Source organism: Arachis hypogaea, chromosome 19 (assembly GCF_003086295.3).
Source record: "Arachis hypogaea cultivar Tifrunner chromosome 19, arahy.Tifrunner.gnm2.J5K5, whole genome shotgun sequence".
In the NCBI taxonomy this organism is placed as follows: Eukaryota; Viridiplantae; Streptophyta; class Magnoliopsida; order Fabales; family Fabaceae; genus Arachis; species Arachis hypogaea.
In genome coordinates, this window is record NC_092054.1 from 114,024,495 (window position 1) to 114,096,583 (window position 72,089).

The window sequence follows — 72,089 nt, forward strand, 5'->3', positions numbered from 1 at the left end:
TATAACTAGGACTTTAATTTATCCATGCATGCATATATAGAGAAAGCACTAAACATTATGTCCTAAAATTAAAGTGAATTATTGTTATGTTTCTTAGTGGACTACCTTTCACAAACTTCACTGATTATTGTCTCAAACACTGATTCTTCTTCTGTTGCTAACTCTTTTCTTCTTTTTCTCTTCTTCTTCTGTGTTGCTAACTCTTTTTTTCTTTTTCCCCAACTCTTGATGAGAAATTTAGAGTAATAAATGACAGGCGATGTTTCTGGGAATCAAAGTGACATCATGTTATGTCACCCCAAGTAGAAGTATTATTATGATCATCATAGCAAATTTGACTTCATATATATAATTAAACATGAGATCATAGCTAGAAGTATGGGAATATAAGATCATAGAATAGTTGGTTTTGACCCCTCAAAATTAAACGTGATTTCAAATTATGATTTAATAGTCAAATTCGTCCCTAAAAGATTATTTATTCTTTAAATTAGACCTCAAATAATTTTTTTAGTTATATTAGTTTTTGAAAGATAAAATATAAGTCAAATTGGTCCTTCCGTTAGTTAGATGATGACGTGTCACATTAAGTGTCACATGGCATAATGATGTGGTAGGTTAATGCCACATGTCGCAAGATGATTGGTTGACGTGTTAGGTTAGTGACACCTAAAACACCACATGTCACTTGATATATAAAAAGGTTATTTACAATCAAAATAGTCTCTGCAAGTCTAGACGTAAATCATTTTCTTCTCTAAAATTTTAAAAATTAATCAAATTAGTCCTTATATAAATTTCTTTTATTTTTGTTCATAATATTAAATTTAAAATATTTTTTATAGTTCTAATTTTAATATTATTTTTTAGACTTTAATATACAAAATTTTCTTTATATAAAATAATAAAAATAATTAAATTATTATAAAATTATTTTATTATTTGTATTTTAAAATTTTACATTTTCAAATTATAATTTTTTTTATAGTGAAATGTTTTTATTAAATGAGTTTATTAAATTATTGTTAATTATATATTTAAAAATTTAACATTTTAAATCTCACTAAATAATATAGTAGTTATTTAAAATTTAAATCTTTTACATTTTTTAAAGTTATATTTTTTATTATTGTTTAATTTATATAGTAGTACTCAATAATTGAAAAATCGATTTGTAGGATCACTTGTTGAATCTTAATATTTTAATATAATTTTTTAAAATAACTACTATATTTATTTAGTGAAATTCAAATATTAAAACTTTTAGTATGTAACTAGTATATAACTAGTTTTAATCTTTTAGATTTCACTAAATAAATATAGTAGTTATTTTAAAAAAACTATATTAAAATATTAAGATTCTTCAACAAGTGATCCCACATTTCAATTATTGAGTTCTACCATATAAATTAAACACTAATAAAATTATCATTTTAAAAATTTTAAAGATTTAAACTTTAAAATAACTATTATATTATTTAATGAGATTTAAAATATTAAACTTTTAAATATGTAATCAACAATAATTTGATAAACTCTTTTAAATAAAAAAATTTTACTATAAAAAAATTATAATTTGAAAATACAAAATTTTAAAATACAAATGACAAAATAATTTTATAATAAGTTAATTATTTTTATTATTTTATGTAAAGAGAATTTTGTTTATTAAGGTCTAAAAAATAATATTAAATTAGTACCATAAAAAATATTTTAAATTTAATATTATGAAGAAAAATAAAAGAAATTTATATAAGGACTAATTTGATTAATTTTTAAAATTTTAGGGATGAAAATGACTTATGTCTAGACTTTCAGAAACTATTTTGATTGTAAATAACTTTTTCACATGTCAAGTGACACGTCAACCAATCATCTTGTGACACGTGGCATTAATCTATCACATCATCATGCCATGTGGCACTTAACGTGATACGTCATCATTTAACTAACGGAAGGACCAATTTGACTTACGTTTTATCTTTTAAAAACTAATATGACTAAAATAATCATTTGAGAACTAATTTAAAAAATGAAGGAACCATAAAAGATACCACCATTTCTGTCTTGCCAAATAGCCCACACCGTTGCTACAAAGATATAGTTGTTGTAACACCCCAATTAACCCAAGCCTTGCCTCTAGCCGTAAAGCAAGGGTTAACCAAAGGTTACGACAATTCTAAGGCTTATACATATTTATATAGAAAGAATAATATAATCTAGAAGCCCGATGAAGGAATAAAACTTAAAGTTAGAGTATGAAAAGCGCAAAACGCATAAACGGAGCAACTAACTTAAAGCACAAGAAATATATACAATTTATATCAAAATATCATAGTATAATATTAGAAGGATCTAGCCACGACTCGCGGAGTTTAAGCCGGCTAGCCATATACAGACCATACATGAAATCAGACAGTAAAAACAGCTTATACAAATTTTGTTCTCTCAATACATGCCTCTAGGCTAAACAAAATACAAAAGTGAGAGATGTATAGCAAAATAAATCAAGGGACTCAAAAGGTATCTGGATCCTCCGCTTCTGTTACTATCCAAGCAACTCACTGAGGTGGGTTGCGACCTGTATCTGAAAAACAACAACAACGTATGGAATGAGAATCGGAGGTTCTCAGTATGGTAACAGTGCCCAATGATGTAAGATGTAAGGCTCCGGGACGCCGAAGGCAATCCTAGAACTTCACATCACATACGGATATTCAAGCTTAGAATAACATAAATAAATTAGGAACTTAAACCATAAACCGAGTTATCTAAACTTAGGAAAAATTCTAACTAATACTAATCACACCGCTGTATCCCAAAGTCATCGCCAACCTAACCTCCGTGGATCCTATCGCCACCGCCTATCTAACCTCCTCAACACCAAACAAACACAGATAACGCAGACAAGGAAACCACAGGTAGTATTCATATATATATATATACAAGTAATTCAAGAAGCAAGTAGGCATGCTATACAATTAAGCAAACTCAAGTAAACAAAGCAAGCAAGCATATAGAAGATGCATATGATGAATGTCTGCCCTATTGGCTGTGATATCACATGTCGGTTATTGCCAAACCCGACAGAAAATCCGGTCGACAACTCCCGGATTAGTCTCTCTATTGCGCATAAGGAGGAAAATTCCGAGGGATGAGTGCCCTACCACCTTCTCCTTTTAGAGAGAAATATTCCGAGGGAGCGTGCCCTACCACCTTCCTCTGGTTGCCGTATGATTCCGTGGGTTAGTGCCCTACCACCTTGCAATCAGAGAGAAATCACATTTTTAGGAGGAATAGTTTCGAGGGATAAGTGCTCTACCACCTTCTCCTTTCAGAGGGAAATATTCCAAGGGAGCGTGCCCTACCACCTTCCTCTGGTTGCGAGAAATATGAGTGAATGAGAAGCCCAGCTTCAACTCTCACATCTGAACATAGGCGGGAGATTGCCACAGCCCCGACGACGGAGAACAATGCATACCGTAATCACATATTCAGTCTTAGAGGCCACTCCTCTAAACACACCTCCACTCATACTCTTCACAACCATCATAAATTCCCAGGTTCCATTCCGAACTCCTTAGTTCATCAGTTTTCTCAAATTTTCTATCAGCAATCATCATACTTACCACTCTTTCTTCTCGCTCAACTAACTCATCCTCACTACACCAGAGACCTAAACCTCCGTTTACTAACTTTTCATAGTAAAACCCAAATTAAACCTCCTAAGACCTTTCCCATATTTCAACATCCAAAAATTGAGCCCAAGAGTCTTAAAATGGTGTTATAGAAGCTTACAACCTTGTTGGGAAGGTAGAATAGTTGAAAAACAAGCAAAATTTGAGAAACATGGCGTGTGTGGTCGCACAGGGGTGTGTGCGTGCGCATGCCCAGGAGATTTTAAAATGTGTGCGTACGCACAGGGGTGTGCGTATGCACAGGTGGCAAAACTTACAAAATCTATTCACTTGCACAACCTGTGCCAGCGCCCCTAACAGACTGGCCTTCCCGACGTGTGCATCCGCACAGGCCTGTGCATCCGCACAGGTTGAAATTCTTCCTTAGATATGTGCGCGTACAAGCTATGCTAGCGCTGCAAACAGAACGCATTTTCCTGCCTGTGCGTGCGCACAGGTATGTGCATTTGCAAAGGTTAAAATTTTCGCAGGGTGTGCGTCCGCACAAGGGTGTGCGCTCGCACATATCAGAAATCATGAAATTCTGCAACCTTACAGAATTTCAGATTTTTAACACCAACTTTGAATGATTATAACTTTCTTACAAAATTCTAATTTTCATAAACTTTATATCGATTTAAAGGGTTTTCAAAGATCTTTAATTCTAACTAAATTTCAATCAATTTCAAAAATCGAGGCAAAAGTTATGATCAGACAAAGTTCACCAAAAACTAACTTTTACCCAAAATCACAATTTCCACAATTCCTTTATAAAACACAACCAAGACCAAACCAAACCATTCCAAACTTCATTTCTCATCAATATTAACTCTTTATGTCATATAATACCAAGCACACCACAATTTCCTTTACCATTCATCATCCTCAACTTCCACATCAATAAATCACATTATAATCAATCCTCATTAATACTTTTCCAACTACCTTACCAAATCATCAACATTATCATCATATATACTAACACAATCCACTTCTCAACTTCACAATTCATTCATCCTTATCATATCATTATTAATCATCATAATCAAACTCAACAACCATCAACTCATCATAAATCAACATATAACAACATTCAATACTCATCAACCATATCACAAGCCTCCATCAACAACAATAAGTCTCACACTTCTCATCAACCTTTATAATAATTAAAATACCAATAATCATCATCAAATCATATAATCATTAACATCCTTTATTCCAAACCACGACAACATTTTACATTAACTTATTACCTTAATTTTCCATAATCTTCATTATCCACCAATATAACTAATCACCATAAATACTCATCAATTACATCAATTCACACATAATTATTTATGTACCAATATCATTCAATCCTATCTTAGGGTCAACTAACCTAAGTGTCCAGAAACATTACATATTACATAAAGGAAACCGAAACCATACCTTGGCCGATTTCCAAACACTCTAAACACCAAAATGAAACCGTCAAACTTGATCCAAAGCCTCAACCAACTCCAACAAACACCAAAGCTCAAACTAACAACACATATATCACCAAAATCAAAACCTAAGATACATAAAATAACTAAACACAATAGTTTAGGTGAAACCTTACCTTACCCAATGAGATTAGAGGTAAAATCCAATAATTACCCGCTACTAGAGATCACCTAAACAAGCAAAACCACAAAACTTGCTCAAAAACTAAACCTAAAACGTGCAGAAACTTGGGGCACGAAAATGGGGAGTGAGATGCATTCTCTTACCAGATTTCTTTAGACAGAAAGGAAGAGCTCGTCGAGAGCTTTGCGTGGCCACAAACGGCTTGTCAATCGGAGGTCCGTAGCTCAAGTTATCGCGAGTTGAAGTGAGGAGTAAATAGTATTTTCTTCTTCCTCTTCTCCCCTCTCAATCTGATGTGTGTGTGTGTTTATGAGATGAGGGTTCATTAATGAACCCTTATATATGTTGGACTTGGGCCCAACTTGGGCCCGGTCCAACCCGTTAGCGTTTTTAGCCCGTTTGGCCTAACTTTGGGCCAAACCTTTAACACTAACGCCCGGTTTTCCATTCCTAATATGTTTCTAGGATTTTCGACTGTTTTCACTTTTTCTCTCACAGAACTGGGCAGACTTAAATCGGTTTGACCGGTTCAACTGTCGATTCGTAGCTTTTTACGGTTTTTCGCAAAAAACACATTTTCTGACTCGGAAAGACCTATTGAGTCCAAAAATTATATTTAAATCCCAAAATTCTCATTCTAACTTTTCGGAACTTAATTTGGGCATGTAAAAATTATTTTATTCGTGAAAAATCCGGTTCTTACAGTTGCCATTTTTGAAACCTTGCTTGAACCAATCGAAAAGATCCAGATGAAAAAAATTGACATTCGAGAATCCCGTATAACCCAAAACCAGCTTCATCGTATCACAGTCTCGAAGAAAATGCATAATTGTATTTAGAAGATGGATACATCTAGTACAAATATTAGAAACAAAGAGATTTCGTTAAAACGGAGCTACTGAGTTGGTAGAAAAGAGTAGAGACAAAGCTACACCAAAATTTCACTTTTTCTAGTATGTGAATTTTCTAAAGCCAGGGCCAATTAATATCTTCAACCCAATTAACTTTCTTTTTAGGCAGCCACTTATATCCAGATTTAACTAAATATAACTTAGAAGTAGAGTTTGTCCACATCCAATCCGAACTACCATTCGTAGCACAAATAGGAGAATAACTCACAATATCATCCTTTATTTTATCAGTAATAAAAGAATAAATTCTTTTCAAATACCAAGAATCATTCTTTTATATATATATATATATATCCTTGATTCTCATGTCTAATTCAACAATTTTTTAAAATTTCACTTTAGCATCCACCGGACCTGATTACATCCAATTATCAAATTAGAAAGATTTATTAAATGAGTCAAATTTTTATACAAAATTTTTCACTAAAAATAGCTGCAGCATGAGAAGTTGCCTTCTAAATATTAGACAAAGAACTATTGGCAGTAACCTTAAAAATATTTCTATTTTTAAGGTATTTGTTAAGCATGAGCTAGACCCACAATTTATCATAGTTATTTGTTAATTGCCAAACTAATTTTTCAATAACAAGTAGATCGCCAAGCAAGAGTTCCTAATTACAAGACCTCCATATTTTTAGGAGTAGTTAAGGTTCTCCAAGAAACTAAATGTAACCCCGACTAGTAGCACTACCATTCCAGATGAAATTTTAATAGCCGCATCAATATTCAAACACATAGAGCTCAGGAAAGACTAACTTGCATTCTATAGATAAAAATAAAAGATAAAACAAGTTTGGCTAGGAAAACCTTACCAGCTCTATTGAGGAATCTCCCTTTCCAAGAAGCAAGTCTATTCCAAATCTTTTCCGTCACATTATTAAAATCTGCTTAATGATTCTAGTATATGTGAGAGGCACCCCAAGATATTCTCCAATGAGTTAGCAAATTGGATTGATGAAATACTTGTAAAGATATTTTTCCACTGAAACATTAAAAAAACATATTGTAAAATCCACGAAATTAGTGAATAATTAGATAATAAATAAATTATTAATCAAATAAATTAGGAAACAAAATTTTATAGTTTAATATGATATAGCTAATTAAAATAAGAATTTTGACACAAATTTTAAAGAATTTGGCCCAAGATTGGGCCGAACAGGCCGAACCGAGCGAACTGGGCCCATAATAGGCCCAAGGCCCAACTCAAACCTTTATTAATGAAGAGCTTAGATCTTCCATCCTCAAACCCTGAGGAAAACATGCTGCACAAGAGGAAAGGGGGAGGAAGGAGATACCAAAAACCCTTGCCTAATTTCAATTCTCAATAACTTTTGATCCGGAGCTCCGATCGCCGCACTGTTTACGGCTACGCGTTCGTCTTGAAATCCTCCACAAAATGCACCTAACAATTTGGTAAGGAATCAGCTATTTCTCTTCCAATCTCTCTCTCCTTAAATTCGAAAATATTAGGTTCTTGGGCTTTGGAATTTTGTGATTTAATGATGTTAGGTATGCTCAAGTGGTGCGGAATTACTGGACCTTGTCCCAATTTCTTGTTGGTAAGGTGAGGGATCTTTTACTCTTATGAAATTGGGTATATAGCAAATCCTATATTGATTTAGTGGTGTTTATATGATATTGGATTGAATTATATGTATTGATGGCAAATTTATGGAGTTGGAAGCTTGAGCTTTGGACTTGGTAGCTAAATTTTCTATTTAGAGAGGTTCGAAGCCTTGGATTTTATGGAACGATGGTCAATTATGATGTTTCGAGATTAACAAAGAATTGGCCACGGTATAATTTTGGTTTCTCGTATATAATATGTAATGTGTTGTGAAAATTTAGGCTAAATGACCATAGGATAAGTTTGGATTGAATGTTTTGTTGTTGAGGTGATTAGGGAACTAATATGTATATGTGTGCAATGAATTTGAGAATTGATATATGTATGTGAATATTGAAGAGTTATGAAAGATGATTGACGAGTGAATTAAAATGTATTGTGTGATTTTGGATTGTCGGGATTGAGAATGTGAATGTTGAGGATTCATTATAAGATTAATTATGAGTTATGTTGTGTTGGCTAATGGTATGAGTGTGGTGGAAGGTTGATGAGATGATCTATTGAATGAATAATAATGTTATTTTAATGTTTGAGTATGGAATTATGTTTGATTATGAGTTCTTGGGGTTGAAGTTGATGAGTTATATTGGTGGGTTGTGAAATGTATGAGAAGGGTTAAGATTGAATTTAGCTTGTTTTGGGTTGATTAAAAACTTGGAATGTTGGTTTTGAGTTGGAAAACTTGGTAAAAATAGAGGTTGATGTTTTTGATAAAAAATTGAATTTTGGCCGAACATCGGCAAGCCATAACTCGGTTTCCAGACCTCAAATCTTTTACAAATTTATTTCATTTGAAAATTGGGTTTTTGAAGTTTACACCGTTCGAAGAACGGATAAAAAATATTTTAAAACGAAAAAGTTATGCGCATCGGAAGTTTGGAGTAAAAAATTGAAAATTCTGCAGCATTCAACATTTTTGCCAATCTGTAGATCTTGCGTATGCGACCACTGCACGCAACGCGACCAACCTTTTCGGGATTGGCATCTTGCATATGCGAGCAGGGTGCTTACGTACGCGAGCAGTGGTTTTTTGAGGGGTTGCGTACGCGACCACCTGCACGCGACGCGACCAACCTTTTCGGGTTGGGCATCTCGCGTATGCGAGCAAGGTGCTTGCGTTCGCGAGCAGGGAAAAACTCACCCACGCGTACGCGTGGCCCACGTGTACGCTGATGAGCAGATATTTTATACGCTTTTTGGCATTACTTTCATAGAGTTTTAGTTATGTTTTGTTGAGTTTTAATATGTTTTAGTAGGTTTTAGTAAAAAATTCACATTTTTGAATTCTACTTTGAGTTGTTGTGTTTTCTTATGATTTTAGAAATTTTCTGGCTGAAATCGAGGAGTCTTGGCAAAGTCCGAGTCAGAGGCAAGGAAAATGTAGCAGATGCTGTTAGATTTTGACCTCCATGTACTCAAACGAGCATTTCTAGAGTTACATGGGTCCAAATGATGCGTTGTCAATGGCGCTGGAAAGATAACTTCCCGAGCTATCCAGCAATATATAATGTTTTATACTTTTCTTCGAAAGAGACTGCCCATATCGGGCGTTGAACGCCCAAAACACCCCCTTTCTGGCGTTCAATGCCCCAAGGAAACTCAAGCTAGCGTTGAACGCCCAATTCACCCCTTTTCTAGCATTCGACGCCACCCAAGGAGTACAAGGCAGCATAGACAACCCCCCTAATGGGCGTTCAATGCCCATTCCTCAAGTTGGACGCCAAGCTCAGCCCAAGCACTCAACCAAAGTAGGCCCAAGAGTGGATTTTTGCACCTCTAGTCTAGTCTATCATATTTTTGTACTTCTTAGTTATTAGGTTATTATATATAGGAGAAGATCATCGATGTTTAGGATCTTCTTCCACCTCTATTTTTGAATACACTAATTTCTGTACAGTATGAGCAACTAAACTTTCTAAGTTAGGGTTAGAAGCTCTGCTGATTCTCATGGATTAATAATATTACTGTCTCTATTTCAATACATATCTGATTCTATTCTTTGACACATTCTCGTTCTTTAATCTTATTAATTGGGGGTGAAACGTGACATTCATTCCTATTCTACATGGGTTCCGTGCGAGTCCTGACCCAGATAGCATTGAGCTGCAGCTAGAGAATACATCACGGATTCCAAGAGAGCACCTGGGCTGACTTTGGATATGTGACATGAAATCTCGTTGGTCGTGGGTTGCTGAGGTCTCTGTGGCGCTAAGGCTAGAGTCAGAAAAGCAGCATTCTCTGATCTAGAAGATCCGACCTTGTCTGTGGCATTTTGAGTAGGATCACAAAGGGGAGTGGATTGCTTAGAGCTTCATCTTCGGCCGTACTGAGAAATGATGAGTTAACTTGATGAGAGGACATGAGTTAATCACTTACGGCTGCTATTGAATGAGTCATTCATTATTGAAGTAGACAGTAAGAAATGTTAATCCGGAAAGAATAAGCATCTCCGAAGCCTTAACTAATTCCTTATCACTATTTTTACATCAATCTGGTATTTCTTCCTTTTACTATTTGTTTTTGCTTTCAACAAACAACCATCTTTTCTAATCGCCTGACTAAGATTTACAAGGTAGCCGTTGCTTGCTCAATCCGACAATCCTCGTAGGATTCAACCCTCACTCACCTGAGGTATTACTTGGACGACCCGGTGCACTTGCTGGTTCAGTTGTGCAGAGTTAAATTTCGCGCACCAAGTTTTTGGCGCCGTTGCCAGGGATTGTTCGAGATTGACAAACTACCAGACTATCTTGTTGCTTAGATTAAGTACTTTTTACAGTTTATTTGCTCTTTTACTAGTGTTTCTTGTTTTCTTTTCCAAAAATTTTTCAAAACATTTTCTTTTCTTTAGTAATCTTTATCTTTTGTTTGAGTCTTGTGTCAGATTTTAAGTTTGGTGTCCCTTTTCATTTTTATCTTTTTCTTTGAATTTTCGAAATTGTTCTTGTTTTCTTTCATGATGTTCGAAACTTTCTTGGTAATTCTTCTAGTTTGATTTCAAAATTTTTAAAGTTGGTATCTATTGGTGTTTTTCTTTTAAATTTTGAAAAACACTAGTGTCTTTGATCTTAAAATTTTTAAGTTTGGTGTCTCTTAGTTGTTTTTCTTTTTCCTTAATAATTCGAAAATATATATATATATATACAAAAATATTTATTTTATCTTTATTCAAATTTTCAAAATCTTCGCTATCTTTTCTTGTCTTGGTTTAAAAATTTTAAATTTGGTGTTTTCTTGTTGGTAAAGTTTAAATTTTGAAATTTTAAAATCTTATCTTTCCTTTTCTTTGAATTTTAAATTTTGATATCTTATCTTATTTTAAATTCAAATTTCAAAATCATATCTTATCTTTCTAGATTCTTGATCTTTATCTTTCTTATCTTTTGATTATCAAATCTTATTTTAGCTATCTTGTTTTCAAAATTTCAATTTTGAATTTCAAATCTTTAAAAAATCTTTTCAAATCTCATCTTATCTTATTTGACTTATTCTTTAAAAAAAATTTTAATTTCAAAATTTTTTCTTGATTTCCTCTTTCAAAATTTTCAAATAAAATATTTTTCTTTCCAATTCCTTTTAGTTAGTTACTTGTTCTATCTTATTTTAATTTTAAAAGTTTAGTATCTATGTAATTCTGTTTCTCTCTCTTCTATTTTCGAAAACTTCCTACTTCTTTCTCTCTCATTATTTTCGAAATTCCTCTTCTTCTTTCTTTCTTTATTGTCGAAAATTTCATCTCTCATACCCTCTCTATTTTCGATTATTCTTTTAAGTAAAATACACCTTTATTTTCTTTTTCTTCTTATCTCACTGTGAGTTCTCTATACTCTGACATAGAAACTCCCATTCTTTCTCTTTCTTGGTTCTCTTTTCTTGTTTATGAGCAGGAACCGAGGTACAGAACCTCTCTTTGATCCTAAACCTAAGAGGACTCTAAGAAAGCGTTTACAACAAGCTAGAGCACAACACTCTGGAGGAGACCTCACAGAGCTTTTCGAACAAGAAGTTGAAAATACAGACATGGCAGCCCATCCTAATGATGAAGGAGACGCAAGGAAGGTCCTTGGTGACTTTACTGTCCCCACTTCTGACTTCTATGGGCGCAGCATCTCCATACATGCCATTGGTGCAAATAACTTTGAGCTAAAACCTCAACTGGTCACGCTAGTTCAACAGAACTACCACTTTCATGGACTTCCACAGGAAGATCCCAACAAATTCATCTCTCATTTCTTGTAGATCTGTGATACTGTCAAGACCAATGGAGTGGATCCTGAGGTTTACAAGCTTATACTTTTTCCCTTTGCTGTAAGGGACAGAGCTAGGCTCTGGCTGGATTCTCAGCCTAAGGAAAGCCTGAACTCTTGGGAGAAGGTGGTCAATGCATTTTTGACCAAGTTCTTTCCACCTCAGAAACTGAGCAAGCTTAGGGTGGAAGTTCAAACCTTTAGACAGAAAGAGGGTGAATCCCTCTATGAAGCCTGGGAGAGGTACAAGCAACTGATCAGAATGTGCCCTCCTAATATGATCTCAGATTGGACCATGCTAGATATTTTCTATGGTGGCCTTTCTAAATTGTCCAAGATGTCATTAGACCACTCTGCAGGTGGATCACTCCACTTGAAGAAAACGCCTAAAGAGGCAAAGGAACTCATTGACATGGTTGCAAACAACCAATATATGTACACTTCTGAGAGAAACCATGTGAATAGTGGGGCTACTGAGAAGAGAGGAGTCATGGAGGTAGTCACTCTGAATGCCATATTAGCTTATAATAAGATTCTAATCCAACAGGTCAACATGATTTCTCAGCATTTGACTGGAATGCAAGCTGCAACTGGCATCACTCAAGAAACCTCCTATGAAGGAGGTGTCTATGATCTAGATCAACCCATGATGGAGGAGCTTAACTATATGGGAAATTTCTCAGGGAATCCCAACAATGAGCCTTATGAAAATACCTACAACTCATCATGGAAGAATCACCCCAACTTTTCATGGAGGGATCAACAGAAGCATCAGCAAGGCTTTAACAACAATCAAGGTGGAAGAAACTGGAATAGGTTCAATAACAAACCATTCCTGATGTGTGGAAAACAATCCAACACAAAACTCATCGGCAAGTGTACCTGGTCGCATCAAGTAATAATAACTCACATGAGTGAGGTCGATCCCACAGGGATTGAAGGATTGAGCAATTTTAGTTTAGTGGTTGATTTAGTCAAGCGAATAAGTATTGGTTGAGTGGTTTATAATTGACAGAAGCTAAATTGCTTGAAATGTAAAGGGAGAGAGAAGAATTGTAGTAAATTAAAGAGAACAGAAAATAAAAGTGCTGAATCTTAAAGAACAAGTAATGTAAATTGCAGAAACTTAAATTACAAGAAATGTAAATGGCTGAATCTTAAAGTGCAAGAAATGTAAATTGCTTGAATTATAAAAGGAATTGGGAATTGGGATTGCAGAATTTAAACGAGAACAAGTGAATTGCAATTAAACAGAAGAGTAGAAGGTGAATTGAAGTAAAGTAGATCTAAACAGAAAAGTAGAAATGCTTGAGAAATTAAAATAGAAAGTGACAGATGCTTAATTGCAGCAATTTAAAAAAGGGTTAAAGATCTCAGGAGTGGAAGAGACTAGAAAACAAGTATAGATCTCAAATCCTTCCTTGATCCAACAAGAGCAATTACAAAAGAAGTAAAGAAAAGTAAATTGCAGAAAGTGTAGAAGAAGATGCAGTAAACAGAAATGGAAATCGAATTTGCAGAAAAATAAACAAGAGATCTCAAGGTGAGATTAAAACAGAAGTTCTTCAATTCTCCACCCAAGATCCAAAGCAAGAAAATAAAAGAGTGCTCAAGCAAGAACAAGGAAGAAGAGAGATCAATTCCCCTTCCTAATTCTCTAAGATCTAAATTCAAAAGTAAAAGCTCAAAATGAAAAATGAAAGTTCAAAGAAAAATTAAAGTAAAGTCTAGCGGTCCTAATTAAATCAAACTAGCTCCTATTTATACACTTTCTATTCTTGGATTTTAGAATTTGGATGGGCTTTTTAATTTAGTGAAGAATTGAATTAAGTTGGATTTTTTATTGAATTTCAGCCCATGTGAAAGTTGCTCCCAGGAGGATGCTCTGCTCATGTGAGGAGCAGAGCATTGGAGCCTTGTGTGGGGATCCTTTTGCGTCCAAGGCTGGGAGAAGCATCAGGGGAACGCTCCGCTCATGTGGGGAGCGGAGCATTGGGGCCTTGTGTGCATGTCTTGTGCGCACCCAACTCCCTGGCCGTGTCAAATGTTGCACGCCTTGCTTCCCTGGACCGTGTCAAGCATGCTTGTGTGTGCCAAGCTTCAGCGCTCTGCTCTCCTTGTGAGCTGAGCATTGGTGCTTCCAAGGGGAGGTCCTTGGTTCGAAACTTGAGGGAAGCATGCGCTGGTGCCATTTCCTTGGTTTCTTGTATTGCCTTTTCTCCTTGCTTCCTCATGGTGCTGTGTTCGAAACTTGGGGGATGCTTTTGGCCAATTTTTGGCTTGTTTTCGTTGTGAGTAGCGCTCCCCTTCTTCCCTTGGGTCATGGGTTCAAACCTTGGAGCAAGCATTGGCAACTTATTTCCTTTGATTTATTTTTAGTGGAAGCCCGATAATGCTCCCAAGGAGAGCTGAGCATTGTTTTTCCTTTCCTTGTTTCTTGGCTTCAAATTGTGTTCAGCTCTCAAGGGGAGCAGAGCATTGAAGCTTGCCTCCTTGGTTCATTGTTGCGCTCCCTTGGAGAGCACTGGGCTCTTGGGGAGAGCTTTGTGGCTTCCCTCCTTTCATGTGCCACACTTCTCAATTCCCTTTGCCACATTATTTTCTTCCTTGGGCCACACTTCTTAAGCCACGCTTTCTTATTTTCTTCTTTTCTTCACCTATAAGAAATCAAAACAACCAATCAAAGTATCACCAAATTCACAAGGTTTATAAATCAATAAAAATCAATTAAATTTGGCTCAATCCTCATGCTTTAGTATCGATTAAATGGTGGTTGTTTGATTCAAAGAAACTATGCATTTCCATTCCAAATTACTTACTTAGAATGCATGAAAGTGCATAAAACCAAATGAAAACAAAGAAAAAGACTAGTGAAACTAGGCTAAGATGACTTGTCATCAATTCTCACCTTCTCAACAACAGATGGAGACTTCTAAGCAAAGCCTCCCTGACTTAGCCACCATAGTCTCCAATCTCTCTAAGACCATTCACAATTTTATGACAGAAACTAGGTCCTCCATCGGGAATCTAGAGGTACAGATTGGTCAGCTGAGTAAGAGGATCCCTGAGATCCCTTCTAACACTCTTCCAAGTAATATTGAAGTGAACCCAAGAAAAGAGTGCAAGGCCCTCAATATAGGAGCTGAGGCCGAAACAGAAGAGGAGCTTCTAGCGTTGAACGCCAACAAGGGAGTAGCTGAGTGTTAAACGCCCCTTAGGGAGCAATCATTGGCGTTGAATGCCAAAATAGGAGAGGATGGGCATTCAAAGCCTACTAAGGACCCTCCTATTGAAAAACTAAAGGAAATTAGAGCTCATAAGGAGACCATAGAGTTCCCTTTGAATGCCCTGTTATAGATTATGGAGTCTAAAGAATACTCCTCCTCTGATGAGGAAGAGGAAACTAGGGAAGAAAAATTTGCTCGGTACTTGGGAATCCTCATGAAGCTACATGCCAAATTCTATGGAACAGAGGCATTGGAGGAGGAACTTCTAGTACTTACCAAAGAGTGCAGTGTCCTGATTTAGAAGAAGCTACCTCAGAAGATGCTAGACCTCGGGAGTTTCCTAATTCCCTGTACCATAGGGATAATAACCTTTGAGAAGGATTTGTGTGATCTTAGGTCAAGCATCAACCTCATGTCTCTCTCTGTAATGAGAAGGCTGGGAATTCTAGAGGTGCAAGGTGCCAACATTTCCTTAGAAATTGCAGATAGGACCCTAAAAAGGGCATATGACATGGTAGAGGATGTCCTAGTGAAGGTTGAAAATCTTTACATTCCTGCAAAATTTATAATCCTAGAGACTAGAGAGGGCAAGGACGAGTCTATCATCCTTGGAAGGTCATTCCTAGCCACTGCCAAAGCCATGATTGATGTGAAAAAGGGAGAGTTAGTCCTGTAGTTGTATGGGGACTGTATCTTGTTCAAGATGTCCAAACCTAACTCCCCATCTGACACAAGAGGTACCACTGCGCAGCATATAGTGTTTGAACCTTATTTATGTACAGAGCTATACAGAGCCCCTAGACACCAACTCTAAGTTTGGTGTTGGGCAAGCTTCATCAAGCACTGAGAAGGCAGACATCAAGAAGAAGGTACCTAAGCGGATATTTTATACGCTTTTTGGCATTACTTTCATAGAGTTTTAGTTATGTTTTGTTGAGTTTTAATATGTTTTAGTAGGTTTTAGTGCAAAATTCATATTTTTGGATTTTACTTTGAGTTGTTGTGTTTTCTTATGATTTCAGAAAATTTCTGGCTGAAATCGAGGAGTCTTGGCAAAGTCCGAGTCAGAGGCAAGGAAAATGTAGCAGATGCTGTCAGATTCTGACCTCCATACACTCAAATGAGCATTTCTAGAGCTAAAGAAATCCAAATGACACATTCTCAATGGCACTGGAAAGATAACTTCTAGAGCTATCCAGTAATATATAATAGTCTACACTTTTCTTCGAAAGAGACTGCCCATATTGGGCGTTGAACGCCCAAAACACCCTCTTTCTGGCGTTCAACGCCCCAAGGGGACTCAAACCAGCATTGAACGCCCAATTCACCCCCTTTCTGACATTCAACGCCACCCAAGGAGTACAAGGCACCATGGAAAACCCCCTCTAATGGGTGTTCAATGCCCATTCCTCAAGTTGGACGCCAAGCTCAGTCAAAGCACTCAACCAAAGTAGGCCCAAGAGTGGATTTTTGCACCTCTAGTCTAGTCTATCATATTTTTGTACTTCTTAGTTATTAGGTTATTATATATAGGAGAAGATCACCGATATTTAAAACCTTTTTCCACCTCTATTTTTGAATACACTACTTTCTGTACAGTATGAACAACTAAACTTCCTAAGTTAAGGTTAGAAGCTCTGCTGATTCTCATGGATTAATAATATTATTGTCTCTATTTCAATACATGTCTGATTCTATTCTTTGATGCATTCTCGTTCTTCAATCTTATGAATCAGAGGTGAAACGTGACATTCATCCCTGTTCTACATGGGTTTCGTACGAGTCCTGATCCGGATAGCATTGAGCTACAGCTAGAGAATACATCGCGGATTCCAAGAGAGCACCTGGGCTGACTTTGGATATGTGAGATGAAATCTCGTTGGTCGTGGGTTGCTGAGGTCTCTGTGGCGCTAAGGCTAGAGTCAGAAAAGCAGCATTTTCTGATCTAGAAGATCCAACCTTGTCTATGGCATTTTGAGTAGGATCACAAAGGGGAGTGGATTGCTTAGAACTTCATCTTCGACTATAGTGAGAAACGATGAGTTAACTTGATGAGAGGACATGAGTTGCTCGGATATGGTGGACTGTTAAGGTTTAGAAGAGATTAACTTGATGAGAGGACATGAGTTAATCACTATTTTTACATCAATCTAGTATTTCTTCCTTTTACTATTCGTTTATGCTCTCAACAAACAACCATCTTTTCTAATCGCCTGACTAAGATTTACAAGCTAGCCATTGCTTGCTCAATCTGACAATCCTCGTGGGATTCAATCCTCGTGGGATCGACCCTCACTCACTTGAGGTATTACTTGGATGACCTGGTGCACTTGCCAGTTCAGTTGTGTGGAGTTAAATTTCGCACACCATACACGTGACCGCTATTTTTAGCAAAAAATAAATTTTGTGTTTTAAAGCCTAATTTCGAACTACTAAACCTCTATTTTTACTCTTTTAGCCCTAGATCTTCATAGAATGCCTAGTAATGAAATGAAGTTAGGAAAAGGTGGTAACTTAAGTGTGAAGCAAGTTGCGGGGTAATGAATTATGATTGTGCAGTGGTGATTTTGAGCATGAGAAGTGTTAACTGAACTAATGTAATTGCGATGATGATAATAATAAATTTCAATTGAGATAGAAATAGGTTGATAAGGATAATGACATTAAGGTATGATGGTGATTGAATTTGAATGAATTAAATGAGCTAGAGGTGACCGGGTAAGAGGTGGTGGCACTGACCACTCGCTCCGGGTATATGTTAAAGAAGTATAGAGATGTTGAGTATGAATGGACATGATGATGGTATTGGTGTGTTGGATGTGGGAAAAGTAGTAGGGAGCTTGATGAGCGGATATTTTATACACTTTTGACATCATTTTCATATAGTTTTCATTATGTTTTGTTTAAGTTTTATTATATTTTCATAGGTTTTAGTGAAAAATTCATATTTTTGGACTCTACTTTGAGTTTTTGTGTTTTATGATGATTTCAGGTATTTTCTACCTGAAATTGAGGAGTTTTGGAAAAGTCTGATTCAGAGACAGAGAAAGGACTACAGATGCTGTTAGGATCTGACCTCCATGCACTCGAAGGAACATTTCTGGAGCTACAGAAGCCCCAATAGTGCGGTCTCAATGGCTCTAAAAAGCTAACATCCAGGGATTTCTAGAAATATATATATTTGTTCATACTTTGCTTTAGAAATGAAGGCCCAAAACTGGCGTTCAATGCCAGCCACCCACCCCATTCCTGGCATCCAACGCCCAAAGGGGAGTAGCTGGCATCCAACGCCCATTCAGGAGTCCAAAACTGGTGTTGGATGCCCAAAAGGGAGCACCAGCTCGTGGCTTCACTCAAGTTCAGCCCAAACACTCACCAAGTGGGCCCGAAAAGTGGATTTTTGCACTACAAGACTAGTTTATCTTATTTCTGTAATTCTTAGTTACCAGATTAGTATATATAAGAGGAGATCACCCTTGTTTAGGATCTTCTTCTTCTTCCCCTACTTTACATTCGAACATCATATTGTACAGTATGAGTCACCAACCTCCTAGGTTAAGGTTAGGAGCTCTGCTGATTCTTATGGATTAATAATATCACTATTCCACTTCAATCTATCTTGATTCTATTCTAAGATGTATCTTCGTTCTTCATCCTAATGGATTGGGAGTGAACTTGACCTTCATCCCTATTCACATGGGTTCTTACGAGTCCTTGATGGGATAGTATTGAACCACAAGCTTGAATATACATCTCTTAGATAGCTAATCCACGTCTTCGTTGGGTACTTAGAGACATCAGTGTAGCCGAGGTGCGGGGCGATTAGGGCCTTTGTGGTATAGGCTAGAACCGAAGGAGCAGCGTTCTCTGATACGGAAGATCTGACCTTATCTGTGGCGTTTTGAGGTGGATCACCAAGGGAATGGACTGCTAAAGCTTTATCCCTGTTCAGATTAGATGACCGCTGACCCGGCGTTTGATCTGAAGCAGAGGAGATTAATGACCGCTGACCTGGCGTTAATCATTTACAGCCTGCCATGAAAAGAATCAATCAGAAGTTGGAGTAGATGGAGAGAAAAGTTTATCCAGAAGGAAGAAGCATCTCTGAAGCCTCAACCGCTCTCATACCATTGATTTCACACCTATCTAGTAACGTTTTATTTATTTAATTGTTATATGCATTTTTTCACAACAACAATCATCTTTTCTATCCGCCTGACTAAGATCTACAAGGTATCCATTGCTTGCTCAGACCAACAATCCTCGTGGGATCGATCCTCATTCACTTGGGGTATTACTTGGATGACTCGGTGCACTTGCCGGTCTATTTGTGCGAAACTTGCGGAGTCAGTTTCGCACACCAAGTTTTTGGCATCGTTGCCGGAAATTGTTCGGATTTGACAAACTACCGGATTATCTTGTTGCTTAGATTAGGTACTTTTTTTTTGTTTGTATCTTTGTTTTCTTTTTCAAAAACTTTTTCAAAATCCATCTTTTCTTTGTCTTTTGTTTGAGTTTAGTGTCAATTGTTAAGTTTGGTGTCCTTTGTGTGTTCTTTATTTCCTTTAATTTTCGAAAACTGTTCTTTAGTGTTCTTCTTGGTATTCAAGTTGTTCTTGTTTCTTTTCTTGTTTTGATCTTAAAATTTTTAAGTTTGGTGTCTTTTGGTGTTTTTCTCTTTAAATTTTCGAAAAACTAGTGTCTTAGATCTAAAAATTTTTAAGTTTGGTGTCTTTTGGTTGTTTTTCTCTTTCTTCATTAATTAAAAAAAATCAAAAAAAATATATTTTCTATCTTTATTCAAAAATTTCAAAAATCTTGCCTCCTTTTTTATTTTTTATTTAAAAATTTTTTGTGTTTTCTTGTTAGTAAAGTCAAATTTAAAATCTTATCTTTTTAAATCTTTTCAAATCTTTTCTTTTAATTTGATTCTTTCTTATCTTATCTTTCTTTTATATTTTAAAATTCAAAAACTTTTCAAATCTTAACAATATTTTATCTTTTCAACTTATTTTCAAATCTTTATCTTATCTTATTTCAATTTCAAAATTCAAAATCAAATCTTTTTCAAAACTTTTCAATCTCTATCTTATCTTGTTGACTTTTCTTTCCCAATTTTAAATTTCAAAATTTTAAAATCAAATCTTTTTCAAATATCCTATCTTATCTTATTTTCAAATCTTTCTTAATTAGTTACTTGTTTTCTCTTTCTATCTTTTTCAAAACCTCCTAACTAATTCCTCTCTCTTCTATTTTCGAAAACTTCTTACTTCTTTCTCTCTCTTCTTTTTCGAAAATCATCTTTCAATTTTCAAATCTTTTTAGTTAATTAGCTTTTAATTTCCTATCAATTAATAAATAAACTAAAAACAAAAATATTTTAATTCTAGTTTCTCTTTTTACTTCTTAAATTTTCGAATTCTTCTACCCTTCTATTCGAATTCTTCTTCTCATTCCTCTATCTTCATTCTTCTTCCTTCTTCATATCTCACTGGGAGTTCCCTATCCTTTGACATAGAAAGTCCCATTCTGTTTCTTTCTTGTTTTTCTTTTTCTTGTTTATGAGTAGGAACAGGGATAAAGAACCACTCTTTGACTGTGATCCTGAACCTGAGAGGACCCTAACGAAGCATTTGCAACAAGTTAAAACACAACACTCTGGAAGAGATCTCACAGAACTTTTTGAACAAGAAATAAAAAAATACAAACATGCCAGCCGAGCAGAATAATAGAGGCGATGCAAGGAAGGTTCTTGGTGACTTTACTGCTCCCACGTCTGACTTCTATGGAAGAAGTATCTCCATACCTGCCATTAGAGCAAATAACTTTGAGCTTAAGCCTTAGTTAGTCTCTCTAATGCAACAGAATTACAAATTTTATGGACTTCCACTGGAAGATCCACATCAATTCCTATCTAAATTCTTGTAAATTTGTGATACTATTAAGACCAATAAAGTGGATTCTGAGGTCTACAGGCTTATGTTTTTCCCTTTTACTGTTAGAGACAGAGCTAGGATATGGTTGGATTCTCAACCTAAGGAAAGCCTAGACTCTTGGAAAAAGTTGGTCAATACTATTTTGGCCAAGTTCTTTCCACCTCAGAAAATGAGCAAGCTCAGGGCGGAAGTTCAAACCTTTAGACAAAAAGATGGTGAATCCCTCTATGAAGCTTGGGAAAGATACAAGCAACTGATCAGGAGATGTCCTCCTGATATGCTCTCAGAATGGTCTATCCTAGGTATCTTCTATGATAGTCTATCTGAGATGTCTAAGATGTCATTGGACCACTTTGCTGGTGGATCATTCCACTTGAAGAAAACGCCTGAAGAGGCATAGGAACTCATTGAAATGGTTGTCAACAACCAATTCATGTACACTTCTGAGAGGAACCCTATGAACAATGGGGTAGCTCAGAAGAAAGGAGTCCTGGAGGCTGATACTCTGAATGCCATATTGGCTCAGAACAAGATCTTGACCCAACAGGTCAATATGATCTCTCAGCATTTGACTGGATCACAAGCTGCAACTGGCAGCATGCAATAAGCCACCTATGAAGGAGATGCTTATAATCAGGATCAACCTAGAATGGAAGAGGTGAATTACATGGGAGAACCCTATGGAAACACCTACAATCCATCATGGAGGAATCATCCGAACCTCTCATGGAAGGATCAACAGAAGTCTCAGCAAGGCTTCAGCAATAATCAAGGAGGAAGAAACCAGAATAGGTTTAATAATAATAAACCATTCCCATCTTCTCAGCAACAGATGGAGACTTCTAGGCAGAGCCTTTCTGACTTCACAACCATAGTCTCCGAACTCTCTAAGACCACTCATAGTTTTATAACAGAAACTAGGTCCTCCATCAGAAATCTGAAGGTACAAGTTGGTCAGCTGAGCAAGAGAATCCCTGAGACCTCTCCTAACACTCTCCATAGTAACACTGAAGTAAACCTAAGAGAAGAGTGCAAGGCCATCACTGTAGAAGCTGAGGCCAAATTTGAAGGGGATACTCTGGCGTTGAACACCAGGAAGGAAGTCCTTACTGGGCGTTTAATGCCCTAGGAAGCACCATCACTGTCGTTGAATGCCAGTAAGGAGGTCCTTACTGGGCGTTCAACGCCCAAAGAGGCACAACAGCATTGAACGCCAGTAAAGGGATACAAGCTGGGCGTTCAACGCCCAAAGAGACACAAGTCCTGGCATTGAATGCCACAGTAGGAGTAGTTGGCGACCCTAAGCCCACTGAGAACTTCTCTATTGAAGAACTGATAGAACCCAAGGTTCATGAGGAGCCCATTGAAGTTCCCTTGAATGCTTGGTTGAAGATCATAGAATCTCAAGAATACTCTTCCTCTGATGAGGAAGAGGAAACTAGGGAGGAGCAAGTTGCTCGGTACCTAGGAATTCGGATGAGGCTGAATGCCAAGTTATTTGGAACAGAGACATTGGAGGAAGAACCTCTAGTGCTCACCAAAGAGCTCAATGCCTTGGTTCAGCAGAAGTTATCTCAGAAGAAGTCGGATCCTGGATGCTTCTTAATTCCTTGCACCATAGGTACTATGACCTTTGACAAGACTCTATGTGACCTAGGGTCAAGCATAAACCTCATGCATGCCTCTCTCTGTAATGGAGAGTGGTGCACGAAATTGTGATCTCTGAAACAGCGCCAACAACTTGGTACGCATGATCGTAATCTCAACTCTTTTTCACAACTCCGCACAACTAACCAGCAAGTGCACTGGGTCATCCAAGTAATAAACCTTACGTGAGTAAGGGTCGATCCCACGGAGATTGTCGGCTTGAAGCAAGCTATGGTCGTCTTGTAAATCTCAGTCAGGCAGATTCAAATGGTTATGGGATTTTGATAATTGAAATATAATTAAAATATAAAATAAGATAGAAATACTTATGTAATCCATTGGTGAGAATTTCAGATAAGCATATGGAGATGCTTTGCTCCTTCTGAATCTCTGCTTTCCTACTGTCTTCATTCAATCATTCATACTCATTTCCATGGCAAGCTTTATGTTGGGGGATCACTGTTGTCAATGGCTACCGTCCGTCCTCTCAGTGAAAATGGTCCAAATGCGCTGTCACGGCACGGCTAATCATCTGTCAGTTCTCGATCATGTTGGAATAGGATCCATTGATCGTTTTGCGTCTGCCACTACACCCAACACTCGCGAGTTTGAAGCTCGTCATAGTCATCCCTTCCCAGATCCTACTCGGAATACCACAGACAAGGTTTAGACTTTCTGGATCTCAGGAATGGCCGCCAATAATTCTAGCCTATACCACGAAGACTCTGATCGTGAATCAGGAGGCTAAGAGATACACACTCAAGCTATTGCAGATAGAACGGAAGTGGTTATCAAGAATGCGTTCATAGGTGAGAATAATGATGAGTGTCACGGATCATCACATTCATCAAGTTGAAGTGCGAGTGAATATCTTGGAATAAGAATAAGCTTGAATTGAATAGAAAAATAATAGTACTTTGCATTAATTCATGAAGAACAGCAGAGCTCCACACCTTAATCTATGGGGTGTAGAAACTCCACCGTTAAAAATAGAAAAGTGATGAAGGTCCATGCATGGCCGAATGGCCAGCCCCCTAAACATGATCAAGAGATCAAAAGTGATACAAAGAAAGTCTCAAAATGATCAAAAGATGTGAAATAAATCACTAAAAGTAGTTTTTATACTAAACTAGTAACTAGGATTTACAGAAATGAGTAAATGATACAGAAATCCACTTCCGGGGCCCACTTGGTGTGTGCTTGGGCTGAGCATTGAGCTTTACACATGTAGAGACTTCTCTTGGAGATAAACACCAGGTTGCAGCCTGTTTGTGGTGTTTAACTCTAGTTTGTAACCTGTTTCTGGCGTTTAACTCCAAAATAGGGTAGGAAGTTGTCGTTTGAACGCCAGTTTGAGTCATCAAAACTTGGATAAAGTATGGACTATTATATATTGCTGGAAAGTCCTGAATGTCTACTTTCCAACGCAATTAAGAGCGTGCCAATTGGGTTTCTGTAGCTCCAGAAAATCCACTTCGAGTGCAGGGAGGTCAGAATCCAACAGCATCTGCAGTCCTTTTTCAGCCTCTGAATTAGATTTTTGCTCAAGTCCCTCAATTTCAGCCAAAAAATACCTAAAATCATAGAAAAACACACAAACTCATAGTAAAGTCCAAAAATGTGAATTTTTCATAAAAAATAATTAAAATATATTAAAAACTAACTAAATTATACTAAAAACTACCTAAAAACAATGCCAAAAAGCGTATAAATTATCCGCTCATCACAACACCAAACTTAAATTGTTGCTTGTCCCCAAGAAACTGAAAATCAAATAGGATAAAAAGAAGAGAATATACTATAAATTCCAAAATATCAATGAAACTTAGCTCCAATTAGATGAGCGGGACTAGTAGCTTTTTGCCTCTGAACAGTTTTGGCATCTCACTTTATCCTTTGAAGTTCAGAATGATTGGCATCTCTAGGAACTTAGAATTTAGATAGTGTTATTGATTCTCCTAGTTCAATATGTTGATTCTTGAACACAGCTACTTTATGAGTCTTGGCCATGGCCCTAAGCACTTTGTTTTCCAGTATTACCACCGGATACATAAATGCCACAGACACATAACTAGGTGAACCTTTTTAGATTGTGACTCAGCTTTGCTAGAGTCCCCAATTGGAGGTGTCCAGGGTTCTTAAGCACACTCTTTTTTTGCTTTGGACCACGACTTTAACTGCTCAGTCTCAAGCTTTTTACTCGACACCTTTACGCCACAAGCACATGGTTAGGGACAGCTTGGTTTAGCCGCTTAGGCCAGGATTTTATTCCCGTGGGCCCTCCTATCCATTAATGCTCAAAGCCTTGGATCCTTTTTACCCTTGCCTTTTAGTTTAAAGGGTTACTGGCTTTTTGCTCTTGCCTTTTGGTTTAAAGAGCTTTTGGCTTTTTCTGCTTGCTTTTTCTTTTTTTTTTTTGCCATTTTTTTCCGCAAGCCTTGTTTTTCACTGCTTTTTCTTGCTTCAAGAATTAATTTTATGATTTTTTAGATTATCAATAACATTTCTCCTTTTCCATCATTCTTTCAAGAGCCAACAGTTTTAACATTCATAAACAACAAATTCACAAGACATATGCACTGTTCAAGCATTCATTCAGAAAATAAAAAGTATTGTCACCACATCAATATAATTAAACTAATTTTAAGGATTAATTCGAAATCATGTACTTCTTGTTCTTTTATGGTTAAAACATTTTTCATTCAAGAAAAGTGATGGATTCATAGGACATTCATAGCTTTAAGGCATAGACACTTAAACACTAATGATCATGTAATAAAGACACAAACATAAATAAACATAAAGCATAGAGAATGAAAACAGAAAAAATAAATAGACAAGGAGATTAAGGAACGGGTCCACCTTAGTGAGGGTGGCGTCTTCCTCCTCTTGAAGAGCCAATGGTGTTCTTGAGCTCCTCTATGTCTCTTCCTTGCCTTTGTTGCTCCTCCCTCATAGCTCTTTGATCTTCTCTAATTTCATGGAGGAGGATGGAATGCTCTTGGTGCTCCACCCTTAATTGTCCCATGTTGGAGCTTAATTCTCCTAAGGAGGTATTGATTTGCTCCCAATAGTTTTATGGAGGGAAGTGCATCCTTTGAGACATCTCAAGAATTTCATGATGAGGAATTTTCTCATGATCTTGTTGAGGTCCATGAATGGGCTCTCTTGTTTGCTTCATCATTTTCTTTGTGATGGGCTTGTGAGCTGAATCTCTCCATCTCCCATGACTTAGAGAAGGAAGCTTTTGCCTTCCCTTTCCTCTTTCTAGAGGTTTCTTTGGCCTTATGTACCATAAATGATTATGGAAAAACAAAAAGCAATGCTTTTACCACACCAAACTTAGAGTCTTTGCTCGTCCTCGAGCAAAGAAGAGAAAATGAACGAGAAAAAGAAGAAAATGGAGGAGATGGAGGGAGATGGTGAATTCAGCCAAGGGGGTATAAGGTGTTTGTGATGTGTGAAATGGAGAGAAGAAGAGGTGGGGTAGGTGGGGATCCTGTGGGGTCCACAGATCCTGAGGGGTCAAGGACTTTAACATCCCTGCTCCATTTAGGCGTGCAAATGCCCTTAGAGTGCAATCTTGGCGTTTAATGCCAAACTGCTGCTTGTTTCTGGCGTTGCCAGCTTTTCTCCCTTTCTTGGCGTTTAATGCCAACTTGGTGCCCTGTTCTGGCATTAAACGCCAGTCTGGTGCCTGTTTCTGGCGTTTAACGCTAGCTTGATGCTTCTTTCTGGCGTTAAAGCACCAGTCTGATGCTTCTTACTGGCGTTTAAATGCCAGTAGGCTTATCCTCCAGGGTGTGCTATTTTTTTATGCTATTTTTCATTCTATTTTTGATTTTTCAGTTGTTTTTATAGCTTCACATGACCATCAACCTACAAAAAAATATAAAATAACAATGGAAAATAAATAGATAATAATTAAATAACATTGGGTTGCCTCCCAATAAGCATTTTTTAATGTCAATAGCTTGACAGTGAGCTCTCATGGAGCCTCACAGATAATCAGAGCAGGGTTGGGGCCTCTCAAAACCAAACTTAGAGTTTGACTGTGGCTTCCCAACAACAAACTTAAAGTTTGGTTGTGCCCTCCCAACACCAAACTTAGAGTTTGAATGTGGGGCTTTACTTGACTCTGTATTGAGAGAAGCTTTTCATGCTTCCTCTCCATGGTTACAGAAGGAGAACCTTGAGTCTTGAATACAAGGTAGTCCTCATTCAACTGAAGGACCAACTCTCCTCTGTCAACATTAATCAAGTGCACTGGGTCGTCCAAGTAATAAACCTTACGTGAGTAAGGGTCGATCCCACGGAGATTGTCGGCTTGAAGCAAGCTATGGTCGTCTTGTAAATCTCAGTCAGGCAGATTCAAATGGTTATGGGATTTTGATAATTGAAATATAATTAAAATATAAAATAAGATAGAAATACTTATGTAATCCATTGGTGAGAATTTCAGATAAGCGTATGGAGATGCTTTGCTCCTTCTGAATCTCTGCTTTCCTACTGTCTTCATTCAATCATTCATACTCCTTTCCATAGCAAGCTTTATGTTGGGGGATCACCGTTGTCAATGGCTACCGTCTGTCCTCTCAGTGAAAATGGTCCAAATGTGCTATCACCGCACGGCTAATCATATGTCGGTTCTCGATCATGTTGGAATAGGATCTATTGATCCTTTTGCGTCTGTCACTACGCCCAACACTCGTGAGTTTGAAGCTCGTCACAGTCATCCCTTCCCAAATCCTACTCAGAATACCACAGACAAGGTTTAGACTTTTTAGATCTCAGGAATAGCCACCAATAATTCTAGCGTATACCACGAAGACTCTGATCGTGAACCAAGAGGCTAAGAGATACACACTCAAGCTATTGCAGATAGAACGGAAGTGGTTGTCAGGAACGCGTTCATAGTGAGAATGATGATAAGTGTCACGGATCATCACATTCATCAGGTTGAAGTGCGAGTGAATATCTTGGAATAAGAATAAGCTTGAATTGAATAGAAAAATAATAGTACTTTGCATTAATTCATGAAGAATAGCAGAGCTCCACACCTTAATCTATGGGGTGTAGAAACTCCACCGTTGAAAATACATAAGTGATGAAGGTCCAAGCATGGCCGAATGGCCAGCCCCCTAAACGTGATCAAGAGATCAAAAGTGATACAAAGATAGTCTCAAAATGATCAAAAGATGTGAAATAAATCACTAAAAGTAGTTTTTATACTAAACTAGTAACTAGGGTTTACAGAAATGAGTTAATGATGCAGAAATCCACTTTCGGGGCCCACTTGGTGTGTGCTTGGACAGAGAATTGAGCTTTACACATGTAGAGACTTCTCTTGGAGTTAAACGCCAGGTTGCAGCCTGTTTGTAGCGTTTAACTCTAGTTTGTAACCTGTTTCTGGCATTTAACACTGAACGCCAGTTTGCGTCATCAAAACTTGGGCAAAGTATAGACTATTATATATTGCTGGAAAGCCCTAGATGTCTACTTTCCAAAGCAATTGAGACCTTGCCAATTGAGTTTTTGTAGCTCCAGAAAATCCACTTCGAGTGCAGGGAGGTCAAAATCTAACGGCATCTGTAGTCCTTTTTCAGCCTCTGAATCAGATTTTTGCTCAAGTCCCTCAATTTAATCCAGAAAATACCTAAAATCACAGAAAAATACACAAACTCATAGTAAAGTCCAGAAATGTAAATTTTGCATAAAAATTAATAAAAACATAGTAAAAACTAACTAAATTATACTAAAAACTACCTAAAAACAATGCCAAAAAGCGTATAAATTATCCGCTCATCAAAGAGGCTGGGAATCTTTGAGGTACAAGCTACAAGAATCTCACTAGAGATGGCAGATAAGTCCATGAAAAAGGCTTATAAACTGGTAGAGGATGTCTTGGTGAAGGTTGAAGACCTTTACATCCTTGCTGATTTCATAATCCTAGATACTGGGGAGGAAGAGGATGAATCCATCATCCTTGGAAGACCTTTTTTAGCTACAGCCAAGGCTGTGATTGATGTAGACAAAGGAGAGCTAGTCCTACAATTGGATGAGGACTATCTTGTATTCAAGGTTCATAAACCTTACTCTACCTCAGTTGAAGGAGGCACCACTAACAAACATGAAGTGCTTTAACCACTCCTCTTAGTACAGAACCCAGACACCAACTCTAAGTTTGGTATTGGGCAACCATCCTCAAGCTCTGAGCGGAATGGCAGCAAGAAGAAGGTGCCTAAGGGCTGGAGGGATAAGAAAATCCCCACTGAAGACCTCTCGCCTAGCATGAGAGTTGTCTTCACTGACAATCCAGTCATTCCACACACTGTGAACAGGATCCTATCTCTAGAACATATGGAACTTATCCATGAGAGCACAGGCAAGAAGTTCACAGTAAGGGGCAAAATTTTGAGCCCCTATCCATCTCTGTAAGGAGCTAACTGTCAAGCTAGTGACGATAAAGAAGCACTTGTTGGGAGGCAACCCAATCATAATTAGTTATATTTGTTTTTCTTTAAGTTTATTTTACATAATTATTTCATTTCAGTTTGTGATCATGTGTAGTAGTTAGAACAGAAACAAAAACAGTCAGAACAGGAAATAGAACACCTTGGAGCAGTACTTTGCTGGCGTTGAACGCCAGAAAAGGGGCCAGAGTGGGCGTTCAACGCCCAAGAAGAGCAGCATTGTTGGCGTTGAACGCCAGCCAGGAGGCAGAGACCTGGCATTGAACGCCAGGAAGGAGGTCTTCTTTGGGCGTTTAACGTCCTAAGAGGATCACAAAGCTTGCGTTGAACGCCAGCTAGGAGCAGGAGCTGGGCGTTCATCGCCCACAAGGGGGTAGGAAATTCGAATTCCCTAGCCTCCCAAGATCAATGGGTTCCAAAGAATCTCCACTTACCCCACCTTCTTCTCTCTTACTTTCACTCTTCCCCACACACTCTTCCCCATAAACCTCAACCAATCACATCCATATCTCTTTCCAAAACCATCATAACTCCCACAAACCCCACCCACTTCAAATTCAAAATTTCCCACCCATTTACCCTTTCCATAACCGAACCCTACCCCATCCCACCCCTATAAATAACCCCTCATACCACCTCTCCAACACACACTTCATACACTAAAGCCCCACTTGGCCGAATCCTCCTCTCCTCCTTTCTCTACCAAATCTCTTTTTTTTCTACACTTTTCTTCATATTTTGCTTGAGGATGAGCAAAGCTTTTAAGTTTGGTTTTGGAAAAACCTTACTTTTTGCTTTCCATTCACACTTATGGCACCCAAAGTCGAAGAATCCTTTAGAAAGAGGAAAGGAAAAGCAGTTGCTTCCACCTTTAAACCTTGGAAGATGGAGAGATTCATCACCAAAGCTCATCAAGACCACTTCTATGAAGTATTGGCAAAGAAGAGGATGACTCCTGAAGTCCCCTTTAGGCTAAAAAAGAATGAGTACCCAGAGATCTGATGAGAAATCCGAAGGAGAGGTTGGGAAGTTCTAACCAATCCTATCCAGGAAGTTAGAATCTTAATGGTACAAGAGTTCTATGCCAATGCATGGGTCACGAAAAACTATGATACAAGCGTAAACCCAAGTCCCAAAAATTGGCATACCATGGTCCGAGGGCATCTCCTAGGTTTCAGCCCAAAAAGTGTAAGGTTGCGCTCCATTTGCAAATAATGTAAGGAGACCCACATCCTTTCACTAGAAGAGTCAATTTTGATTAGAGGCTGGACCAAGTCCTTTCAGATATTCCTGTGGAAGGAGTTCAGTGGAAGAGGGATGCTCAAGGCACTACAAGAATATAGCTGATTAGCTACCACAAAAATAGTCGTAAAATTATCGCTAATCTGTTGCCAAATCTAATTTGTGACGGATTAGCTACTGCCTAGCAACTAATGCTTTCCTCGCTAATTACAAGTCGCAGATCAGTGAGGAAAACACAATAGTCGCTAATTCATCAAAAACTTTTTTAGCTACCGAATAAATAGTCGCAAATCCATCACTACAGTAAAAGCTAATTCCATAGAAGAAATTGACTAAAAGGTAGTCGCTAATTAGCGACAAACTCTACTGTACCAAAATCATCGCTAAATTCAAACTAACTTCGTAGACAAAATGGAATGCTTAGTTGACGCTAATTAGCAAGGAATTTTTTCGAACCTAATTCGTCGCAAGTTGTCCGCTAATATGATCGCAAATCTGCCACATTTTGCAGCAAATTTATAACTAATCTTTGAAAATCCTTAATCAAATTTGTAGAAATTTCGTCGCTAAACCAAAACTATTCTAAATGAGAAGTAGAGTTATGAAGTAATCGCTAATTTGCTAAAAAATATGTAGTCAATTAGTTGTAATACTATAGCAAATATTATCGCAAATTCCTTTTTGAACTAGTAACAAATCAATAGGTATCTTATGAATGTTTTAGTCGTAATTGAGTCTTTAATCTATCACCATCATCAACAGCGAGTATGTCGCTATACTAAAATAAACAGTATATTATTTTTTTATTTTAGTAATTGAACTAAAAGATTATAACTGGTGCACGAAATTGTGATCTCAGGCAACGGCGCCAGAAACTCTGTACGCACGTCTTAATAAATCGTTTTTCATTCACAACTTCGATACAACTAACCAGCAAGTGCACTGGGTCGTCCAAGTAATAAACCTTACGAGAGTAAGGGTCGATCCCACGGAGATTGTCGGCTTGAAGCAAGCTATGGTCACCTTGTAAATCTCAGTCAGGCAGATATTAAATAGTTATGGAGTTTTTGAATATTAATAATAAATAGAAAATAAGGATAGAAATACTTATGTAATTCATTGGTTAGAATTTCAGATAAGCGTATAGAGATGCATTCGTTCCTCTGAACCTCTGCTTTCCTGCTGTCTTCATCCAATCAATCTTACTCCTTTTCATGGCTGGCTTTATGTAAGGACATCACCGTTGTCAATGGCTACTTTTAATCCTCTCTGGAAAATGGTCCGATGCGCTGTCACTGCATGGCTAATCGTCTGGAGGCATCACCCTTGTCAATGGCTGCATCCCATCCTCTTATGAAAATGGTCCAAATGCTTTGTCACAGCACGGCTAATCATCTGAGGTTCTCGATCATACTGGAATAGGATTCACCCTCCTTTTGCGTCTGTCACTACGCCCAGCACTCGCGAGTTTGAAGTTCGTCACAGTCATTCAATCCCAGAGTCCTACTCGGAATACCACAGACAAGGTTTAGACTTTCTGGACTCTCATGAATGCCGCCATCAATCTAGCTTATACCATGAAGATTCTGATTAAGAGATCTAAGAGATACTCATTCAGTCTAAGGTAGAACGGAAGTGGTTGTCAGGCACGCGTTCATAGGGAATGATGATGATTGTCATGTTCAACACATTCAGGTTGAAGTGCGAATGAATATCTTAGAAGCGGAAAAAGTTGAATTGAATAGAAAAACAATAGTACTTTGCATTAATCTTTGAGGAACAGCAGAGCTCCACACCTTAATCTATGGAGTGTAGAAACTCTACCGTTAAAAATACATAAGTGAATACAGGGTAAGCATGGCCGAGTGGCTGGCCTCCCATGGAGGTCTAGAGATCTAAAAATGATTAAAAGATGTTCAAAAGATGTCTAATACAATAGTAAAAAGTCCTATTTATACTAAACTAGTTACTAGGGTTTACAGAAGTAAGTAATTGATGTATAAATCCACTTTCGGGACCCACTTGGTGTGTGCTTGGGCTGAGCTTGAATGTTACACGTGCAGAGGCTCTTTCTGGAGTTGAACGCCAGGTTGTAACATATTTCTGGCGTTCAACTCTGGTTTGTGACGTGTTTCTGGCGTTTAACTCCAGACAGCAGCGTAGAACTGGCGTTCAACGCCCTTTTACGTCGTCTAAACTCGGTCAAAGTATGGACTATTATACATTGCTGGAAAGCCCTGGATGTCTAATTTCAAACGCAATTGAAAGCGCGCCATTTTGAGTTTTGTAGCTCCAGAAAAGCCACTTTGAGTGCAGGGAGGTCAGAATCCAACAGCATCAGCAGTCCTTCTTCAACCTCTGAATCTGATTTTTGCTCAAGTCCCTCAATTTCAGCCAGAAAATACCTAAAATCATAGAAAAACACACAAACTTATAGTAAAGTCCAAAAATGTGAATTTAACATAAAAACTAATGAAAACATCCCTAAAAGTAACTAGATTCTACTAAAAATATACTAAAAACAATGCCAAAAAGCGTATAAATTATCCGCTCATCACAACACCAAACTTAAATTGTTGCTTGTCCCCAAGCAACTGAAAATCAAATAGGATAAAAAGAAGAGAATATACTATAAATTCCAAACTATCAATGAAACATAGCTCCAATTAAATGAGCGGGACTTGTAGCTTTTTGCCTCTTGAATAGTTTTGGCATCTCACTTTATCCATTGAAGTTCAGAATGATTGGCATCTATAGGAACTCAGAGTTCAGATAGTGTTATTGATTCTCCTAGTTCAGTATGATGATTCTTGAACACAGCTATTTTATGAGTCTTGGCCGTGGCCCTAAACACTTTGTTTTCCAGTATTACCACCGGATACATAAATGCCACAGACACATAATTAGGTGAACCTTTTCAGATTGTGACTCAGCTTTGCTAAAGTCCCCAATTAGAGGTGTCCAGGGTTCTTAAGCACACTCTTCTTTTGCTTTGGACCTTGACTTTAACCGCTCAGTCTCAAGTTTTCACTTGACACCTTCACGCCACAAGCACATGGTTAAGGACAGCTTGGTTTAGCCGCTTAGGCTAGGATTTTATTCCTTTAGGCCCTCCTATCCACTGATGCTCAAAGCCTTGGGATCCTTTTTATTTACCCTTGCCTTTTGGTTTTAAGGGTTATTGGATTTTTGCTCTTGCCTCTTGGTTTTAAGAGCTTTTGGCTTTTTCTGCTTTCTTTTTCTCTTTTTTTTTCGCCTATATTTTTTTCTTTTTTTTTTCTGCAAGCTTTGTTCTTTGCTGCTTTTTCTTGCTTCAAGAATCATTTTTATGATTTTTCAGATTATCAAATAACATTTCTCCTTATCATCATTCTTTCAAGAGCCAACATATTTAACATTCTTAAACAACAACTTCAAAAGACATATGCACTGTTCAAGCATTCATTCAGAAAACAAAAAGTATTGTCACCACATCAATATAATTAAACTAAGTTCAAGGATAAATTCAAAACTCATGTACTTCTTGTACTTTTGAATTAAAACAGTTTTCATTTAAGAGAGGTGATGGGTTCATAGGACATTCATAACTTTAAGACATAGTTACTAACTACTAATGATCATGTAATAAGACACAAACATGGATAAGCACTTAACATTAAGAAAACGAAAAACAGAAAATAAGAACAAGGAATGAGTCCACCTTAGTGATGGTGGCGTTTCCTTCTTGAGGAACCAATGATGTCCTTGAGCTCTTCTATGTCTCTTCCTTGTCTTTGTTGCTCCTCCCTCATTGCTTTTTGATCTTCTCTTATTTCATGAAGGATGATGGAGTGCTCTTGATGTTCCACCCTTAATTGTCCCATGTTGGAACTTAATTCTACTAGGGAGGTGTTGATTTGCTCCCAATAGTTTTGTGGAGGAAAATGCATTTGAGGCATCTCCGAGATCTCATGGTGATGAGCTTCATGCGTCTCTTGAGATACATGAATGGGCTCTCTTACTTGCTCCATCCTTTTCTTAGTGATGGGCTTCTCTTCCTCAATGGGAATGTCTCCTTCTATGAAAGCTCCAACTGAGTAACATAGATGGCAGATGAGGTGAGAAAAGGCTAACCTTGCCATAGTGGAGGACTTGTCAGCCACCTTGTAGAATTCTTGAGGTATAATCTCATGAACCTCCACCTCTTCTCCAATCATGATGCTATGGATCATGATGGCCCGGTCTATAGTAACTTCATACCGTTTGCTAGTGGGAATGATTGAGCGTTGAATGAACTCCAACCATCCTTTAGCTATAGGCTTAAAGTCCAGTCTTCTCAGTTGAACCGGTTTGCCTTTTGAGTCAATCTTCCATTGAGCTCCTTCCACACATATGTCCATGAGGACTTGGTCCAACCTTTGATTAAAGTTGACCCTTCTAGTGTAGGGGCGTGCATCTCCTTGCATCATAGGCAAGTCAAATGCCAACCTCACATTTTTCGGACTAAAATCTAAGTATTTCCCCCGAACCATGGTGAGATAATTCTTTGGATCCGGGTTCTTACTTTGATCATGGTTCCTAGTGATCCATGCATTGGCATAGAACTCTTGAACCATTAGGATGCCGACTTGTTGGATGGGGTTTGTTAGAACTTCCCAACCTCTTCTTTGTATTTCATGTCGGATCTCTGGATACTCATTTCTCTTGAGCTTGAAAGGGACCTCGGGGATCACCTTCTTCTTGGCCACAACATCATAGAAGTGGTCTTGATGGGCTTTGGAGATGAATCTTTCCATCTCCCATGACTCGGAGGTGGAAGCTTTTGTCTTCCCTTTCCCTTTTCTAGAGGATTCTCCGGTCTTAGGTGCCATTAATGGTAATGGAAAAACAAAAAGCTTATACTTTTATCAAACCAAACTTAAAATATTGCTCGCCCTCGAGCAAGAGAAGAAAGAAGAGATGAAGAAGAAGAAGAAATGGAAGAGAGGGAGAGAAAGATGTGTTTCGGCCAAGAAGGGGAAGAGAGGGGTGTGTTGTGTGAAAATGAGGAGGAATGGAGGGCTATATATAGGGAAGGGAGGGGGGGTAAGGTTCGGCCATATAGGGTGGGTTTGGGTGGGAAATTGATTTTGAATTTTGAAGGTAGGTGGAGTTTATGAGGTAGGTTTATGGGGAAGAGTGGATGGATGTGAGTGGTGAAGTGGTGATAAGGAAGAGAGATTGAGGTGATTGGTGAAGAGTTTTGGGGAAGAGTGTTTATGGGATTGTGTGAAAGAGGGGTGAGAAGAAGTGAGTGGAGGTAGGTGGAGATCCTGTGGGGTCCACAGATCTTGAGGTGTTCAAGGATTTACAACCTTGCACCAAATTAGGCATGTAAAATGCCCTTGCACACAACTCTGGGCGTTCAGCGCCAGATTGGTGCTTGTTTTGGGCGTTGAACGCCCATTTGTTGCCCATTTCTGGCGTTGAACGCCAGAACCATGCTTGTTCTGGGCGTTCAGCGCCAGCTCTTCTCCAGGGTGCAATTCTGGCGTTGAACGCCAGCCAGATACTTCTTACTGGCGTTTAAAGGTCTTCCTCCAGGGTGTGATTTTTCTTCTACTGTTTTTGATTCCATTCTCAATTTTTTGATTTATTTTGTGACTCCACATGATCATGTACCTATAAAGACATATAACTAATAAAAATATAATTAAATAAAAATTGGGTTGCCTCCCAACAAGCGCTTCTTTAATGTCAATAGCTTGACAGTGGGCTCTCATGGAGCCTCACAGATGTTCAGAGCATTGTTGAGACTTCCCAACACCAAACTTAGAGTTTGGATATGGGAGTTCAACACCAAACTTAGAGTTTGGTTGTGGCCTCCCAACACCAAACTTAGAGTTTGACTGTGGGGGCTCTGGTTGACTCTGTTTTGAGAGAAGCTTTTTATGCTTCCTCTCCATGTTTACAGAAGGATAACCTTGAGTTGTAAACACAAGGGAGTCCCCATTCAATTGAAGGACTAATTCACTTCTGTCAACATCAATCACAGCTCTTGCTGTGGCTAGGAAGGGTCTTCCAAGGATGATGAATTCATCCTCATCCTTCCCAGTATCTAGAACTATGAAATCAGCAGGGATGTAAAGGCCTTCAACCTTTACTAACACATCCTCTACTTGTCCATAAGCCTGTTTTCTTGAATTGTCTGCCATCTCTAATGAGATTTTAGTAGCTTGCACCCCATAGATTCCCAGTTTCTCTATTACAGAGAGGGGCATGAGGTTTATCCCTGAACCAAGGTCACATAGAGCCTTCTCAAAGATCATGGTGCCTATGGTAAAGGGTATTATGAACTTTCCAGGATCCTATTTCTTCTGAGGCAATGTCAGTTGATCCAGATCACTTAGTTCATTGGTGAACAAGGGAGGTTCATCTTCCCAAGTTTCAATACCAAATAATTTGGCATTCAGCTTCATGATTGCACCAAGGTACTTGGTAACTTACTCCTTAGTAACATCCTCATTCTCTTCAGAAGAGGAATACTCATCAGAGCTCATGAATGGCATAAGGAGGTTTAATGGAATCTTTATGGTCTCTAGTTGAGCCTCAGATTCCTTTGGTTCCTCAAAGGGAAACTCCTTATTGATCACTGGACGTCCCAGGAGGTCTTCCTCACTGGGATTCACATCCTCAACCTCCCTTACAGGTTCGGCCATGGTGGTTATATCAATGGCCTTGCACTCTCCTTTTGGATTTTCTTCTGTATTACTTGGGAAAGTACTAGGAGGGATTTCAGTGATCCTTTTACTTAGCTGGCCCACTTGTGCCTCCAAATTTCTAATGGAAGACCTTGTTTCATTCATGAAACTCACAGTGGCCTTAGATAGATCAGAGACTAAGTTTGCTAAATTAGAAGTATTTTGTTCAGAGTTTTCTGTCTGTTGCTGAGTGGATGATGGAAAAGGTTTACTATTGTTAAACCTATTTCTTCCACCATTATTAAAGCCTTGTTGAGGCCTTTGTTGATCCTTCCATGAGAGATTTGGGTGATTTCTCCATGATGAGTTATAGGTGTTTCCACAAGGTTCACCCAGGTAATTCACCTCTGCTATTGCAGGGTTTTCAGGATCATAGGCCTCTTCTTTAGAAGGCGCCTCTTGAGTACTGTTGGATGCAGCTTGCATTCCATTCAGACTCTGAGAAATCATATTGACTTGCTGAGTCAATATTTTATTCTGAGCTAATATAGCATTCAGAGTATCAATTTCAAGAACCCCCTTCTTCATAGGCGTCCCATTATTCACAGGATTCCTTTCAGAAGTGTACATGAACTGGTTATTAGCAACCATGTCAATGAGTTCTTGAGCTTCTGCAGGCGTTTTCTTTAGGTGAATGGATCCACCTGCAGAAGTATCCAATGACATCTTAGCTAATTCAGACAGACCATCATAGAATATATCCAGGATGGTCCATTCTGAAAGCATGTCAGAAGGACACGTTTTGGTCAGTTGCTTGTATCTCTCCCAAGCTTCATAGAGGGACTCACCTTCTTTCTGTCTGAAGGTTTGAACATCCACTCTAAGCTTACTCAGCTTTTGAGGAGGAAAGAACTTGGCTAAGAAAGCCTTGACCAGCTTATCCCAAGAGTTCAGGCTATCTTTGGGTTGAGAATCCAACCACACTCTAGCTCTGTCTCTTACAACAAAGGGAAAAAGCATGAGCCTGTAGACTTCAGGATCTACTCCATTAGTCTTAACAGTATCACAGATCTGCAAGAATTCAGTTAAGAACTGAAAAGGATCTTTAGATAGAAGTCCATGAAACTTGCAGTTTTGCTGCATTAGAGAAACTAATTGAGGTTTCAGCTCAAAGTTGTTTGCTCCAATGGTAGGGATGTAGATGCTTCTTCCATGTAAATTGGAATTAGGTGCAGTAAAGTCACCAAGCATCCTCCTTGCATTATTATTATTTTCGGCTGCCATCTCCTCTTCTTGTTCGAAAATTTCTGAAAGGTGCTTGCTGGATTGTTGTAATTTAGCTTCTCTTAGTTTCCTCTTCAGAGTCCTTTCAGGTTCTGGATCTGCTTCAACAAGAATATTCTTGTCCTTGCTCCTGCTCATATGAAAAAGAGGGAACAAAAAAATAATAATAGGGATCCTTTTTACCACAGGTATAGAGGTTCCCCTGTGTGAGTAGAAGAAGAAAAGAATGTAATGTAAAGAAAGAAACACAAGGGTAAGGAGAGCAGAGATGTGGGATGAAGAGAAGTGTTAGTAGATGAATAAATAAACAGAAGGAGATGAGAGGGGGAGGTTTTCGAAAATAATTTTTGAAAAAGAGTTAGTGATTTTCGAAAATAGTTTTTGAAAAAGGTTAGTAATTTTCGAAAATTAAAATCAAAAATTAAAATAATTAGTTAATTAAAAAGAAATTTTGAAAAAGAGGGAGATATTTTCGAAAATTAGAGAGAGAGTTAGTTAGGTAGTTTTGAAAAAGATAAGAAACAAACAAAAAGTTAGTTAGTTAGTTGAAACAAATTTGAAAATTAATTTTGAAAAGATAAGAAGATAAGAAGTTAGATATTTTAAAATCAAAGTTTTGAAAAAGATATGATTTTGAAAAAGATAAGATAAAAAGATATTTTTGAAAAGATATGATTGAAATTAGTTTTGAAAAAGATTTGATTTTTAAAATCACAATTAATGACTTGATTCACAATAAATCACAAAATATGATTCTAGAGCTTAAAGTTTGAATCTTTCTTAACAAGTAAGTAACAAGCTTGAAATTTTTGAATCAAAACATCAATTGATGATGTTATTTTCGAAAATTATGATGTAAAATTAAGAAAAAGATTTTTGAAAAATATTTTTTTGAAATTTTTGAAAATAGATAAGAAAAATGAAAAAGATTTTATTTTTGAAAAAGATTTTGAAAAAGATAAGATTTTTAAATTGAAAATTTGATTTGACTCATAAAAACAAATAGATTTTAAAAAATTTTGAAAAATTCAAATCTAATTTTCGAAATTTTAAGTGAAAAAGGGAAAGATATTTTTTTGATTTTTGAACTTTTTATGATGAGAGGGAAAAACATGAAAAAGACTCAATGCATGAAAATTTTGGATCAAAACAATGAATGCATGCAAGAATGCTATGAATGTCAAGATGAACACCAAGAACACTTTGAATGTCAAGATGAACATCAAGAACGTATTTTTGAAAAAGTTTTTAATGCAAAGAAAACATGCAAAATACCAAACTTAAAATTTTTCATGTATAGACACTATGAATGCAAGAATGCATATGAAAAACAAGAAAAGACACAAAACATGAAAACATCAAGATCAAACAAGAAGACTTACCAAGAACAACTTGAAGATCATGAAGAACACTATGAATGCATGAATTTTTCGAAAAATGCAAGATGAATAAGCAATTGACACCAAACTTTCAACTTGACTCAAGACTCAAACAAGAAACATGAAATATTTTTGATTTTTATGATTTTTTTATTTTTTTGGATTTTATTTTAATAATTTTTTTTTCGAAAATCATTTGAAAAAGAAAAAAAAGGATTCCAAAATTTTTAATATGAATTCCAGGAATCTTATGCTCTTTAGTCTAAAGCTCCAATCAAAGGGCAGGCATGGCTTAATAGCCAGCCAAGCTTTAGTATGTAACTCAGACATGACACGCCCGACATTCCCTATCCAGAAGAATTAGACATGGCTTTACAGCTAGCCAGGCTTTAACATGCTTCATGAAACACTAGAATTCATTCTTAAAAATTCTGAAGAAAAATATATTTTTGAAAATATTTTTATTTTAAAATTTTTTTCGAAAACAAAGGAGAGATTCTTGAAAGATTTTTGAAAAATTTTTGAAAACTTTTTGAAAATAAAATAAAAAGAAAATTACCCAATCTGAGCAACATGATGAACCGTCAGTTGTCCAAATTCGAACAATCCCCGGCAAACGGCGCCAAAAACTTGGTGCATGAAATTGTGATCTCAGGCAACGGCACCAGAAACTCTGTATGCACGTCTTAATAAATCGTTTTTCATTCACAATTTCGATACAACTAACCAGCAAGTGCATTGGGTCATCCAAGTAATAAACCTTACGTGAGTAAGGGTCGATCCCACGGAGATTGTCGGCTTGAAGCAAGCTATGGTCACCTTGTAAATCTCAGTCAGGCGGATATCAAATAGTTATGGAGTTTTCGAATATTAATAATAAATAGAAAATAAGGATAGAAATACTTATGTAATTCATTGGTTAGAATTTCAGATAAGCGTATAGAGATGCATTCGTTCCTCTGAACCTCTGCTTTCCTGCTGTCTTCATCCAATCAATCTTACTTCTGTCCATGGCTGGCTTTATGTAAGGACATCACCGTTGTCAATGGCTACTTTTAATCCTCTCTGGAAAATGGTCCGATGCGCTGTCACTGCATGGCTAATCGTCTGGAGGCATCAACCTTGTCAATGGCTGCATCCCATCCTCTTGTGAAAATGGTCCAAATGCTCTGTCACAGCACGACTAATCATCTGAGGTTCTCGATCATACTGGAATAGGATTCACCCTCCTTTTGCGTCTGTCACTACGCCCAGCACTCGCGAGTTTGAAGTTCGTCACAGTCATTCAATATCCTACTCGGAATACCACAGACAAGGTTTAGACTTTCCGGACTCTCATGAATGCCGCCATCAATCTAGCTTATACCACGAAGATTCTGATTAAGAGATCTAAGAGATACTCATTCAATCTAAGGTAGAACGGAAGTGGTTGTCAGGCACGCGTTCATAGGGAATGATGATGATTGTCACGTTCATCACATTCAGGTTGAAGTGTGAATAAATATCTTAGAAGCGGAATAAGTTGAATTGAATAGAAAAACAATAGTACTTTGCATTAATCTTTGAGGAACAGCAGAGCTCCACACCTTAATCTATGGAGTGTAGAAACTCTACCGTTAAAAATACATAAGTGAATACAGGGTAAGCATGGCCGAGTGGCCAGCCTCCAATGGAGGTCTAGAGATCTAAAAATGATCAAAAGATGTTCAAAAGATGTCTAATACAATAGTAAAAAGTCCCATTTATACTAAACTAGTTACTAGGGTTTACAGAAGTAAGTAATTGATGCATAAATCCACTTCCGGGACCCACTTGGTGTGTGCTTGGGCTGAGCTTGAATGTTACACGTGTAGAGGCTCTTTCTAGAGTTGAACGCCAGGTTGTAACGTATTTCTGGCGTTCAACTCTGGTTTGTGACGTGTTTCTGGCGTTTAACTCCAGACAGCAGCGTAGAACTGGCGTTCAACGCCCTTTTACGTCATCTAAACTCGGTCAAAGTATAAACTATTATACATTACTGGAAAGCCCTGGATGTCTACTTTCCAACGCAATTGGAAGCGCGCCATTTTGAGTTCTGTAGCTCCAGAAAATTCACTTTGAGTGCAAGGAGGTCAGAATCCAACAACATCAGCAGTTCTTCTTCAACCTCTGAATCTGATTTTTGCTCAAGTCCCTCAATTTCAGCCAAAAAATACCTGAAATCACAGAAAAACACACAAACTCATAGTATAGTCCAGAAATGTGAATTTAACATAAAAACTAATGAAAATATCCCTAAAAGTAACTAGATTCTACTAAAAATATACTAAAAATAATGCCAAAAAGCGTATAAATTATCCGCTCATCAATAACGCATACAAATAAAATTATTTCATCAAAATTATACATGTTTAAAAAGTTCAAACCATGTTTAAAGACATTAGATATTAAAGCTTAACCTAATAATAACTAAGCGTTTGGATTTGATCAAATGTTATTCTATCTATTCAATATCTCTAAAAAACATGACTAAATTAGTAAACTAACAAAGAAAAAGACCCAGTTACAAACAACACCTAAAACTTGGTATATCAATTGCACAAAGAACATGTCCATTAGTTTCACCTTCAGTTTCACCAATGTTGTCACTTATGCTGTGATCAAAAACCAAAAAACAGAACATCAATATATTACTTAATCAACAACAAATTAAACGCAAAAATTAATAGCCATCAGAACAGTAGTGAAGATAAAAAAATTTAAATCCAGAACAAAAATAATAGAACCAATAAATTAAAATCAATAACAATTAACAAATTTAAAATAAAAATAAAAATAGCAGTAACCAACAGTGAAGAACAACAAATTAAAAATCAACAACAAAAAATTAGCAATAATGTGAAAAATAACAAATTAAGAACAGAAAATCAAGAACAACAAACAACAGCAGAAAGCCACGAACAAAAAATAAATAGCAGTGAAGAACAAACTATAGCAAGAACATAGAAATGCAAGAACAAAACAAATCAAGAAGCAAAACACAATAGGAAAAAATGCCATGAAAAACCAAAAAATAGTAAGGGTATATATATATATTAGCCACCAAAAAATATTAACCACCAAAAAAATATTTTTAAATAATACAAAATTTGGACAGCAAACAACACAAAACATATGTATATATGCAACAACATGAGAGAAAAAATGAGGAAGAAGGTTAGGATACCTGAACAATTGAAACTAATGACATTGAAGTTCCAATAAGTGATGGAGGAGTAGCTAACTTTGAATTTGACTTGGCAGAATAAGCTAAAGGAAATGCCGATAGAACTTTCAAAATCTGAAATTAAAGACATATTTAAAAAGAGACAAAAAGAGAACTAAACACATTTTCATGAAGGAACCAACTTCATGTTATGCCTGGTTCAAGACTAATGATAATAATCACACTACAAGATCATAAGGGGAAAAGAAAAGAAAATACCAAGTTATTGGAAGGGTTTAATGAATGGCTAATCTCCTGGAAAAGTACTAGAGCAGTGGAGCCTGTTGCATGAAACAAGAAGATTAGAAATCAACAACATACAACAATATGTTAAATTGTTAATTTCTTGAACAATGTTTGCATAATACAGCTAACATTTAAGTTTAAAATGCACTTGCCTTGATTTTCTCACTTCCCAAAATCACATCAAACTTTATAAAATCGTCGCTAGCAATAAGGCAGATATATAATATATTGTACTACTAAGGCAGATAAAAATGTAACAGGCACGAAAAATATGTGAATCTTCAATAGACAAATATTTCATGTTTAAGTATATATAATATAGTTTCCATGTTTTGTTAGTTGTGTTGTATCTATGTCCCTAATTGTATAGCTAAAATATTAGGCAAAATAAACATGACAGTGGCTGCATGTATATCTTTGAGTATATATATACATACTTAGTTGCACCTCAACCCAAGGCTGCTTTTGGAAACAACAAACCCCTAGCATTCAATTTTGAAATATGAACAGAAACAGGAGTATGCAATAGAAGATAGAGATTTGACCTTCAAAGATGAATGCATATCAAACAAGAAATCAAAGAAAGACTTGATTTCTTTTTCTCCCCTCATTGCTTAAATTCTTGACGTTAAATGCTTTAACAACAAGCTCATCAACCTACCAAAAGAAAACAAAGGAAAAAAGTTAAGTCTAGATTACATGTCAGAATGTACAAAAAAGAGAAACAAATATAGGAATTCATGTGCTAGATAAAATGCTGTGAATCATGTAACAATTAAAATTTATTTACAACTGAAAAGGATGACTGGATACAGAATAATCCACTAATGACTTGATGCAAATGACTTCTACAAAAAATGTAGGTCTTGACTCGCATTTTCAAATTGAGATATCTATCATAGTGGCTAATGAGTAAAAAGGGAGTAAGAAGCTACAATGCAATATTTACTAAGGCCACTCCACAGGGAGGAGATTTGGAATAAAAGACCAAATTGATCACAAGCTAACCTGTCTAATGACATCATTAAGACCAGGACAGAGGCTTCCACAAGTAACAACTGCAGCCTTTACTTCTTTTGGTTTACAATATATTTTTCCCACGGACCAGCTCGATGAACCCTAAAATGAGTTCAATATCTCTCAGCATATATGCTAATCTTATAAAATAAGATGAATTACAACAAGACTTAAAAAGATATTGAAACCAAAAAGTAGAATAAAAATAAGGTCCATGTATCTATTCCTTACTTTCGCTATTTTAAAGGAACATGCTCTGATTTAGATTAGTTGAAAATAACCAATATTGGACTCAAATAGAAACAACTGATTTAAGATAATGGATAAAATCAAAGTTAGAAATTGAGATTAATTTCTCTCAACTCAACAACTTTTAGAGTTTGCATGCTTTATATATGCACTAATCCTATTTATGCATGGATTGGTGATTTGTAGTATACCAAAATTGTTTTATATTGTGAAATATGAAACTTGAAAATTTGCTAAAAGAATACAAATGATATCCCAATTACAAAATAAAAAATTTGCATAAGACAAGGAAAACGGCAATTCAATATCTGATCCACAATTCTCAGATGAGTTGCAGTAGTGCAACTATATAACAGCTCAATTTGCTAGCTAATCTACCACGTCTTCAGTTTAGTAAAATCCACATTTGATAGATATTTAAAGATTCTTTGTAAAGCATAAGAGGAAAAAAATAGCATAACCACTCAATTTCATGCCTAGTTCCTTTGGCCATGTGCACAGGTATGTAATATCTTTCCAAATCAGAAATGTCATTTGAACATTAAAGGATATACATCTTAGAGTTCGATAATCACAAGACATCTCTTATTCTCTTTGCCCCTAACCTGTTTGGTAACTATCAAAACTTACAAACTACAAAGACACATTGACAATAGAATTATAGAAACAGAGAAAATATGTCCCCACTTAACATGGCTCAGGTTAGGTTCAATAGAATTTGAGAACAAATGAGCCTAATCTTAAAGCTCACCTCACTAGTTAAGTGGATTCCATGAACTGGCTAACCTTGAATATAAATCAAGCTTCTTATTTATATGACAACAACCTATTCAAAATATAACTTATAGTATACTAATGTCATGCACATATATAGAGACTTGTATCCACAATGCCAACCTATCCCTATCATTAAGACAATCTCCAAATGAAGGCTAAGATGTCTAACTATCTATATACAGATATAATATCTAAATTGAGCACACAACCAATTTCAACTTCTATGATGACAAAAACAGTTACCAGAAAAAGCAAAAACTCACCAAACCATCCCTTGTAATCTGCTACGGCCCAGTAACTCTGTGCCTCGCTGTGAGGTCCCGCATCTTTCCGAGTCTCTCCCCCACTGAACAAAAGCAGAGAATTCTCATCTCTGCCCGCAATCTCAATCCCTTCTTGAATATATTTCACGAAAGTCGCAGCTTGACCAGGATTCTTCTGATACGACTCCAAGAACCAAGAATCTTCCTTCTCAATCTTGGTAAAAGAAATTTATCCAAATCTAGTGAAAGCAATACAAAGCTCCACAAATGGCTTCCTTAAATTAGATAAGGTCATTTCAGAAGCCAATACACATTAAAAAAATAATACACATTCAGAAGCTAAAACCCCCAAATTAAAAACCCTAAAATCGGAACCCTAAAACTCTCACATTAGAAAAATGGGACATTCAAGAGTTCAGAGTTTCACAAAGTTACCAAACATAAAAATGGGACATTCAAGACACTCAAATGGGCTTCTCTCTTTTCCAACGTGAATCCCAAATACACCCATAGTCTCCCCATACTCACCTCTCACTCCTAACTTTGGAAAAAAGAAAAACAATACCACAAAAGACGTTTTTAATATTTGAATTTTTTTTAAAAAGCTTATCCAAATGTGAAATAGCTTTTTGTCTATTAAAATTTTTTTATTAAAATAAAAAAATAAATATTTTTTTCAAAATTCAATCCAAATGGATTCTAGGACTGCATTTGATTCTGAGAACTAGATAAGACAAAACAATGAAAACATGGCGCAAATGACAGATACAAAAAAAATTAATGTTCTTGTATTTTATTTGGTGATAAATTAGAAAAAATTATGAAAGTCTAATTTATTCTATTCTTCATTCAAAAAATCTGAGAAGAAAAATAGAACAATAAAAAATATAATTAGAAAAAATTAATAAGAATAATAAAAGAATAAATAAAAAATAAGTTGTATCTCTTATTTGTGCCTCTGTGTTCTTCCTGTCAGGATGGATACAAGATACACTAATTCAGTGTCTCTAGACACAATGCCTTTGTCTATGTCTCATCTGTCAAACATGACTTTGTATCTCAATGTCCCTTCTCAATATCTCGTGCCTATAAATAAACGCAATATAGGTTACTCTTCAAAAATGTTCTTTTTGGTTAGAAAAGTGTATCCATAAATATTAAGATAAGGATACACTTTATAAGTGATCTTTTTAATATCTAAGGAGACACTTTTCAAGTGATGTTATAATTGTGTTTCCTATTCTCTTATAAAAGGGTAACACAAAGAAAAGCGTAGCCTATTTATAAAATAGGCTACGCTTTTTAAATTTGCTTAAAAAAGTGTTATTGAATGGGTGATTTTCTTGTAGTGCGTGTTACTTTTTTTTAGGAGTTGGTCGGATTTTAAGTCGGGTCTACAAAATATATATATATATATATATCCGTTTGACCCGGAAGTCAACCAGCTTAATTCACTATTTTTTTGGGTTAATCAAGCTAAGTCGCTTAGGCTTGCATTTTTATGAGTTTGATTTTAGAGTCAAATATCCACGACTTTGGAATGTTAATTATTCTCTCGTTTAAAATAGCTTTAAATTAGTGATAAAATTGTGACAAATTATATTATCGTGCTTGACAAACTTGCTTCAAACTTTTCATAAAATTTCTATGGATTTATATAGAGGTTAGTGTTAGTAGTAACATGAAATAAGGACTAATGTTTTTTTTTCACAAATTAGTAGCAACATGAAATAAGTGAGGAAAGTCTATCAGTTGTTAAGCAGTCGCTAATTCCTCACTAAATAAGTTTTTGATTCGTGACGCAATTGCGACCAGTTACTTCTAGCATTTTCTCGATTAGCTTTGGATTTGTTATAACTCTGCGACAGATTTTCAACAAGATTAGCGAATAATTTGCTACAAAATAGGTAGGATGTAACTTTTGTTTTGGGACAAGATTGCAGTTGCCAAGTCACTCGCTAAATTAAACTTGCGACAACTTACGCGACAAATGTATTTCGCCCGCTAATCAGCGACTTGAAATCAGCGAATGAAGTGTGTCAGTTGTTAAACGGTCGCAAATTTCTCGCTACTTAGGTCCTAGGCACTCAATATCCGTATTTCCACTTTAGCGACTAATTAGCAAGGAACACTTTCCTAGCTGAATGATTCATCTATTGCGACAAGTTAGCGATGACTGTTTTCTGTCACTATCCTAATTTTGAATTTTACAATATTATGCGACAAATTAGCGAGAAACTAGTTGCTTGCTAAAAATAAAAACTTTGGTGACAAATTAGCTAGGAAATTGTCCATCGCAAAATGCATTTCAAGTCTTTGTGATAGATTAGCTAGTAACATTGTTCCTCACTAATTAGCCTTTTTGCACAAAATTTATTTAGCGACGAACTAGTGTGTGAATTGTTTCTCGCTAATTGTATATCAAATACTTGCGACGGAAGAGTGACAATAATATCCCTCGCTACTTTAATTGTATTCGATTGAACTCCTAAGTGACTGATTTGCTAGAATATTGTCACTCGCTAATTAATTTGTGACAAATTAGCGAGAAAATTTTCTCTGCTCTTTTTTTAGCTACAAAATTCAATTTGCGAGAAACAAACTTACTTGTGAATCTCTCGCTAATTAGTCTCTTTTCTCTAGTTCGGATATTTTGTAACCGCTCATAAATTTTGTCGTTAATACGTCACTAATTCCTCGCAAGTTAGTGACGGATTAGTGACAAAAAATATTTCTCGCAAAAATTCATCGCTAATTTGTCAAATTCTTGTAGTGAGGCAAGCCTATCCAACTAAGAAGGCTTGACCTCAAGCCCGTAGCTAGAGGATGGTTGGAATTCATCCAACGCTCTATCATCCCTACTAGCAATCGGTCAGAAGTGACCATTGACAGAGTCATCATGATTCAGTGCATCATGATTGGGAGTGAGGTGGAGGTACATGAGGTGATACCTTAAGAGCTGTACAAGAAAGCTGAAAAGCCTTCCACCTTAGCAAGGTTGGCTTTTTCCCACCTTATATGTCACTTATGCAATTCAGCTAAAATTGTCATAGAAGGAGACATCCCATTGAGGAGGACAAGCCCATCACTAAAAGAAAGATGGAGCAAACTAGAGAGCCTACACATGCACCTCAACAAGAGCATGTGGAGCTGTCTCAACAAGAAATTCCTGAGATGCCTCAAGGGATGTGTTTTCCTCCCCAAGGTTATTTGGACCAATTGCATACTTCTCTTGGAGAATTGAGCTCCAACATGGACGAGTTGAGGATGGGACACCAAGAACACTCCACCATCCTCCATGACATAAGAGAAGATCAAAGAGCCATGGGGGAAGAACAACAGAGGCAGGGGCGTGACATAAAAGAGATCAAGCGGTCCATTAGCTTCTATAAAGGGAGCAATAGTCGCCATCACTAAGGTGGATCCATTCCCTTTATCCCATGTTGCCTATGTTATTTTTCTATTTTCCATGTATTTTGTTTTATTGTCTATTTCTAGTGCATGATCATCTTTATTTATGTCTTAAAGCTATAAAATATTCCATATATCTCTCACCTTGCTTAAAAAAGAATTTTATTTGAAAAAGAAAAGTGAGATACTTGAATTTTGAGTTATATATTAAAAATGGTTCAATTATTTGATGTGGTGACATTGCTTTTTCTTTCTGAATGTATGAATGAACAGTACATATTTGATGTTGGAGTTAAGAATGTTGGCTCTTGAAAGAATGATGATAAAAGTGAAGTATTATTGGTGATCTGAAAAATCCTAAAATTGATTCTTGAAGAAAGAAAAAGCAGCAAAAAGCAAGAAGCAATAAAAGAAACAAAAAAAATTATAGAAAAAGAAAAAAAAGAAAAAGCCAATAGCTCTTAAAACCAAAAGACAAGATCAAGGATCCAAGGCTTTGAGCATCAATGGTTAGGAGGGCCTAAAAGAAATAAAATCTTGGCCTAAACAGTTCAAATGAGCTGCTTTCCTAACTATATGCTTGTGGTGTGAAGGTGTCAAGTGAAAAGCTTGAGACTGAGCAGTTAAAGTCGTGATCCAAAGCAAAAGAGTGTGCTTACGAGCTCTAGACACCACTGGTTGGGGATTCTAGCAAAGCTGAATCACAATCCTAATGGGTTCACCCAGTTAAGTGTCTGTGGCGTTTATGTATCCGGTGGTAATACTGGAGAACAAAGCGCTTAGGGTCACAGCCAAGACTCAAAAGAAGCTGTGTTCAAGAATAAAAAAAGAACTAAACTAGGAGAATCAATAATATCATCTGGATTCTAAGTTCCTAAAGATGCCAATTATTCGGAGCTTCAAAGGAAAGTGAGATGCCAAAACTATTCAGAAGCAAAAAGCTAATAGTCCTGCTCATCTAATTGAAACTGAGCTTCATTGAAAACTCTGAGATTTATTGTATCATTCACTTCTTTTTAATCCTACTTTGTTTTGGTTGCTTGGGGACAAGCAACAATTTAAGTTTGGTGTTCTGATAAGCGGATATTTTATACACTTTTTGACATCATTTTCATATATTTTTCATTACGTTTTGTTTAAGTTTTATTATATTTTCATAGGTTTTAGTGCAAAATTCATATTTTTGGATTCTACTTTGAGTTTGCATGTTCTACGATGATTTCAGATATTTTCTGGCTGAAATTGAGGAGTTTTGGCAAAGTCTGATTCAGAGATAGAGAAAGGACTGCAGATTCTGTCGGGATCTGAACTCCATGCACTCGAAGGAGCATTTCTGCAGCTATAGAAGTCCACATGGCACGCTCTCAATGGCTATGGAAAGCTAACATCCAGGACTTTTCAGAAATATGTAGTAGTCTATACTTTGCTTTGGAAATGAAGGCCCAAAACTGGCATTCAACGCTAGCCACCCACTCCATTCCTGGCGTCCAATGCCCAAAGGGGAGTAGCTGGCGTCCAACACCCATTCAGGAACCCAAAGCTGGAGTTGGACGCCCAAAAGGGAGCACCAAATCATGACTTCACTCAAGCTCAGCCCAAACACTCACCAAGTGGGCCCAAAAAGTGGATTTTCAAACTACAAGACTAGTTTATCTTATTTCTATAATTCTTAGTTAGCAGATTAGTATATATAGGAGGAGATCACCCTTGTTTAGGATCTTTTTCTTCTTCTCCCATTTTACATTTGAATATCATATTGTACAGTATGACTCACTAACCTCCTAGGTTAAGGTTAGGAGCTTTGTTGATTCTTTTGGATTAATAATATCACTATTTCACTTCAATCTATACTTGATTCTATTCTAAGATGTATCTTCGTTCTTCATCCTAATGGATTGGGAGTGTAACTTGACCGTCATCCCTATTCATATGGGTTCTTGCAAGTCCTTGATGGGATAGTATTGAACCACAAGCTTGATTATATATCTCTTAGACGGCTAATCCACGACTTTGTTGGGTACTTGGAGACATCAGTGCAGCTGAGGTCCGGGGCGATTAGGGCCTTTGTGGTATAGGCTAGAACCAAAGGAGCAGCATTCTCTAATCTGGAAGATCCAACCTTGTCTATGGCATTTTGAGTAGGATCACTGGTGCACGAAATTGTGATCACATTAATGTAGTACTCTTTGTTATTGTATGGAATCATTATTATGGCTCTTTACTATGTGTGGACACAACTCCGTTCAACTAACCAGCAAGTGTACTAGGTCGTCCAAGTAATAAACCTTACGCGAGTAAGGGTCGATCCCACAGAGATTGTTGGTATGAAGCAAGCTATGGTCACCTTGTAAATCTCAGTTAAGTTGACTCATATGGGCTACAATATATTATGTAAATAAAACATAAAGTAAGGATAGAGATACTTATGTAGATTCATTGGCAGGAATTTCAGATAAGCGAATGGAGATGCTTTTCGTTCCTCTGAACCTCTGCTTTCCTGCTATCTTCATCCAATCAGTCTTACTCCTTTCCATGGCTGGCTGTATGCAAGGGCATCACCGTTGTCAGTGGCTACATCCCCTCCTCTCAGTGAATCATATGCTCATGCACCCTGTCACGGCACGGCTATTCATCTGTCGGTTCTCGATCATGCTGGAATAGGATTCACCCTCCTTTTGCGTCTGTCACTAACGCCCAACAATCGCGAGTTTGAAGCTCATCACAGTCATTCAATCATTGAATCCTACTTAGAATACCACAGACAAGGTTTAGACCTTCCGGATTCTCTTGAATGCCGCCATCATTCTAGCGTACACCACGAAGATTCTGGTTAGGAGATCTAAGAGATACTCATTCTAGCTTAATTCATGTAGAACGGAAGTGTTTGTCAGGCACGCGTTCATAAGGGGGAAGGATGATGAGCGTCACACATAATCATCACCTTCATCACGTTCTTGGGTGCGAATGGATATCTTAGAAGCGAAATAAGAAGAACTGAATAGAAAATAGTAGTACTTTGCATTAATCTTCGAGGAACAGCAGAGCTCCACACCTTAATCTATGGAGTGTAGAAACTCTACCGTATGAAAATACATAAGTGAAGGTCCAGGCATGGCCGAGATGGCCAGCCCCCAAAACGTGATCAAAGGATCATAAGGTAATCCAAAGATGCCTAATACAATAGTAAAAGGTCCTATTTATAATAAACTAGTCACTAGGATTTACATGAGTAAGTAATTGATGCATAAATCCACTTCCGGGGCCCACTTGGTGTGTGTTTGGGCTGAGCTTAAGTGTAGCGCGTGCAGAGGCCATTTGTGGAGTTGAACGCCAGTTTTTGTGCCAGTTTGGGCGTTCAACTCTGGTTTTGGATCCTTTTCTGGCGCTGGACGCCAGATTTGGGCAGAAGACTGGCGTTGAACGCCAGTTTACGTCGTCAATTCTTGGCCAAAGTATGGACTATTATATATTGCTGGAAAGCCCTGGATGTCTACTTTCCATCACAATTGGAAGCGCGCCATTTCGAGTTCTGTAGCTCCAGAAAATCCACTTTGAGTGCAGGGAGGTCAGAATCCAACAGCATCAGCAGTCCTTTTTCAACCTCTGAATCTGATTTCTGCTCAAGTCCCTCAATTTCAGCCAGAAAATACCTGAAATCACAGAAAAACACACAAACTCATAGTAAAGTCCAGAAATGTGAATTTAACATAAAAACTAATGAAAACATCCCTAAAAGTAACTAGATCCTACTAAAAACATACTAAAAACAATGTCAAAAAGCGTATAAATTATCCGCTCATCACAACACCAAACTTAAATTGTTGCTTGTCCCCAAGCAACTGAAAATCAAATAGGATAAAAAGAAGAGAATATACTACAAATTCCAAACTATCAATGAAACAGAGCTTCAATCATATGAGCGGGACTTATAGCTTTTTGCCTCTTGAATAGTTTTGGCATCTCACTTTATCCATTGAGGTTCAGAATGATTGGCATCTATAGGAACTTCAGATTTCGAATAGTGTTATTGACTCTCCTAGTTCAGTATGATGATTCTTGAACACAGCTTCTTTATGAGTCTTGGCCGTGGCCTTAAGCACTTTGTTTTCCAGTATTACCACCGGATACATAAATGCCACAGACACATAATTGGGTGAACCTTTTCAGATTGTGACTCAGCTTTGCTAAAGTCCCCAATTAGAGGTGTCCAGGGTTCTTAAGCACACTCTTTTTTTGCTTTGGACCTTGACTTTAACCGCTCAGTCTCAAGTTTTCACTTGACACCTACACGCCACAAGCACATGGTTAGGGACAGCTTGGTTTAGCCGCTTAGACCAGGATTTTATTCCTTTAGGCCCTCCTATCCACTGATGCTCAAAGCCTTGGGATCCTTTTTATTTGCCCTTGCCTTTTGGTTTTAAGGGTTATTGGCTTTTTCTGCTTGCTTTTTCTTTTTCTTTCTATTTTTTTTTCGCCTATTTTTTTTTTCTGCAAGCTTTGTTCTTTGCTGCTTTTTCTTGCTTCAAGAATCATTTTTATGATTTTTCAGATTATCAAATAACATGTCTCCTAGTCATCATTCTTTCAAGAGACAACATATTTAACATTCTTAAACAACAACTTCAAAAGACATATGCACTGTTCAAGCATACATTCAGAAAACAAGAAGCATTGTCACCACATCAATATAATTAAACTAAGTTCAAGGATAAATTCAAAACTCATGTACTTCTTGTTCTTTTGAATTAAAACATTTTTCATTTAAGAGAGGTGATGGATTCATAGGACATTTATAACTTTAAGACATAGTTACTAACTACTAATGATCATGTAATGAAGACACAAACACAGATAAGCACATAACATATAAAACGAAAAAACAGAGAAAGTAAGAACAAGGAATGAGTCCACCTTAGTGATGTCCTTGAGCTCTTCTATGTCTCTTCCTTGTCTTTGCTGCTACTCCTTCATTGCTTTTAGATCTTCTCTGATTTCATGAAGGATGATGGAGTGCTCTTGATGTTCCACCCTTAGTTGCTTCCAATAATTGTGTGGAAGAAAATGTATCCCCTGAGGTATCTCAGGGATCTCTTGATTTGCAGTCAAATGTTCTACCACTGAGCTATAGACCCTTGATGGAAGCTTTTGTCTTCCCTTTCCTCTTTCTAGAGGCTTCTCTGGCCTTAGGTGCCATCAATGGTTATGGAAAAAAACAAAAAAGCTATGCTTTTTACCACACCAAACTTAGAATGTTGCTCGCCCTCGAGCAAAAGAAGAAAGAATAGAAGAAGAAGAAGATATAGAGGAGATGGAGGGAGGTGTGTATTCGGCCATATGGGTGGGATTGGGTGGGGAAGAGATGTTGAATTTTGAAGGTAAGTGGGTGTAAGGATGTGAGTGGTAAATGGAAAATAGAAGGGATGATCAAGAATGGAAAGAGAGATGATGAGGTAGGTGGGGATCCTGTGGGGTTCACAGATCCTGAGATGATCCTGTGGGGTCCACAGATCCTGAGGTGTCAAGGCATTTACATCCCTGCACCAATTTAGGCATGTAAAATGCCCTTGCACACAACTCTGGGCGTTCAGCGCCAGGTTGGTGCCCATTTTGGGCGTTCAACGCCCATTTGCTGCCATTTCTGGCGTTGAACGCCAGAACCATGCTTGTTCTGGGCGTTCAGCGCCAGGATTCCCCTATTCTGGGCGTTCAGCGCTAGAACTATGCTCTGTTCTGGCGTTTGAACGCCAGACAGATGCTCCTCCAGGGTGTGATTTTTCTTCTGCTGTTTTTGATTCCGTTTTTGAATTTTTTGTTTATTTTGTGACTCCACATGATCATGAACCTAAGAAAACATGAAAAACAATAAAAATAAGAATTAGATACACATTGGGTTGCCTCCCAACAAGCGCTTCTTTAATGTCAATAGCTTGACAGTGGGCTCTCATGGAGCCTCACAGATGTGCAGAGCTTTGTTGAGACTCTCCAACACCAAACTTAGAGTTTGGATATGGGAGTTCAACACCAAACTTAGAGTTTAGTTGTGGCCTCCCAACACCAAACTTAGAGTTTGACTGTGGGGGCTCTGGTTGACTCTGCTTGGAGAGAAGCTTTTTCTGCTTCCTCTCCATGGTTGCAGAGGGAGATCCTTGAGTTTTAAACACAAAGGACTTCTCATTCCATTGAAGGAATATTTCACCTCTGTCAACATCAATCACAGCTCTTGCTGTGGCCAGGAAAGGTCTTCCTAGGATGATGGATTCATCCTCTTCCTTTCCAGTATCCAGGACTATGAAATCAGCAGGGATGTAAAGGCCTTCAACCTTTACTAACACGTCCTCTACTTGTCCATAAGCCTGTTTTCTAGAGCTGTCTGCCATCTCTAATGAGATTTTAGCAGCTTGCACCCCATAGATTCCCAGTTTCTCTATTACAGAGAGGGGCATGAGGTTTATTCCTGAACCAAGGTCACACAGAGCCTTAAAGATCATGGTGCCTATGGTACAGGGTATTATGAACTTTCCAGGATCCTGTCTCTTCTGAGGCAATGTCAGTTGATCCAGATCACTTAGTTCATTGATGAACAAGGGAGGTTCAACTTCCCAAGTATCAATGCCAAATAATTTGGCATTCAGCTTCATGATTGCACCAAGAAACTTGGCAGTTTGCTCTTCAGTAACATCCTCATTCTCTTCTGAAGAGGAATACTCATCAGAGCTCATGAAGGGTATAAGGAGGTTCAATGGAATCTCTATGGTCTCTAGATGAGCCTCAGAGTCCTTTGGTTCCCCAGAGGGAAGCTCCTTATTGATCACTGGACGTCCCTGGAGGTCTTCCTCCTTGGGATTCACGTCCTCTCCTCTCCTCTCAGGTTCGGCCATGGCGCTTATGTCAATGGCCTTGCACTCTCCTTTTGGATTCTCTTCTGTATTGCTTGGGAGAGTACTAGGAGGGATTTCAGTGATCCTTTTACTCAGCTGGCCCACTTGTGCTTCCAGATTTCTAATGGAAGATCTTGTTTCATTCATGAAACTTACAGTGGCCTTAGATAGATCAGAGACTAGATTTGCTAAATTATAAGCATTTTTTTCAGAGTTCTCTGTCTGTTGCTGAGTGGATGATGGAAAAGGCTTGCTATTGCCAAACCTGTTTCTTCCACCATTATTAAAGCCTTGTTGAGGCTTTTGATCCTTCCATGAGAAATTTGGATGATTTCTCCATGTTGAGTTATAGGTGTTTCCATAAGGTTCACCTAAGTAATTTACCTCTGCTATTGCAGGGTTCTCAGGATCATAGGCTTCTTCTTCAGAAGATGCCTCTTGAGTACTGTTGGATGCAGCTTGCATTCCATGCAGACTCTGAGAAATCATATTGACTTGCTGAGTCAATATTTTGTTCTGAGCCAATATGGCATTCAGAGTATCAATTTCAAGAACTCCCTTCTTCATAGGCGTCCCATTGCTTACAGGATTCCTTTCAGAAGTGTACATGAACTGGTTATTAGCAACCATGTCAATGAGTTCTTGAGCTTCTGCAGGCGTTTTCTTTAGGTGAATGGATCCACCTGCAGAGGTATCCAATGACATCTTAGATAGCTCAGATAGACCATCATAGAATATATCCAGGATGGTCCATTCTGAAAGCATGTCAGAAGGACACTTTTTGGTCAACTGTTTGTATCTTTCCCAAGCTTCATAGAGGGATTCACCTTCTTTCTGTCTGAAGGTTTGAACATCAGCTTTAAGCTTGCTCAGCTTTTGAGGAGGAAAGTACTTGGCTAAGAAAGCCGTGACCAGCTTATCCCAAGAGTTCAGGCTGTCTTTAGGTTGAGAATCCAACCATAATCTAGCTCTGTCTCTTACAGCAAAAGGGAAAAGTATGAGCCTGTAGACTTCAGGATCTATTCTATTAGTCTTTACAGTATCACATATCTGCAAGAATTCAGTTAAGAACTAAAAAGGATCTTCAGATGGAAGTCCATGAAACTTGCAGTTCTGCTGCATCAGAGAAACTAATTGAGGTTTCAGCTCAAAGTTGTTTGCTCCAATGGCAGGAATGGAGATGCTTCTTCCATGTAAATTAGAATTAGGTGCAGTAAAGTCACCAAGCATCCTCCTTTCATTATTATTATTTTCGGCTGCCATCTCCTCTTCCTGTTCGAAAATTTCTGAAAGGTTATCTCTGGATTGTTGTATTTTAGCTTCTCTTAATTTTCTCTTCAGAGTCCTTTCAGGTTCTGGATCTGCTTCCACAAGAATGTTCTTATCCTTGCTCCTGCTCATATGACAAGGAAGAATGGCCAGAAAAATGATAATAATAATAGGGATCCTTTATACCACAGTATAGGGATCCCTTTGTGAGTGGAAGAAAAGGGGGAGACAAAGAATGTAATATAATGGAAGAAACACAACTGTGAGAATGGAAGAGATGTGAGATGAGATGTTAGGATATGAATGAATAAATAGAATAGGATGGGGGAGGTATGATTTTCGAAATTTATTTTGAAAAGGAGTTAGTGATTTTTGAAAATTGGTTTTTGAAAATTTGTTTAGTATTTTTCGAAAATTTTTTTTTTTGAAATAAAAATAAAAATAAAAATAATTAGTTAATTAAAAAGAAATTTTTGAAAAAGGGGGAGATATTTTCGAAAATTAGAGAGAGAGAGTTAGTTAGGTAGTTTTGAAAAAGTTAAGAAACAAACAAAAAGTTAGTTAGTTAGTTGAAACAAATTTTGAAAAGATAAGAAGTTAGGAAGTTAGAAAAGATATTTTGAAAAGATATTTTTGAAAAAGATAAGATAAGAAGATATTTTTGAAAAGATATGATAGGAATTAGTTTTGAAAAAGATTTGATTTTTAAAATCACAATTAATGACTTGATTCATAAGAAATCATAAGATATGATTCTAGAACTTAAAGTTTGAATCTTTCTTAACAAGCAAGTAACAAACTTCAAATTTTTGAATCAAAATATTAATTGATTATGTTATTTTCGAAAATTTGGTATAAAAATAAGAAAAAGATTTTTGAAAAATATTTTTGGAATTTTCGAAAATAACTAATAATTTTGAAAAAGATTTGATTTTTGAAAAAGATTTTGAAAAAGATAAGATTTTCAAATTGAAAATTTGATTTGACTCATGAGAAACAATTTGATTTTAAAAATTTTTGAAAAAGTCAATCCAAATTTTCGAATTTGATGAGAGAAAAAGGGAAAGATATTTTTTTGATTTTTGAAATTTTTATGAAAAACATGAAAAATATGCAATGCATGAAATTTTTAGATCAAAACAATGAATGCATGCAAGAATGCTATGAATGTCAAGATGAACACCAAGAACACTTTAAATGCCATGATGAACATCAAGAACATATTTTTGAAAAATTTTTAATGCAAAGAAAACATGCAAGACACCAAACTTAGAATTCTTTAATGCTTACGCACTAAGAATTCAAGAATGCATATGAAAAACAACACACAACACAAAACAAAAAATCATCAAGATCAAACAAGAAGACTTACCAAGAACAACTTGAAGATCATGAAGAACACTATGAATGCATGATATTTTCGAAAAATGCAAGATGCATATGCAATTGACACCAAACTTATGATATGACTCAAGACTCAAACAAGAAACACAAAATATTTTTGATTTTTATGATTTTCTAATTTTTTTGGATTTTTATTTTATATTTTTCGAAAAATTAATTGAAAAAGAAAAATAAGGATTCCAAAATTTTTAATATGAATTCCAGGAATCTTGCATTCTTAGTCTAAAGCTTCAGTCCAGGAATTAGACATGGCTCACTAGCCAGCCAAGCTTTCAATGAAAGCTCCGGTCCAAAACACTAGACATGGCCAATGGCCAGCCAAGCTTCAGCATGTAATTCAGACATGACATGCCTGACATACCCTACAGTCGTGTAAGAGCTGATGGTTGGAAGCCTCAGTCCAAAAGAATTTAGACATGGCTTTACAGCCAGCCAGGCTTCAACATGCTTCATGAAACACTAGAATTCATTCTTAAAAATTCTGAAGCCATAGAATAATTTATTTTTGAAAACATTTTTATTTTTTTCGAAAACAGATGAGAGATTTTTGAAAGATTTTTGAAAAATTTTTGAAAACAAAACAAAAAGAAAATTACCTAATCTGAGCAACAAGATGAACCGTCAGTTGTCCAAACTCAAACAATCCCCGGCAACGGCGCCAAAAACTTGGTGCACGAAATTGTGATCACATTAATGTAGTACTCTTTGTTATTGTATGGAATCATTATTATGGCTCTTTACTATGTGTGGACACAACTCCGTTCAACTAACCAGCAAGTGTACTGGGTCGTCCAAGTAATAAACCTTACGCAAGTAAGGGTCGATCCCACAGAGATTGTTGGTATGAAGCAAGCTATGGTCACCTTGTAAATCTCAGTTAAGTTGACTCATATGGGCTACAATATATTATGTAAATAAAACATAAAGTAAGGATAGAGATACTTATGTAGATTCATTGGCAGGAATTTCAGATAAGCGAATGGAGATGCTTTTCGTTCCTCTGAACCTCTGCTTTCCTGCTATCTTCATCCAATCAGTCTTACTCCATTCCATGGCTGGCTGTATGCAAGGGCATCACCGTTGTCAGTGGCTACATCCCCTCCTCTCAGTAAATCATATGCTCACGCACCCTGTCACGGCACGGCTATTCATCTGTCGGTTCTCGATCATGCTGGAATAGGATTCACCCTCCTTTTGCGTCTGTCACTAACGCCAACAATCGCGAGTTTGAAGCTCGTCACAGTCATTCAATCATTGAATCCTACTTAGAATACCACAGACAAGGTTTAGACCTTCCGGATTCTCTTGAATGCCACCATCATTCTAGCGTACACCACGAAGATTCTGGTTAGGAGATCTAAGAGATACTCATTCTAGCTTAATTCATGTAGAACGGAAGTGTTTGTCAGGCACGCGTTCATAAGGGGGAAGGATGATGAGCGTCACACATAATCATCACCTTCATCACGTTCTTGGGTGCGAATGGATATCTTAGAAGCGAAATAAGAAGAACTGAATAGAAAATAGTAGTACTTTGCATTAATCTTCGAGGAACAGCAGAGCTCCACACCTTAATCTATGGAGTGTAGAAACTCTACCGTATGAAAATACATAAGTGAAGGTCCAGGCATGGCCGAGATGGCCAGCCCCCAAAACGTGATCAAAGGATCATAAGGTAATCCAAAGATGCCTAATACAATAGTAAAAGGTCCTATTTATAATAAATTAGTCACTAGGGTTTACATGAGTAAGTAATTGATGCATAAATCCACTTCCGGGGCCCACTTGGTGTGTGTTTGGGCTGAGCTTAAGTGTAGCACGTGCAGAGGCCATTTGTGGAGTTGAACGCCAGTTTTTGTGCCAGTTTGGGCGTTCAACTCTGGTTTTGGATCCTTTTCTGGCGCTGGACGCCAGATTTGGGCAGAAGGCTGGCGTTGAACGCCAGTTTACGTCGTCAATTCTTGGCCAAAGTATGGACTATTATATATTGCTGAAAAGCCCTGGATGTCTACTTTCCAACGCAATTGGAAGCGCGCCATTTTGAGTTCTGTAGCTCCAGAAAATCCACTTTGATTGCAGGGAGGTCAGAATCCAACAGCATCAGCAGTCCTTTTTCAACCTCTGAATCTGATTTCTGCTCAAGTCCCTCAATTTCAGCCAGAAAATACCTGAAAGCACAGAAAAACACACAAACTCATAGTAAAGTCCAGAAATATGAATTTAACATAAAAACTAATGAAAACATCCCTAAAAGTAACTAGATCCTACTAAAAACATACTAAAAACAATGTCAAAAAGCGTATAAATTATCCGCTCATCAATCACCAAGGGAATGGACTGCTAGAGCTTCACCCCTGTTCAGATTGGATGACCGCTGACCCGGCGTTTGATCTGAAGCAGTGGAGATTAATGACCGCTGACCCGGTGTTAATCATTTACAGCCTGCCATGGAAAGAATCAATCAAAAGTTGGAGTAGATGGTGAGAAAAGTTGATCCAAAAGGAAGAAGCATCTCTAAAGCCTCAACCGCTCTCATACCATTGATTTCACATCTATCTTGTAACGTTTTATTTATTTAATTGTTTTATGCATTTTTTCACAACAACAATCATCTTTTCTATCCGCCTGACTAAGATCTACAAGGTATCCATCGCTTGCTCAAACCAAAAATCATCGTGGTATCGACCCTCACTCACCTGAGGTATTACTTGGACGACCCGGTGCACTTGCCAGTCTATCTGTGTGAAACTTGTGGAATCAGTTTCGCGCACCTGAGCTAATCCCTCGATTCATTCTCCCACATTCTTTGTACTTGTGGAAGGCGGCAAAGGCGCTAATCCCTCGATTCATTCCCCCGCATTCCTTGTGATTGTATTTTGTGAGATGTGAGGAAGGTGGTAGGTGATGAGCGGATAATTTATACGCTTTTTGGCATTGTTTTTAGGTAGTTTTTAGTATGTTTTAGTTAGTTTTTATTATATTTTTATTATTTTTTAAATAAAAATCACATTTCTGGACTTAACTATGAGTTTGTGTATTTTTCTGTGATTTCAGGTATTTTTTGGCTGAAATTGAGGGACCTGAGCAAAAATCTGATTCAGAGGCTGAAAAAGGACTGCAGATGTTGTTGGATTCTGACCTCCCTGCACTCGAAGTGGATTTTCTGGAGCTACAGATACCCAATTGGCGCGCTCTCAATTGCGTTGGAAAATAGACATTCTGGGCTTTCCAGAAATATATAATAGTCCATGCTTTTCCTGATATTTGATGGCCCAAACCGGTGTTCCAAGTCAGCATAAAAATTCTGGCGTCAAAACATCAGAACTGGCATAAAAGCTGGAGTTAAATGCCCAAAATGGCACCAAAGCTGGCGTTTAACTCCAAAAAAACGTCTCTACATGTGAAAGCTTCAACGCTCAGCCCAAGCACACACCAAGTGGGCCCGGAAGTGGATTTCTGCATCATTTACTCATTTCTGTAAACCCTAGGTTACTAGTTCTCTATAAATAGGACCTTTTGCTATTGTATTTTCATCTTTGATTAGTCTTATGCTATCTTAGACCTTTTTGGAGGCTGGCCTCACGGCCATGCCTAGACCTTTTGTTCTTATGTATTTTCAATGGTGGAGTTTCTACACACCATAGATTAAGGTGTGGAGCTCTGCTGTTCTTCATGAATTAATGCAAAGTACTATTATTTTTCTATTCAACTCAAGCCTATTTCTTCTCTAAGATATTTATTCTCACACAAGAACATGATGAATGTGATGATTATGTGACATTCATCACCATTCTCACCTATGAACGCGTGCCTGACAACCACTTCCGTTCTACATGCAAACAAGCTTGAATGTGTATCTCTTGGGTTTCTAATCTAAGATTAAAACCTTCGTGGTATAGGCTAGAATTATTGGCGGCCATTCCTGAGATCCGGAAAGTCTAAACCTTGTCTGTGGTATTCCGAGTAGGATCTGGGAAGGGATGACTGTGACGAGCTTCAAACTCGCGAGTGTTGGGCGTAGTGACAGATGCAAAAGGATCAATGGATCCTATTCTAACATGATCGAAAATCGACAGATGATTAGCCGTGCGGTGACAGCGCATTTGGACCATTTTCACTGAGAGGACGGGAGGTAGCCATTGACAACGGTGAAACCTAACATACAGCTTTCCATAGAAAGGAGTATGAATGATTGGATGAGGACAATAGGAAAGCAGAAGTTCAGGAGGAACAAAGCATCTTCATGCGCTTATCTGAAATTCTCACCAATGAATTACATAAGTACCTCTATCTTATTTTATGTTTTATTCATATTTTAATTATCAATTCTCCATAACTATTTGAATCCGCCCGACTGAGATTTACAAGATGACCATATCTTGCTTCAAGCCGACAATCTCCGTGGGATCGACCCTTACTCACGTAAGGTTTATTACTTGGACGACCCAGTGCACTTGCTGGTTAGTTGTGCGGAATTGTGAAAAAGAGTTGAGATTACAATTGTGCGTACCAAGTTGTTGGCGCCATTGATGATCACAATTTCATGCACCAAGTTTTTGGCGCCGTTGCCGGGGATTGTTTGAGTTTGGACAACTGACGGTTCATCTTGTTGCTCAGATTAGGTAATTTTATTTTATTTTTAAGGTTTTTATTTTCGAAAAAAATTCAAAAAAAAAATTATTCTATGTTCTTCAGAATTTTTAAGAATGAATTCTAGAGTTTCAGATGATACTTTCATCATCACAGGAGCTAGTTGATTCCCATCAATTTGGCTATTGCATGTAATGTCTGCTGAAGCTTGGCTAGCCATGTCTAATCTTTTTAGACTGAAGCTTTAGACTAACATTGCATGATTCCTGGAATTCTTATTAAGAATTTTGAAATCTTTAAAACCAAAAATATTTCGTGTTTCTTGTTTGAGTCTAGTGTCAATTTTTAAGTTTGGTGTCCTGCATGTTTTATTTACTTTCTTGCCATTTTCGAATATATGCATTATGTTCTTCATTAATTTTCAAGTTATTCTTGATGATTTCCTTGTTCTGATCTTTAAATTCTCTTGTTTTGTGTGTTTTGTTGTTTCTCATATGTATTCTAAATTTGTTAGTGTCTCTAATATGAAAATTTCTAAGTTTGGTGTCTTGCATGCATTGTTTATTTGATCTTAGTTCTTCATAATTTAGTTTTATTTTGTTATTATTCTCTAAAAATTCAAAAATTTTCAAAACTATGTCTTTTCAAGTCAATAATAGAGAGAATTGAAGATTCAGAACATTCAACAGAGGAATTACACAGAAAAAGCTGGGCGTTCAAAACGCCCAGTGAGGAAGAAAAACTAGCGTTTAAACGCCAGCCAGGGTACCTGGTTGGGCGTTAAACGCCCAGAAAGGTAGTATTTTGGGCGTTAAACGCCAGAATTTTTGGGCGTTTAACGCCAGGATGGCACAGGAGGGAAGATTTTGTTTTTAATTCAAATCTTTTTCAAATTTTCATAATTTTTCAAAATCAAATCTTTTTCAAATCATATCTTTTCAATCATATCTTTTCAAAATCAAATCCTTTCCATTTTTTTTAAAATCCTTGCTAATAATTAGTGATTTGATTTAAAAATTTCTTCCTTGTTAAGAAAGGTTCAATAATTGAATTTTAGAATCATATCTTTTAAATTTCTTTCTAGCCAAGACATTAGTTTTAAAAATAAAATCTTTTTAATTGTTTGTCAATCATATCTTTTTAAAACCATATTTTCTCAATCATATCTTCTCAACCACATCTTTTTCAAAAATGATTTTCAATCATATCTTTTTGATTCCTAATTTCAAAATCTTTTTCAAAATCACTTAACTACTTTCTCAATTTTAATTTTTGAAAATCATCAACCAATTTTTCAAAATTTCTTTTAATTAATTCAAATTTTTTTAAATTTAATTTCGAAAATTCTTCCCCCCTATCTCACATTCTTCTATTTAATGGAGTAACACTCTTCCTCAAGGTGCAATTCGGACTCCCTCTCTCTATAAGTTCGAATTCTCTCCTTTCTACCTCCTCCTTCTATTCTTCTTTTCCTCTGACATCTCAAGGAATCTCTATACTGTGACATATATGATTCCATACTTTCTTCTCCTCTCTTTTGTATGAGCAGGAGCAAGTACAAAGGCATTCTTGTTGAAGCTAATCCTGAACCTGAAAGGACCTTGAAGAGAAAGCTAAGAGAAGCTAAAGCACAACTCTCTGGAGAGGACCTAACAGAAATTTTCAAACAAGAAGAAGCCATGGCAGCCGAAAACAACAACAATGCTAACAATGCAAGGAAGGTGCTTGGTGACTTTACTGCACCTGCTCCTGACTTCTATGGGAGAAGCATCTCTATCCCTGCCATTGGAGCAAACAACTTTGAGCTGAAGCCTCAATTAGTTTCTCTAATGCAATAGAATTGCAAGTTTTATGGACTTCCATTGGAAGATCCTCATCAGTTCTTAGCTGAATTCTTGCAAATCTGTGACACTGTCAAGACCAATGGGGTTGACCCTGAGGTCTACAGACTTATGCTTTTACCTTTTGCTGTAAGAGACAGAGCTAGGATATGGTTGGATTCACAACCTAAGGAAATCATGAACTCTTGGGAAAGCTGGTCAGTGCTTTTCTGGCCAAATTCTTTCCACCTCAAAAATTGAGTAAGCTAAGAGTGGAGGTCCAGACCTTCAGACAGAAAGAAGGTGAATCCCTCTATGAAGCTTGGAAAAGATACAAGAAATTGATCAGAAGGTGTCCTTCTGACATGCTTTCTGAATGGAGCATCATAGGTATCTTCTATGATGGTATGTCTGAACTGTCCAAGATGTCATTGGACAGCTCTACTGGAGGATCTTTTCATCTGAAGAAGACGCCTGCAAAAGTTCAGGAACTCATTGAGATGGTTGCAAATAACCAATTCATGTACACTTCTGAAAGGAATCCTGTGAATAATGGGACAAATCAGAAGAAAGGAGTTCTTAAGATTGATACTCTGAATGCCATATTGGCTCAGAACAAAATATTGACTCAACAAGTCAATATGATTTCTCAGAGTCTGTCTGGAATGCAAGCAGCAATAGGCAGTACCAAAGAAGCTTCATCTGAAGAAGAAGCTTATGATCCTGAGAACCCAGCAATGGAAGAGGTGAATTATATGGGAGAATTCTATGGAAACACCTATAATCCTTCATGGAGAAATCATCCAAATCTCTCATGGAAGGATCAACAGAAGCCTCAACAAGGCTTCAACAGTAATAACGGTGGAAGAAATAGGTTCAGCAATAGCAAGCCTTTTTCATCATCTTCTCAGCAACAGACAGAGAATTCTAAGCAGAGCCACTCTGACTTAGCAACTGTAGTCTCTGATCTCTCTAAAACCACTCAAAGTTTCATGACTGAAACAAGGTCCTCTATTAGAAATTTAGAGGCACAAATGGGTTAGCTAAGTAAGAAAGTTACTAAACTCCCTCCTAGTACTCTCCCAAGCAATACAGAAGAGAACCCAAAGAGAGAATGCAAGGCCATAAACACGTCCCACATGGCCGAATGCATAGAGGAGGGAAAGGCAGTGATTTCCACTGAGGAAGACCTCAATGGACGTTTGGCCTCCAAGGAGTTCCCTAATGAGGAACCATGGGAATCTGAGTCTCATATAGAGACCATAGAGATTATATTAAACTTACTTCTGCCATTCATGAGCTCTGATGAGTATTCTTCCTCTGAAGAGGATGAAGATGTTACTGAAGAGCAAGTTGCTAAGTACCTTGGAGCAATCATGAAGCTAAATGCCAAGTTATTTGGTAATGAGACTTGGGAGGATGAACCCCCCTTGCTCACCAAAGAACTAGATGACTTGACTAGGCAGAGATTACCTCAGAAGAGACAGGATCTTGGAAAGTTCTCAATACCTTGTACCATAGGTACCATAACCTTTGAGAAGGCTCTGTGTGACCTGGGGTCAAGTATAAACCTCATGCCACTCTCTGTGATGGAGAAGCTAGGGATCCTTGAGGTACAAGCTACAAGAATATCACTAGAGATGGCAGACAATTCAAGGAAACAGGCTTATGGACTTGTAGAGGATGTCTTGGTAAAGGTTGAAGGCCACTACATCCCTGCTGATTTCATAATCCTAGACACTGGGAAGTGTATGAATGAATCCATCATCCTTGGCAGACCCTTCCTGGCCACAGCAAAAGCTGTGATTGATGTTGACAGAGGAGAGTTGGTCATTTAAGTGAAAGAGTCCTGCCTTGTGTTTAAGGCTCAAGGATCTCCCTCTGTAACCATGGAGAGGAAGCATGAAAAGCTTCTCTCAATGCAGAGTCAAATAGAGCCCCCACATTCAAACTCTAAGTTTGGTGTTGGGAGGCTATCATCATGCTCTGAGTATCTGTGAGGCTCCATGAGAACCCACTGTCAAGCTATTGACATTAAAGAAGCGCTTGTTGGGAGGCAACCCAATTTTATTTGATTATATCTATTTAATTTCTATTGTTATTTTATGTTTTCTGTAGGTTGATGATCATGTGAAGTCACAAACACAACTGAAAAAGCAAAAACAGAATGAAAAACAGTGTTAAAAATAGCACACCCTGGAGGAGAAGCTTACTAGCATTTAAACGCCAGTAAAGGTAGCAGAATGGGCGTTAAACACCAAGTTTGGCACCATTCTGGGCGTTTAACGCCAGAAATGGACACAGAGCTGGCGTTTAAACGCCAGAAAGGGGAAAAAAGCTGGCGTTAAACGCCAGAAATGGGCAGGAACCTGGAGTTTAACGCCAGGATTGGCAATCAAGGGGGCGTTTACACGCCAACATGGTGCAGGGATGAGAAATCCTTGACACTTCAGGATCTGTGGACCCCACAGGATCCCTACCTACCTCCTCTCTCTCTCTCTCTTCTTCACACCTTCCCATAACACCCTTCCCCAAATACCCTTCACCAATCACCTCAGTACCTCTTCCCCAAAAACCCCTCACCTATCAAAACCTACCCTCTTCTCCATAATCTCTTCACCAATCCACATCCATCCATCATAAAACCCCACTACCTCACCATTCAACATAAACACTACTTCTCCCCCTTGGCCGAAGCACTAAACCCCCTCCATCTCCTCCATTTTCTTCTTCTACTCTTTTCTTTCTTCTTTTACTCGAGGACGAGCAAACCTTCTAAGTTTGGTGTGGTAAAGGTGTTGCTTTTTATTTTTCCATAACCATTTATGGCACCTAAGGCCGGAGAAACCTCTAGAAAGAGGAAAGGGAAGGCAAAAGCTTCCGCCTCTGAGTCATGGGAGATGGAGAGATTCATCTCAAAGATCCATCAAGACCACTTCTATGAAGTTGTGGCCAAGAAGAAAGTGATCCCCGAGGTCCCTTTCAAACTCAAAAAGGGTGAATATCCGGAGATCCGACATGAGATTCGAAGAAGAGGTTGGGAAGTTCTCACCAACCCCATTCAACAAGTCGGAATCTTAATGGTTCAAGAGTTTTATGCCAATGCATGGATCACCAAGAACCATGATCAAAGTGTGAACCCGGACCCAAAGAATTGGCTTACAATGGTCCGGAGGAAATGCTTAGATTTTAGTCCAAAAAAATGTAAGGTTGGCATTCAACTTGCCCATAATGCAAGGAAATGCACGCCCCTACACTAGAAGGGTCAACTTTGATCAAAGGTTGGACCAAGTCCTCATAGACATTTGTGAAGAGGGCGCTCAATGGAAGAGAGATTCAATAGGGAAGCCGGTTCAACTAAGAAGGCATGACCTCAAGCCCGTGGCTAGGAGATGGTTGGAGTTCATCCAACGCTCAATTATTCCTACTAGCAACCAATCTGAAGTTACTATAGACCGGGCTATCATGATCCATAGCATCATTGGAGAGGAAGTAGAAGTTCATGAGGTTATATCCCTAGAACTCTACAAGGTGGCGGACAAGTCCTTTACTTTGGCAAGGTTAGCCTTCCCTCATCTCATTTGTCACCTCTGCAATTCAGCTGGAATTGACATAGAGGAAGACATCCTCATTGATGAGGACAAGCCCATCACTAAGAAAAAGGATGGAGCAAACAAGAGAGCCCACTCATGAACCTCACCAAGAGCATGAGGAAATTCCTCATCATGAGATTCCTGAGATGCCTCAAGGGATGCATTTTCCTCCACAAAACTATTGGGAGCAAATCAACACCTCCCTAGGAGAATTAAGTTCCAATATGGGACAACTAAGGGTGGAGCACCAAGAGCATTTTATCCTCCTTCATGAAATTAGAGAAGACCAAAGAGTCATGAGGGAGGAGCAACAAAGGCAAGGAAGAGACATTGAGGAGCTCAAGCACTCCATAAGATCTTCAAGAGGAAGAACAAGCCGCCATCACTAAGGTGGACCCGTTCTTTAATTTTCTTGTTCTTTATTTTTCTATTTTTCATTTACTATGCTTTATGTTTTATTTATGTTTGTGTCTTATTACATGATCACTAGTGTCTAAGTGTCTATGCCTTAAAGCTATGAATGTCCTATGAATCCATCACCTTTCTTAAATAAAAAGTGTTTTTAATTGCAAAAAGAAAAAGAAGTACATGAATTTCGAATTTTAAAACAGATTAATTACTTTGATGTGGTGGCAAAACTTTTTATTTTTCTGAATAAATACTTGAACAGTGCATATTTTTGAATTTGTTGTTCATGAATGTTAAAATTGTTGGCTCTTGAAAGAATGATGAAAAAAGGAGAAATGCTATTGATAATCTGAAAAATCATAAAATTGATTCTTGAAGCAAGAAAAAGCAGTGAAAAACTTGCAGAAAAAAATATATGCGAAAAAAAAGAGGCGAAAAATAAAGAAAAAAAGTAAAAGAAAAAAAAGAAAAAAGAGAAAGAAAAAGCAAGCAGAAAAAGCCAATAGCCCTTTAAGCCAAAAGGCAAGGGTAAAATAAAAAGGATCTAAGGCTTTGAGCATCAGTGGATAGAAGGGCCCACAGGAATAAAATCCTGGCCTAAGTGGCTAAACCAAGCTGTCCCTAACCATGTACTTGTGGCGTGAAGGTGTCAAGTGAAAAACTTGAGACTGAGCGGTTAAAGTCATGGTCCAAAACAATAAGAGTGTGCTTAAGAGCTCTGGACACCTCTAATTGGGGACTCTAGCAAAGCTGAGTCACACTCTGAAAAGGTTCACCCACTTATGTGTCTGTGGCATTTATGTATCCGGTGGTAATACTGGAAAACAAAATGCTTAGGGTCACGGCCAAGACTCATAAAGTAACTGTGTTCACGAAGAATCAATAACACTATCTAAATTCTGAGTTCCTATAGATGCCAATCATCCTAAACTTCAAATGATAAAGTGAGATGCCAAAACTGTTCAGAAGCAAAAAGCTAATAGCCTCGCTCATCTAATTAAGACTGATCTTCATAGATATTTTTGGAATTCATTGTATATTCTCTTATTTTTATCCTATTTGATTTTCAATTGCTTGGGGACAAGCAACAATTTAAGTTTGGTGTTGTGATGAGCGGATAATTTATACGCTTTTTGGCATTGTTTTTAGGTAGTTTTTAGTATGTTTTAGTTAGTTTTTATTATATTTTTATTAGTTTTAAATAAAAATCACATTTCTGGATTTTACTATGCGTTTGTGTATTTTTCTGTGATTTTAGGTATTTTCTGGCTGAAATTGAGGGACCTGAGCAAAAATTTGATTCAGAGGCTGAAAAAGGACTGCAGATGCTGTTGGATTCTAACCTCCCTTCATTCGAAGTAGATTTTCTGGAGCTACAGAAGTTCAATTGGCGCGCTCTCAATTGCGTTGGAAATTAGACATCCTGGGCTTTCCAAAAATATATAATAGTCCATACTTTTCCCGAGATTTGATGGCCCAAACCAGTATTCCAAGTCAGCATAAAAATTCTGGCGTTAAAACGCCAGAACTGGCATAAAAGCTGGAGTTAAACGCCCAAACTGGCACCAAAGCTGGCGTTTAACTCCAAGAAATGTCTCTACATGTGAAAGCTTCAACGTTCAGCCCAAGCACACACCAAGTGGGCCCGGAAGTGGATTTCTGCATCATTTACTCATTTTTGTAAACCCTAGGTTACTAGTTCTCTATAAATAGGACCTTTTGCTATTGTATTTTCATCTTTGATTAGTATTATGCTATCTTAGACCTTCTTGGGGGCTGGCCTCACAGCCATGCCTAGACCTTTTTTTCTAATGTATTTTGAACGGTGGAGTTTTTACACACCATAGATTAAGGTGTGGAGCTCTGCTGTTCTTCATGAATTAATGCAAAGTACTATTGTTTTTCTATTCAACTCAAGCCTATTTCTTCTCTAAGATATTCATTCGCACACAAGAACATGATGAATGTGATGATTATGTGACACTCATCACCATTCTCACCTATGAATGCGTGCCTGACAACCACTTCCATTCTACATGCAAACAAGCTTGAATGTGTATCTCTTGGGTTTCTAATCTAAGATTAAAACCTTCGTGGTATAGGCTAGAATTATTGGCAGCCATTCCTGAGATCTGGAAAGTCTAAACCTTGTCTGTGGTATTCCGAGTAGGATCTGGGAAGGGATGGCTGTGATGAGCTTCAAACTCGCGAGTGTTGGGCGTAGTGACAGATGCAAAAGGATTACTGAATCCTATTCCAGTAAGATCGAAAACCGACAGATGATTAGCCGTGCAGTGACAGCGCATCTTGGACCATTTTCACTAAGAGAACGGGAAGTAGCCATTGACAATGGTGATGCCCTATATAAAGCTTGCCATGGAAAGGAGTAGGAAGGACTGGATGAAAGCAGTAGGAAAGTGGAGATTCAGAAGGAACAAAGCAACTCCATACGCTTATCTGAAATTCTCACCAATGAATTACATAAGTATCTCTATCTTATTTTATGTTTTATTCATCTTTTAATTATCAATTCTCCATAACCATTTGAATCCGCCTGACTGAGATTTACAAGATGACCATAGCTTGCTTCAAGCCGACAATCTCCGTGGGATCGACCCTTACTCACGTAAGGTTTATTACTTGGACGACCCAGTGCACTTGCTGGTTAGTTGTGTGGAATTGTGAAAAAGAGTTGAGATTACAATTGTGCGTACCAAGTTTTTGGCGCCATTGATGATCACAATTTCGTGCACCAGTAGGGCACTAATCCCCCGATGTATTCTCTCATATTCTTTCTCTCTCTGTCTGCAAGGTGGTAGGGCACTAATTCCTCGACCGGTATGGCATGGCCTCACTAGGGGAAGGTGGTAGGACACTAATCCCCCGATTTGTTCCCCCTAGTGTCTGCCTCCAGGAGAAGGTGGTAGAAAACTAATCTCCCGACTTTATACCTCCTGGAGATGCGTAGTCGATTGACGGTATCCGGGTTAGCTA

The 72,089-nt window shown here is 37.5% G+C and overlaps 4 non-coding genes across 4 annotated transcripts; 2 read left to right on the forward strand and 2 right to left on the reverse strand.

The window, feature by feature from the left end:
• Positions 1-12,254: 12,254 nt before the first annotated feature.
• Positions 12,255-12,361, reverse strand: LOC112780776 (small nucleolar RNA R71). Its single transcript, XR_003191592.1, has one exon. It is a non-coding gene; the product is annotated as a small nucleolar RNA R71 (small nucleolar RNA).
• Positions 12,362-21,417: 9,056 nt separating this feature from the next.
• LOC112781068 (small nucleolar RNA R71) lies at positions 21,418-21,521 on the reverse strand. Its single transcript, XR_003191865.1, has one exon. It is a non-coding gene; the product is annotated as a small nucleolar RNA R71 (small nucleolar RNA).
• A 16,522-nt stretch (positions 21,522-38,043) lies between these two features.
• LOC112781779 (small nucleolar RNA R71) lies at positions 38,044-38,151 on the forward strand. The gene has a single exon (XR_003192538.1). It is a non-coding gene; the product is annotated as a small nucleolar RNA R71 (small nucleolar RNA).
• Positions 38,152-56,770: 18,619 nt separating this feature from the next.
• Positions 56,771-56,878, forward strand: LOC112781279 (small nucleolar RNA R71). Its single transcript, XR_003192064.1, has one exon. It is a non-coding gene; the product is annotated as a small nucleolar RNA R71 (small nucleolar RNA).
• Positions 56,879-72,089: the final 15,211 nt, after the last annotated feature.